Source organism: Narcine bancroftii, chromosome 5, assembly GCF_036971445.1.
Source record: "Narcine bancroftii isolate sNarBan1 chromosome 5, sNarBan1.hap1, whole genome shotgun sequence".
NCBI classification, from domain to species: domain Eukaryota; kingdom Metazoa; phylum Chordata; class Chondrichthyes; order Torpediniformes; family Narcinidae; genus Narcine; species Narcine bancroftii.
Genome location: NC_091473.1, coordinates 236,482,729 through 236,546,898, shown reverse-complemented (window position 1 = coordinate 236,546,898; position 64,170 = coordinate 236,482,729). Strand labels below are relative to the sequence as shown.

The 64,170-nt window shown below is 42.1% G+C and overlaps 2 protein-coding genes across 4 annotated transcripts; one reads left to right on the top strand and one right to left on the bottom strand.

Moving 5' to 3' along the window:
* Positions 1 to 6,968: 6,968 nt before the first annotated feature.
* rnpep (arginyl aminopeptidase (aminopeptidase B)) lies at positions 6,969 to 28,496 on the top strand. Its single transcript, XM_069941734.1, has 11 exons — positions 6,969 to 7,414; positions 10,717 to 10,857; positions 11,553 to 11,704; positions 14,696 to 14,812; positions 19,723 to 19,958; positions 21,029 to 21,142; positions 23,105 to 23,217; positions 25,050 to 25,158; positions 26,693 to 26,917; positions 27,302 to 27,444; positions 27,955 to 28,496. Exons 1-11 carry the CDS (start codon positions 7,046 to 7,048, stop codon positions 28,105 to 28,107), a joined length of 1,872 nt encoding a protein of 623 aa, XP_069797835.1. The 5' UTR covers positions 6,969 to 7,045; the 3' UTR covers positions 28,108 to 28,496.
* Positions 28,497 to 30,115: 1,619 nt separating this feature from the next.
* On the bottom strand, positions 30,116 to 63,314 carry timm17a (translocase of inner mitochondrial membrane 17 homolog A (yeast)). Of its 3 annotated transcripts, none has more exons than XM_069941737.1 (6): positions 63,129 to 63,314; positions 36,329 to 36,428; positions 33,966 to 34,029; positions 32,703 to 32,831; positions 31,818 to 31,928; positions 30,116 to 30,948 (listed from the first exon to the last, which is right to left on the bottom strand). In XM_069941737.1, the coding sequence occupies exons 1-6, from the start codon at positions 63,134 to 63,136 to the stop codon at positions 30,878 to 30,880; spliced, it is 483 nt and encodes a 160-aa protein (XP_069797838.1). In that variant the 5' UTR covers positions 63,137 to 63,314; the 3' UTR covers positions 30,116 to 30,877. The 3 variants fall into 3 exon arrangements, with proteins under 3 accessions (XP_069797838.1, XP_069797837.1, XP_069797836.1); XM_069941736.1 differs by lacking the exon at positions 63,129 to 63,314 and adding an exon at positions 42,011 to 42,120; XM_069941735.1 differs by lacking the exon at positions 63,129 to 63,314 and adding an exon at positions 41,819 to 41,977.
* Between the last annotated feature and the right edge of the window lie 856 nt (positions 63,315 to 64,170).

Below are 64,170 nucleotides of genomic sequence, written 5' to 3'. Positions count from 1 at the left end.
CTCCCTGTGTGACTGGCTTAGGAGAGGCTGGCTCAGGTTTATATTCGGATCGGCTGATTGACAGCCGGCCAGGTGGAGTCAGCTCTTAAGTGGTCTTCTTGCAGGTACAGAGATCGCCCCTTTCAGTAAGCTGGTGGTTTTATCACCGCAGGGGTCAGAGGCGCAGCTGGGCCCTAGAAGCGATGAAGCAGATTTGCACCGTACAGCACTGATTGGTCTGGAAGCACTGGTGCCAGTGAGGCAGCTGCAGGTACAGCCTGGGGAAGGGGATTGGCAGGGACATGGTGGGGCTGGGTGTGGGGAGAAGGGGTCAGTGGCTGGGCTGGGGTGGAGAGGGAATTGGTGCATTGAGAGATTCCTGCAGCATTAAGAACTTGACTTGTATTTTTGAGCTGATATTATGGTAAAGATACCTTCTTCTTCTTTCTTCTTTGGCTTGGCTTCGCGGACGAAGATTTATGGAGGGTTATGTCCACATCTGCTGCAGGTTCGTTGGTGACTGACAAGTCTGATGCGGGACAGGCAGGCACGGTTGCAGCGGTTGCAGGGGAAAATTGGTTGGTTGGGGTTGGGTGTTGGGTTTTTCCTCCTTTGTCTTTTGTCAGTGAGGTGGGCTCTGCGGTCTTCTTCAAAGGAGGCTACTGCCCGCCGAACTGTGAGGTGCCAAGATGCACGGTTGGAGGCGAGATCAGCCCACTGGCGGTGGTCAATGGGGCAGGCACCAAGAGATTTTTTTAAGCAGTCCCTGTACCTCTTCTTTGGTGCACCTCTGTCTCGGTGGCCAGTGGCGAGCTCGCCATATAACATGATCTTGGGAAGGCGATGGTCCTCCATTCTGGAGACGTGACCCATCCAGCGCAGTTGGGTCTTCAGCAGCGTGGATTCGATGCTTGCGGACTCTGCCAGCTCGAGTACTTCGATGTTGGTGATGAAGTCATTTCAATGAATGTTGAGGATGGAGCGGAGACAGCGCTGATGAAAGTGTTCTAGGAGCCGTAGGTGATGCCGGTAGTAGAGGACCCTTGATTCGGAGCCGAACAGGAGCGTGGGTACGACCACGGCTCTGTACACGCTGATCTTTGTGTTTCTTCAGGTGATTGTTTTTCCAGACTCTTTTGTGTAGTCTTCCAAAGGCACTATTTGCCTTGGTGAGACTGTTGTCTATCTCTTTGTCGATCCTTGCATCAGATGAAATTGTGCAGCCGAGGTAGGTTAACTGGTTGACCGTTTTGAGTTCTGTGTGCCCGATGGAGATGTGGGGGGGCTGGTAGTCATGGTGGGGAGCTGGCTGATGGAGGACCTCAGTTTTCTTTAGGCTGACTTCCAGGCCAAACATTTTGGCAGTTTCCGCAAAACAGGACGTCATGTGCTGGAGAGGTAAAGATACCTAAAACTTGGGAATCAGACGTTTGGATAAGAGCGCAATTATAGTGCCTGCCATAGGCACTCATTTCTGTAGATATGCCACTAAAGTGAACAGAAGAGAACCAATCATATTTATTGTTTGGACTTTGGACAGAGTTACTTTGGACAGCTATACTTTTTGTCACAGTCTGCGGCCAAGGAGCAAATTTCCAGAGGTGAGGTGAGAGTGTCTGCTTTGACATCAAGGCACAATTTGTGACCTGTTCGTGACAATAAATCTGATTCTGATATACTTGTGGCATAAAGTGTCCTGGTAAAACTGAAGTGAATGGGCATCAAAAGAAAAAAAAAACACTCTTGTGGCTGGGGTATAGCTCGTACAAAGGATAATTCTGATACATGTCACAATCATCCCAAAACAGCGCTGCAGCTGTTCCTTAGATGGTATCCTAGATCCATCCATCTTCAGCTAGTTCATCAAGTTCATTACTCAATATATCCTTATGTTTCTTAATAGTCAAAATACACTGGACAACAAATGAAGATTTCGCTTACTGAAAATAAAGGGAGATTATGATGGAGAACAAAGACAATTTCAGAGGAAGTTAGAGAAACATTAAATTAACTTTTATTGAACTGTATATGTTAAATTGCATAATCATGAGTATACATTACGTTAGTTCAACGGGCCTAAAAATGTTTATCTGCTGATTCTCATTTGTACTCAGCATCTGATGCCTCTCGTGTCAGTGTCCAACCACAGTTGCCCAACATTGACAGATTCCATTTACCCTGATACCGTTTTTCCATGGTTGCAATGTCCTGGTGAAACCTTTCACCATGTTCGTCACTGACCTCATCAGAGCAAATGCAGAAAATGAATTTTCAGTGACGTGTTGCACCTCATAGTTTTGTACGATTGAAGCATGTTGTCAATCAGCTGGATGAAGTTTGGTAAATAGATAATGTTTTTTTAAAAATAACTGTACATGATAGGAATATTTTAAAGTGATGTTTTGCGATCAGCAGCCCTAACATCCATAAAATACACCCAAAAATGTTCGGGAAGCCAAATTTTCATTGTCCAGTTCGTGAATATTGCTCCTTATTTGCATCTTCAAGGAAACAACACCAATGTCTAATTCACTTTCTGTCCCTGCCTAAACATAAAAGCAAGATTTTTCATCAGGAATTATGGCAGTATTCAGGTTGAATGAACGAATGACGCATAATATTATAAATGTAAGGACAAAATATGGTTGCAATCAAAGTCCACATTTGGAGCATCTAGGAACAACCTTGTTACAAGACCTACAGGATAGGTTAGCCTCATTTGCACCCCCCAACCCTCACACCATGGATGCCAGCCTGCGTCCATCCCCAAAGATCCGCAGATTTTGTATTCATCCAAATTCTGCCCCCCTCCGACGACCTTATGAAGCCCCGTGCAAGGTCCTGCGTAACTCAGGAAAAACTTTCACATTGGACATTGGAGGTAGGGAGGAACTGTTCACAGTGGACAGGCTGAAACCAGCCCATCTGGACCTCAGTCAGCAGATCGTACCAGCACAGCCCAAGCGCCGGGTGACCTCCTAAAGGCACAACCCCACAGCGCCCAACGGCAACGGGAGACTTAGAGCCAGTTCTTGGGGGGGGGGTGGTGGTTGCATAGCGGCGCATATCGCGACACAGGCGAACTGGCTCCACGTTTGTCACGGCCGCGGCGGTGGATCAGCCGCATAAAGGTGGCGCCGCCTGGTTTTGCTTCCCTTGTGGTCAGAGGGGTAGCGCACGCACACTAGGCTACGTCACCGTTGACAGGTTTTTCCAAATTAAACCGTTGGAATTGAAACGGACTCACAGTCTTGTTCTTTCTCTCCCTCTCCGTAGCTACCACTACACCATCCTTTTTGCCATCTATGGCCAGTGGCGCCATCTAGTGCAAGTACATAAACTTCTAGAAATAGTTCCTGATCCAAAGGTACATTTTGAGCACATATGCGAAGAATCATGGCATCGCAGCTTTTGTGCTGTGCAATTGAAAATTAACCCTTTCTTTCCAGAAACAAATAAAATAAGGATAATTTATTGGGAATGTTCAGCCATGTTCTTACCAGCACAGGGCCAGATAAATAAATTAAAATCAGAAAAAAAACTGCAGATGCTGGAAATCTAAAACAAAAACAAAATGCTAGAAATACTCATCCCATCAGGCCACATCCATGGGAAGGGAAACAGAATAATATTTCAGGTCAATGATCTTTCGTCAAAGCTCTGACAAAAGAAAAAAAATCACTTCCCTTGGGCACTGTCTTGGGTAAATATACCTCTCATTTTGTTTGTTTTAGATTGGTCACAGTGTTCGAGCTACCGAAAGAAAATAGACACACACACACACCGAGAGCAGTTCAGTTTATACAAGTATTTATTACTAAATCGAAAGCTGAATTCACACTACAACATGCAAGCCCTTCCCAATTATACTTATCAATGCCTGGACTGGTCCCAACTGCCAAAGCGAGGCAACAAATGCACACTTGTAGTACGTCGTCGGGGTGCCGGTAACAGCTTCTCCACCTCCCTCGACCGGGACGTTAGCTGGACTCTTGAAGTTCTTCTTCTTGCTGAGAGATGTTGCCACCTCTTGGAGAGTCTCAAACTTCAGCAGTGGGACCATGGCTTATATTACCCAAAAGTTGTTTACTTCAGATCTTATCTCTTTGAACAAATGATTTAATTATCTTCAAGGTCTCCTGACATTCTGCTGCATTTCTGGGCCTCAGGTGGATGTCTACTGATTCATATGCATCCCTGGGCCCCATAGTGTAAATTAGATAATGTCTTCTGATTCAACCATCCTGGGCCCCATGGTGGAATTTAGGTGTGTCTACTAATTCTAAAACAAGCAGGTTCTCAGCCTTGCAGAAGCAAAGGTTGCAAAAGTAGGAAACACGGTTTAAATCTTCCATTACAGCCATCAGCCCCATTGTCCTCTCCCGCTATTCAAACCTCCAGTGTCCTTGCCTTTCTAATGTTGTAGATCAATCCCCTAACTCTGAAATGGACACATGTAGCCTAACAGGGAATGCCAGTTTGATTTGCATTCCTTGCTATAGCCACACCAAGCCAGTCTGTTTCCCCACTGAAAGGATAGGGCCTTCAGTAGTATTGGCTGTACAAATGTCATGGCAGAAAGTGAATTGCCAGCCCTCCTGCACTCTCTTGATCTACCTACTGCCTGTTCTTCAAGTCACAGGGTTTTCAGTAGGACCTCTATCTTCAGGTGCCCGATGAACTGTTTCTATTATGGCAAACCTCAGAGTGGGGGGGGGGGGGGGGGGGGGGAGAGGCCCATTCACTTTGGAGATGTTGCAGCTTGTGTGGGCTGGGACCTGACAGGTTTTCTATAAACTGTTGCCTGCAGAGAGTCACCTTTGTGGAAGGGAGCAAACACAGCCATTGCACATGACTGGTAGGGACTATTGAATACCCTCAAATGGGGTACTTTAGACCTAATTTCAGTCAAGACCAGAGTCAGATAAGGCTGCATCATTACCCCAATATATTATTCAGTTTTCCTCACCAAAATGTTGCAACTCACTTCAGGGGGGAAGAGGAGATATCTTAATCCTTTGTGCCATCATACATTTTTACCTCTAGTGACCACACTCCAGAAACAAGATCACTCAAACCTCTGTAGCATGCTATAGAAAATTGCATTTGCCTACACTCAGAGACCATGGTATCATATCATGGGGAGAATGGGCGAAACTGCAGAGAAAAAGCATGTGGTCGCGGGGAATATGATGGGTAGCACTTTGGGGAGAATAGGTGGGAGTGAGAGATAAGGAACAGGTATGTTGAGGTGCAGGTCTATCGAGAGAATTAGCAGGGCATGTTTCAAATGATGGTGTGGGGCCATGGGAGAGGCCAAGGGTGTGGGGAGAGGGGCGGGGCTGAAAGAGCAGAGGGGCTGCAGGAGAGGGGTGTGGATGTGAGAGAGGGGCAGGTTTGTAGGGGGAGGTACAGGCCTGCAGGGAAGGGATGTGATTGCAGGGGAGGGGTGCAATGCAGAGAGCGGCAGGGCTGCAGGGAGAGGCGGGGCTGTAAGGGGCAGTGTGGGGCTGCAGGGAGAGATAAAGAGCTGCAGGAGAGGAGCTATGGGGAGAGGAGCAGGGCTGTAGGGGGAGGTACAGGGAAGGGACGAGACTGCAGGGGAGGGGTGCACTGCAGAGAGTGGCAGGGGTGGCGGGAGAGGGGAGGGGCTGTGGGAGAGGCGAAGCTGTAAGGGGAGGGGCGGGGCAGCAGGGAGAGGGGCGGGGCAGCAGGGAGAGGGGCGGGGCAGCAGGGAGAGGGGCGGGGCAGCAGGGAGAGGGGCGGGGCAGCAGGGAGAGGGGCGGGGCAGCAGGGAGAGGGGCGGGGCAGCAGGGAGAGGGGCGGGGCAGCAGGGAGAGGGGCGGGGCTGCAGCGAGGGGACGGGGCTGTGGGGAGAGGGGCGGGCTGTACGGAGAGGGAGCTGTGAGGAGAGGGGCGGGGCTTCGGGAGAGGGGCAGAGCTGCGGGGAGAGAGGAGGGACCAGGAGCGGGGCAGAGCTGCGGGGAGAGAGGAGGGACCAGGAGCGGGGCAGAGCTGCGGGGAGAGAGGAGGGACCAGGAGCGGGGCAGAGCTGCGGGGAGAGAGGAGGGACCAGGAGCGGGGCAGAGCTGCGGGGAGAGAGGAAGGACCAGGAGCGGGGCAGAGCTGCGGGGAGAGAGGAGGGACCAGGAGCGGGGCAGAGCTGCGGGGAGAGAGGAGGGACCAGGAGCGGGGCAGAGCTGCGGGGAGAGAGGAGGGACCAGGAGCGGGGCAGAGCTGCGGGGAGAGAGGAGGGACCAGGAGCGGGGCAGAGCTGCGGGGAGAGAGGAGGGACCAGGAGCGGGGCAGAGCTGCGGGGAGAGAGGAGGGACCAGGAGCGGGGCAGAGCTGCGGGGAGAGAGGAAGGACCAGGAGCGGGGCAGAGCTGCGGGGAGAGAGGAGGGACCAGGAGCGGGGCAGAGCTGCGGGGAGAGAGGAGGGACCAGGAGCGGGGCAGAGCTGCGGGGAGAGAGGAGGGACCAGGAGCGGGGCAGAGCTGCGGGGAGAGAGGAGGGACCAGGAGCGGGGCAGAGCTGCGGGGAGAGAGGAGGGACCAGGAGCGGGGCAGAGCTGCGGGGAGAGAGGAGGGACCAGGAGCGGGGCAGAGCTGCGGGGAGAGAGGAGGGACCAGGAGCGGGGCAGAGCTGCGGGGAGAGAGGAGGGACCAGGAGCGGGGCAGAGCTGCGGGGAGAGAGGAGGGACCAGGAGCGGGGCAGAGCTGCGGGGAGAGAGGAAGGACCAGGAGCGGGGCAGAGCTGCGGGGAGAGAGGAGGGACCAGGAGCGGGGCAGAGCTGCGGGGAGAGAGGAGGGACCAGGAGCGGGACAGAGCTGCGGGGAGAGAGGAGGGACCAGGAGCGGGGCAGAGCTGCGGGGAGAGAGGAGGGACCAGGAGCGGGGCAGAGCTGCGGGGAGAGAGGAGGGACCAGGAGCGGGGCAGAGCTGCGGGGAGAGAGGAGGGACCAGGAGCGGGGCAGAGCTGCGGGGAGAGAGGAGGGACCAGGAGCGGGGCAGAGCTGCGGGGAGAGGGGCAGCAAAAGGACAGGCGGCAAGGGTAGCAGAAAAGCGATGGCTGAAGCTCCCGGCGACGCTGCCACTGCGTCCAGTTTCAGGCATTACCGAGTGCGGCATCTGCACCTGGAGCTGCGGGTGGACTTCGCGCAGAGGCGACTGGAGGGTCGCGCCGTGCTGGAGCTGAGCTGCGTGCGGCCGCCCCCCCACAGCCAGCGCCTGCGGCTGGACACTCACCCCAGTCTCAGCGTTCACGCCGCCCGGGCCAAGTGCGGCGGCCCCGGCTCCCCCGCGGTGCCCCTGCACCATGAGACGCAGCCCTTCACCGGCTACGGCACCGTCCTGGTGCTCACGCTGCCCGGCTTGTGTGTTCCCGGGGACCGGCTGGAAGTGACCATCGACTACACGGCCACCGATGGGCCCGGGGTGAGTCGCCGCTGTGCACTTGGAAAGTCAGTGTGGGTTTGCTGAAGACCCTCTGTTATTCTGTACCGATTGGGGGCTGTCGTGTTCCGACGCACTTTTAAGGGGCGATGCACAGGATCATGGAAAATCATAACTGCTGGAGAAGTGCATGGTTTGACACGATCTGGGGCGTGAGTCCTGCACTTTATGGCATTAAAGCTCTTAAGAGGGAAGCGGGTGAAAATTTGCTAATGGTTTGTCGATGCCTCTGGAAACTTCTGAGTGGCCCTCACATGGGGCGAGAAAACTATCAGCTTGTTGATGAAACCAACCCGATTAACAAACGTCAGCTGAATGCACACCCCTGGGAATGTTAGTGCAAGGAGCACGACATGATTAGGACAGGAAAAGGCCCACTATAGATGCAAGCAAGTATTTTGCAGATGCTATAAAAAAATTATTTGTGGTTTGGGATGCACGTCAGCCTTGGTTTCATTATCAGGTACTTTGCACATGAAGTGGATGGACTAAAAATGCTGCAGGCTTGGACCCATCAGAAGGCAGTGTTTTGTTTTCTTTAATAAATTGCCATTATGCCAAAATCATTGAACTGGTAGAAGCATTTTTTTTTAAACTGCCAAGAAATAACACAATAACAGGCTATTTTGGTCCGCGAGTCCTCCCACCAAATTTACACTCAATTAACCTAGACTCCCGGTACCTTTCAAATGGTGGGAGGAAACCAGAGCCTCTGGCAAAACCCCACGCAGACACGAGAGAGAGGGTACAATCTCCTTACAGACAGTGTGGGATTTGAACCCCTGCTCGCTGGTGCTGTATGGGTGTTGCATTTAATGATGCAATCTCCCAGTCTGTCTGATGTAGAGGAGGCCACTCCGGGAATGCCAGATGCAGGAGATGACCCCTGTGGATTCGCATGAAGTGTTACTTCACTGGGGCCCCATATAGTAGTACTGACAAAAGGCAAAGGAGGAAAAACCCAACCCCAACCAACCAATTTTCCGCTGCCACCGTGTCTGCCTGTCCCGCTTCGGACTTGTCAGCCACAAACGAGCCTGCAGCTGACGTGGACATTTACCCCCTCCATAAATCTTCGTCGGCGAAGCCAAGCCAAAGAATAGTGGTGAGGGAGTAGTTGTGTGTGCAAGTGTAGCATTTCGGGCAGTCGCAGGGGCAGATGCGAGAGGACGATTAGTGGGAAGGAATCAGTGGACAAAGGAGTCACGGAGGAGTGGTCCCTGCAGAGAGTGGAGGAGGTTGGGAAGGGAGATGGGTTTGGTGGTGGAATAATGTTTTTGGGATAATTGAGGTGGATAATATGTTGGATGCAGAGGCTGGTGGGGTGGGAGATGAGAACCAGGTTGCATCTAGCGGCAGAAGGGGCTAGGGCAGATGTGCAGGAAATAGAGGAGATGTAGGTAAGGGCTAAGTTGAAGGTAGTAGAGAGAAAGCCTTTTTTGAAGGAGGACATCTTGGATGTTCTGGAATGGAAGGCCTCATGCTGGGAACAGATGTAACAGAGGAATTGAAAGGCATAGAATCCTGCTAGGGGAGAGAGTGTGAAGAGGTCTTGTCTACGTAACTGTATGATTTGATGGATTTATAGAAAAGGTCTTTGGAGAGTTTGTCTAAAGATGGAGAAAGATCAAGAAAAGGGAGAGGGTTGTCAGAGATGAAGTGAATTTGAGGTCAGGGTAAAAGTTAGCCACAAAGTAGATAAAGTTGATGAGCTTGACATTTGTGCATGAGGGAGCACCAATTTAGTCATTGATGCAGTGGAAGAGTTGAGAAACCTTTCCTGTGTAGGTTTGTACACTGTTCCACGTAGCCAACAAAATGGTAGGTATGGCTAGGATCTATGCAGGCACCCATGGCTACCACTTTGACCTGGCGAAAGTGGGATGAGTCAAATGAGAAGGTGAGGACAAGTCCTACCAGACAGAGGAGGAGGGTGATGGTGGTGGAAGGGGATTGGCTGGGTCTATTGTTGAGAAATAAATGAAGGGCTTTGAGACAGGTGTTGACAAAAGAAAATACAATTTGGTGGTGCAGGAGCATGCAGAAGCAGTGGGTCTACTGGGAAAATTGGGTTTGTGGATCTTGGGTAAGAGAACCGGGAAGTGCAGGGTTGGGAAACAATGAAGTGAGAGGCCGTGGGAGGAAGGTGACCAGAAGTGATGAAGTCAGAGATGGTGCGTCACACAATGGCTTGATGAGCCTCCAATGCAAAAGAGCAATCCCCATCAGGGTGTTTGTTTATCTTAGTTCTCAAATAAGTTTGAACTGTGGATGTTTCTTGTTAATGCAGTTCATTAAGTATGATGTTCAGAGTGGTTGGATATTGATTCTGGAAAATACAACTTGTATTGGAGGATTTAGACCAGCTTATGCAAGAAGGGATGGAGTTGCATCAGAAGACATAATCTAAATTCCACCATGGGGCCCAGGGATGCAGTTGAATTAGTAAACACATCATCTAAATTCCACCATGGGGTCCAGGGATGCATATGAATTAGTAGAAACATCTAAATTCCACCTTGAGGCGCAGAGATGCAGTTGTCTTTTGTTGTTTTCAGACTGTCAGGAGACCTTGAAGATAATTAAATAATTTATTCAAAGAGATAAGCTATGAGTAAACAATTTTTCTGGGTAATATGAGCCATGGTCCCACTGCTGAAGTGGAGACTCTCTGAGGGGTTGAAATGTCTCTCTCTAGAAGAACTTCTAGAGTCCAGCCAACGTTCCAGTCGGGGGAGGTGGAGAAACTGCTACCGGCGCCCTGACAACCTACTACAAGTGGGCGGTCATTGCCTCGCCTCAGCAGTTGGGACTAGTCCAGGCGTTGATAAGTATAATTTGGAAGGGCTTGCATATTGTAGTTTGAAATCAGCTTTTGAATTTGTAATAAACATTTGTATAAACTGAACTGCTCTCGGTGTGGATGTCTATTTTCTTTCGGTAGCTCAAACACTGACCAATCTAAAATGAACAAAGTGAGAGGTACAAGGTTACCCAGGACACAACTCAATCTTTGTTTCACAATGAACCTCTTCCCCCACTAAACCTCCACCATTTTACACTTAAACTATTTTGTTAAGATTTTTTTTTTCTTTTGTAGAATTTATTATTTGGACGTGCTATTCCAGATTTCTTAATTCACAGACTGTTTTTCCACTGTGTCACTGGTATCCTGACTCAATAGGTCTTTCTTTGCCCCCCTAAACATCAAGCTCCAAGACCAAATGCTCTGATTTAATCCAGCAATGCTACATTGATATGTTTCATTGTGTTCTCTTTATCAGATCGTTTGGCTGAACCCTGAACAGACGTCAGGGAAAGTAATGCCCTATCTCTTCACCCAAGGTCAAGCTGTCTTAAACAGATCTTTCTTCCCTTGTTTTGATACTCCAGCTGTTAAAAGTACATATTCAGCCTCAGTTAAGGTAAGATTTGATTTTTTTCGAAATCATTGTTAATTTTTTTAAATTTTGGCACAGAGCAAGGTAACAGGCCCAACTGCCCCATGAGGCAGTGCCACCTAAATACCCCCAATTAACTTACAACGCCATATCTGCAGTGACTCTGATCGGTACTGTTGAGTTCTCCTTTTCAAAGCCATCTTTCAGAATGTATGTCAAATTGAACCTAATTTATTTTCTCCCATTAAAAGTAATATGATGTGACCATGTTTTCATTTAACTCTTTTACATTAATTGAGAGATACAGCTTGGAAATGGGCTCTTTAGTTCTCAAGCTCGTTACATGCATGTGACAAATTAACCTACGAATTCCGTACATCTTTGGAACGTTGGAGGGAAATGCAGCACCCAGAGGAAACCCACCCAGACACAGGGAGTACGTACAAACTCCTTACAGACAGCACTGGATTCAAATCTGGGGTGCTGTAATAGTGTTGCACTAACTGCATAGTTTAAATTACAGAATTTTTCTCCACTAATGCTACAGAACTATATATTGTCCAATATTCTCAGTTTAATTTTGTGAATAGCACCAAGTATTTGCCTTTTGAGATCTTTAAAGAAACAAAACTAGTTGGACTTCACTGTTTGTTCAGTACGTTGGGAGTTTTTAATGTGTTCTTTCTAGACTTCAAGTGAATTGTGGAATTATGTTTCAGGTTCCTGAGGGTTTTACAGCTGTTATGAGTTCAACAAACTGGGAACATGATGAAAAAGAAAATGTATTCCACTTCAAAATGCAGCATCCGGTTCCTGCATATCTTGTTGCGTTGGCAGTTGGTGACATTGCTTCGGCAAAGGTTGGACCAAGGTTTGTCACTTCCCTGAAGCTACTTCAGGGGTTAGAATTTAAACACCCACTTTCTATTCTGCTTTTGCCAGTACACAGATTAGTTCCATGTCATTACAGAATTGAAGTCCCTATAGTTTCAACCAGTCTCTTGAATAGTTTTCCATTTGGAATCCTTTATTGTATTATATTGACCTCTGCCATGAGAGAAAAAAAAATCTTGCTACTTATCTCATCTCTACCCCTTGTAATTTTGTACATCTTAGATCTTTCCTTTGCCTTTTGTCTTCATGGAAAATGGAAGTAGTCTATCCAATCTTTCCCGATTAATGAGACGTTCCATTCTAGGCAACATCCTGTTTAATCTCCATTGCGCTCTCTCTAGCACATTGGTTCTCAACCTTTTTCTTTCCACTCACACACCACTTTAAGACAGCTTAAGGTGGTGTGTGGGTTGAAAGAAAAAGTTTGAAAATCACAGTTTTAACCGTACCTCAATGACTCGTTATGTGCAGGGTTTCACAACTCCAAAGGAAATGGCCCAGTGACAATTTTTCTCAAGCAAAATATTTTAGTAACAATTGGGTCTAGTGCAGTGATTCTCCACCTTCCCCTCCCACTCACAAGTTCAAATTTAATGTCAGAGTACATGCAAGATATCACATACAACCCTGAGATTCATTTTTGTGGGGCAGGCAAAATTTTATAATTACTGGTCACTGTAAACTCTACTCAAAGAAAGAAAGAATTGTAAACTGCGCAAATACAGAAGTATACAGTATTAAATAATGTGTCCTTAAATGGAACTCTAAATGAGTCAATTATTTAGGAGCCTGCGAGATGAGAGGTAGTAATTATTCCGGAACCTGGAAGTACTAGTCTTGAGACACCCTGTTCCTCCTTCCTGATGGTGTTAATCCTTGATCATTTTGTTGCTGCTCTCCAATGGTAATGTTGCATGTAAATGTTCTTGATGGTGGGGAGAGTGTTGCCTGTGATGTACTGGGCTGAGTCCAGTACCTTTGCAGGATTCTTCTATGGTGTGGCAACCAGAACTGTACACAGTACTTTAGTTATACCCTAACCTCCTCAACCTTGTATGTTATCTTGGCAAGTCAGGTATCACATATACCTTCTTCACTACTGTATCTACCTGATTCCTCACCTTCAGGGATCCATGGACTTTCACAGCAAGGTTTCTATATTTCTCAATGCTCCTTAGGACACCATAAATCATTGTGAATGTACTAAGCATATTACCGTAATCCTTCCAATATCATGCATTTATCAGGATTAAATTCCAGCTGCCATTGATCTGACCCTCCTCACTAATCAACATCCTTCTGTACCCAAAGACAGCTCTCCTGATCAATGTTCTTGAAACACCCTTGTTAATGTACATAATAAACAACGAGGGCCCTAATGCTGACCCTGTGGTATAAAGGTGATCACAGACGTTCAATTGCAAAAACAACTCTCTGCCTTCTATAACCAATCAATTTTGAGTCTAGTTTGCCCACTTCATAGATCCTAACCTTTTGGATCAGTTTTCCTGGTGGAATCTTGTCAAAGGGTCTGTGGTTGACACCTCCCTCATGAAAACATTTATTATCTCATCAAAAAATAGTCAAATCATTCAAACGGGGCAACAAACCGTATGGTTAGCATAGCGGTTAGCGAAATGTTATTGTAGCGTCATCTGGTGCTGTTTACACGTCCCCATATCTGCGTGGGTTTTCTTGCAATACATACAGGATTTGTAGGTTAATTGGTGTATTGTGGCATGGGCTTCTGGGCTGGAAGGTCCTCTTACTGTGCTATACCTCTAAAGTGTAGATTAATCCTGTCCTTTGAACATTTCCACCACTGAGACCTGTAATTACTAGGCATATAATTGCTGTCCTTCCTGAAAAAGGTGCTACATTTGTTTCTTCCAGTCAACAACTCCCCCATTTTTCCCTTTTCTCTAGCGCATTTGTGTTCTCTCTCTTCCCCTCCTTCTTTTTCCTTTCACATAGCCAAAACAACCCCCTTCCCCCAATAAATTCTCACATTTCCTTTCACCTTTTGTCAATTGGTCTGTACTTGTCTCCCTTCCATTTTTCCCTTCTCTCCAGCCTTCTAATATAGGTGCCTGCCTGGCTTTCACTTGAAGGGCTCAGGCCAGAAACGTTGGTAATATATCTTTACCTCCTATGGATGTTGTGAGACCAGTTGAGCTACTCCAGCATTTCCGTGTTTTTTTATTCCAGTTGTATGGCCAGCAAAGATTGAAAAAATTGACTATTTTAACTTCACTCAAGAGAAGCGAGATAAATGTACTCTACATTCATAAACCACCTAAAAATTAGGCAACATTAATCATACAGCATCAATGCTTTTGTATTCTTCTCACTAAGGTACAAAGGACATGAGGCTATCTTAACTTAACAATCTCAAAGTGCTTTATGTCATTATTTGTCCTCTATCCAGTTAATCATTCCCACTGTGGAATCAGATTCTGATAAATACATCTGATGTTTAAATTGCAACCTAAGCGTGTGTACCATTACAAAGTACAATTGAAGTCACCCATTGTTGTAAGGTCGAGGGTGAGATTCCTGACAATCTAAGTCCTCAACGGTGGAACAGGTGGGCGAAGTTGCGCTGAACCCAACAGCTGTGAAGATGGATGAAGACTGCAACAAATCCATCATCTCCAATCGTCATGGTTTCCATGCCATTGGAATTAGTTGGTTGATTTGTGAAGAATCGTGCGCTTCTTGGAGTGCAACATCAAATACAAGCACGGGCATCTTTGCTCGGTGGATCAATGGAACAAAGGCCATCATCCTCTACCTCAAGGGATAGTCATAACTACATTTGAAAGCAATAAAAGTGAGGTAACAGTGGTATCTTGTTGCCTCATATTGTGGCTAAACAGGTTTTTAAGGCTATCACGGAGTTGGAAAATTGTTTTTTTTCCCATTCTTTTCCTGCTTGTGCATGATTAGTATTCAATTTGTGATACAGGAGCCATGTATGGACTGAACCTTGTCTGTTAGAAGCTGCCAAGGAAGAATTTAATGGTGTGATTGAAGAGTTTTTGACAGTTGGTGAGAAGTTGTTTGGACCCTACATATGGGGAAGGTAAATCTACCTTTTTTGATATATGAATATATATGAATCTTTGGTTCACCCACAGTCATCTGTCAATTAACTGTCAAGATTTTTGGTTAGTTATTTAATGTTTGCAGGTTACATTGAAATTTCCTAAACTGACAATGTGTTTTGACAATTTTATAAATTTAATTTAAAAAAAAATATTTTTGACGTACAGCGTGGTAACAGGCCCACAAGCCCATGCCTCCCAAATTCCTCAATTAACCTACATCCCGCATACTGGGAACATGATGAAAAAGAAAATGTATTCCACTTCAAAATGCAGCATCCAGTTCCTGCATACCTTGTTGCGTTGGCAGTTGGTGACATTGCTTCGGCAAAGGTTGGACCAAGGTTTGTCACTTCCCTGAAGCTACTTCAGGGGTTAGAATTTAAACACCCACTTTCTATTCTGCTTTTGCCAGTACACAGATTAGTTCCATGTCATTACAGAATTGAAGTCCCTATAGTTTCAACCAGTCTCTTGAATAGTTTTCCATTTGGAATCCTTTATTGTATTATATTGACCTCTGCCATGAGAGAAAAAAAAATCTTGCTACCTATCTCATCTCTACCCCTTGTAATTTTGTACATCTTAGATCTTTCCTTTGCCTTTTGTCTTCATGGAAAATGGAAGTAGTCTATCCAATCTTTCCCGATTAATGAGACGTTCCATTCTAGGCAACATCCTGTTTAATCTCCATTGCGCTCTCTCTAGCACATTGGTTCTCAACCTTTTTCTTTCCACTCACACACCACTTTAAGACAGCTTAAGGTGGTGTGTGGGTTGAAAGAAAAAGTTTGAAAATCACAGTTTTAACCGTACCTCAATGACTCGTTATGTGCAGGGTTTCACAACTCCAAAGGAAATGGCCCAGTGACAATTTTTCTCAAGCAAAATATTTCAGTAACAATTGGGTCTAGAGCAGTGATTCTCCACCTTCCCCTCCCACTCACAAGTTCAAATTTAATGTCAGAGTACATGCAAGATATCACATACAACCCTGAGATTCATTTTTGTGGGGCAGGCAAAATTTTATAATTATTGGTCACTGTAAACTCTACTCAAAGAAAGAAAGAATTGTAAACTGCGCAAATACAGAAGTATACAGTATTAAATAATGTGTCCTTAAATGGAACTCTAAATGAGTCAATTATTTAGGAGCCTGTGAGATGAGAGGTAGTAATTATTCCGGAACCTGGAGGTACTAGTCTTGAGACACCCTGTTCCTCCTTCCTGATGGTGTTAATCCTTGATCATTTTGTTGCTGCTCTCCAATGGTAATGTTGCATGTAAATGTTCTTGATGGTGGGGAGAGTGTTGCCTGTGATGTACTGGGCTGAGTCCAGTACCTTTGCAGGATTCTTCTATGGTGTGGCAACCAGAACTGTACACAGTACTTTAGTTATACCCTAACCTCCTCAACCTTGTATGTTATCTCGGCAAGTCAGGTTTCACATATACCTTCTTCACTTCTGTATCTACCTGATTCCTCACCTTCAGGGATCCATGGACTTTCACAGCAAGGTTTCTATATTTCTCAATGCTCCTTAGGGCACTGTTCTCTTAACATTTCTAATACCCAAAATAAGGCGCACCTGCCTTTCTTGCCATGTCATAACCACCCCTCTTCAACATTCATGCCTATTTTCCAATTCCAATCTGCACATGTAATGACTCCCATCAACAATAGAAAATAACTTTGGAAATGTAAGTTTTTTCTGAATTTATTTATTTTTCTTACTGTGCTTCCTCTCCTTTGTACTTGACTATCATAAAGTACGCCATGGTTCTACCTTTTCACATATTCTCACAATTTGTTGCATTTTCCACATTGTCAAGTTGTTCTGCAGTATTCACATTAGACACAATTGTATGGCCCTGAGCTAAAGTATCTTCATTCGAAAATTGTTATGGCTAAATGTGTCTGCATCATTTCAACTTGTACACGTCATTTACTTCACTTCAAGCTTGTTGGAACTCAGGGCAGTCCGGCTGAGTTGTTTTTAACTGGACAAAGTTTCCCATCTTTACCACAGCATCCACTATTATCAAAGTTCCAACTCCAAGTTAGCTATGTCACTCTGGAGTTCTAGTATCAAGGTTCAGTTCATGGGGAAGGCCAATGGCCATTCCAAAGTTTGAAGACTAGATTTTAATTTTAAACTTACTCTAGCACCTTTTTCTCAAAAGACTCGTTATTAATTTAATATCTTGTTATTCTGAATTTTGACTTTGCTATAATGGCAACAGTATATTTGGCTGTAAATGTATTTACTTCTGTGAAGTTTTCCACTAATTACAACTAGTAGACATCTAATTCAGTCATTGATAAATATGATACAGAATCGCTTATCTTGATTATGTAGTTAATTTTAATTACTGATGGTCAGCCAACTAAACTGAGTGACAGAGTTGCAAACAAAAGTGGAAAGAATGGGAACCATCTGAAGTAATGGGCTTAAGCTCAAATATATTCCATATTTTTAAAAGCATCTGAAAAATAGTGTTCCAGATACAGTGTTCCACTCAAATCTGAAAAATTGTGGTTTGAGTCCCTTTATGAATTTAAACCTATAGTCTGGGCCATTACTTTGTAAAGCTGCAATGATGTTGAGAAAAAGCTCGAGTAAATGGTTTTAAAATGAACAACAGAACACCAATAAATTTCATATTATACTTGTTTTGTCATGTATTTGTATGTGTAAGTTCTTAGACAACACATGGATGAGGGAAAAGGTTTTTTACTTTAAAGTTGATGTAAACAGCACCATGAGGCATGCCACGAGGCTGCAGCCTCCATTACAGATCTTGCATACTGTGCAGCCCCTGCCAAGCATAATCAAATGGTAAGGCATTGCTAGTTGCATTGCAACCATGATCATTATCATCTACAACTTCATGTAGACTGGGAAATTGTTTTGATGAGCACCTTTGCTCTGTCCACAGCAATGGCGGGAATCTCAATTTTGCACCCCATTCCTACACCAACATATCTCCCATTGGCCTTGTGCGCTGTCAACCCAAGACCCCCCATAAATTGGAGCAGCAACACCTAATATTCTGTCTGGATGTTTTCCAACCAGGTGGCATTAACATCTACATTTCTGGTTTCTGTTAGGCCACTCCCCTGTCTCCCTCTCCTCCCTATCTCTCTGTCTCCTTTCCTCTAGCTTCCCATCCTCTTACTTAACCATTAAGAGACCTATCTCTTCCCCATATCACCTCAGCTTTTTTTCTCTTGTTTCCTCCCACCTATGAGGAGCACCTGTGCTCCTCCCCTACCCTCCCCCCCCACCATTCTATTCAGACCCCTGTCTGCTTTATGATCATACATTGAGGAAGGGCTCAGGAACGAAACTTTGGTTGTGTGTCTTTATCTTTGCAACAGAAAGAGCACTGCACATGACTTGCTGAGCTTTTCAGAATTCCTGTGCCAACTTTTATCACAGGTTATGCAGGTTTTCTGTTCAACAAAAATGAATCTATTAATTTTTTTCCCAAGTGTGGATGAAGTGATAAGGTGCATGTACTGTACAAGCTTTTAATGAATGAAAATATTGGTTTTATTTCTTTTTATTGAAGCTAATTATTAATTTTCCCCAAGTTTGTACTTTGGCTGTGCAAAAGAAGTACCACCACACCCATTAGTCATTCAGGTTGTCTTTTCAAAGTTCTTGGCTTTGATACATCGAGAATAAAAGTTTAGAATGTTAAAACCTTACAAACAAAATACCACGGAAAAGGTTGCACATTCTTTTGTAATAACTGTACTCATCTCCCTTTTGTCTTTCCAAGCCTGTTTTTATTTTGGGTGGTTTTCATTTTCTGTGTAGAGTTGTTTTTACTGTGTTGGGTATATTTGCAGGATTTGTTCTTGCCTGGTAGGGTTGACTGGTAAGCATTTTCTCTGAGCTTGGTTATTTTAAAAATCAAAACGGCATAGGGATGGGGAAACAGTATTCCAGAAGATAAAACGTGATTATAGCATATACCATATTATAGAAAATAAAATACCACAGATCCTGAGAGTCTGAAATTAAAAACCAGAACATTCTGGTAGTTTCTTCAGGGAAAGAAGCAATTTCTATGAAAGGTCATTGATCCAATTTGTAAATGCGGCAGTTCAACAAGCTCCATGTTTTCAGCAGTTTCTATTTTGATATAAACACCAAAAGTAAATGGGGAGTGTCTCAATTTGGCATGATAATCATCCCATCTCATTTCCATACTTGCATTAGATCTGAATGTGGTGTTTTCTCTTTGCACACTCTGTTAGAGCCAATAGTTAATTGGAAAAGTCATGAGTCTGTCTCCACTCGGGCTTTTTGGTTATGGTTCAGTTTGTATCGCTCTACCCCTGATATTGTTCAACTTTTCTGATCAGTGAAATATTAATTCTGTTCCTGACTAATTCTTCCAAAATTTGCTCAATTTTTTTTGCAGTTGGAGGTTTATTGCAGCCATTCTCAACCTTTTTTAGCTATGCCCCCTTAGAACTCTGCTTAAAGCTTCAGGGCCCCTTCCTTTTGCTTCCCTTTCTCTGACTGAAAGGGGCGCTGGGCAATTTGAGCTGATGGCGAATCTATGTCTGCGTCATGGTAGACTAAAGGAAATTTAATTACTATTACATTTTCTGTTTTATTACAGAATCTGGCTGTGAAGCTGCCAAATGTAATTGGTTCCTTCCATACTTCTCTCCTCCTGACTACATTTTTAAAAAATGATTTAAATGTGATGTAGGCCCCCATTAAGAATGGATGGTTTAGTGGTTTGCTGTGAGAGTGAAAAGAATCAAATGTTTCACAAATTGTACCTAGGACCAATTGGGAATTAATGTTTTCTATTATTTCCATTTTAAAACAACTTGACCCCGTGTGTCTTGTAATATCCAAAGGTATGATCTCCTCTTCATGCCGCCGTCTTTTCCTTTTGGTGGGATGGAGAATCCTTGCATTACATTTGTGACTCCATGTCTGTTGGCTGGAGATCGATCCTTGGCTGATGTCATTATCCATGAGATTTCCCACAGCTGGTTTGGTAATCTGGTCACAAATGCCAACTGGGGAGACTTCTGGTTAAATGAAGGATTTACAATGTATGCTCAGCGGAGAATTACAATGGAAATTTACGGTATGGCTATTGTTAATATATTTTGTAGTGATTTTTTTTAAATCCCAAATGTCATCTTAATGTTCAAATGTTTTTGTGTGTATCCTATTCATGCATATACCTCAAAGCATTTGTAAAGGTTTCAAAACCAACTCTTTGGCTCTTTATTTTCATAATTGTTCAATATTATTTGAATTTACAATTACCTTTAAAGTTGTCTTTAAGCTTTAATGTGCATGATTTGTAATCAAAGATAAATTGACATTTTAAGACTACAATCTTTATGTTTCACAACATCTATTGTGAAAATCTCTGCATGTTAAGTTTGAGATTGTGGAACTGATGGGAAGAAATTGACTAACAATTAGTTCTTTAAATAAGAAAGCAAATTGGAATATGAAACCAAAAGAGAACTGCCGAATGAACCTGGCCTCGTTGCAGAACCTGGGGAAAGAGAAATCAGTGAAACTTCTGGGTTGAAGATCCTTCCTTAGAATGATCAGCTGTTCTAGAATTGTTTCTCAGAACAGATGATGGCATGAAAGAATATGAACAATTTGTTTTTATTTTGGTACTTGATTAAAAAAATAAAGTTTATATATTTTTTTTAAAAAGCTGTGCATTGTTGCATTGCCTTCAGAAGATAAAGTATGAATCATGTGTACTCACAGTACAACATTCCAGAAAAACTTGATAAGTAGCTGATTGAGTGTTGTTGTCCAGGCCCACATTTCTTCTATAAATTGTCTAATTTTTAAAAAAAATCACAATTTAATTTTACAATGCCAGTACTGTCAATTCCCTGGTATCCAGCACCTACTGGGATTGGTAGATGCCAGATGTGAATTTTCTGGTTGTGTGAATGGAGAACTAATGGATTAGTGCACCAGTTTTAAACTTCCGTACTTTTTACCCATTTATTTTCTGCAATTTTTTTTGCCAGTTGCTTGAGGCTGGTTGCCTGAATTCCAGTTATTAGGGATATTACTATAAATATTGTGTACTGATAATTTTGTGGTTAGTTGGCACTGATACTTTTCTATCTCCAGGCTACCTCTTCTGTACATTTATTTGTAAATTTTGTACCTCAGGTGCAGAGTATACTTGTCTTGAAGCTGCCACGGGAAGAGCCCTCCTTCGTCAACACATGGATAATATCGGGGAGGACCACCCACTCAATAAACTGAAGGTCAAAATTGATCAAGGTGAGAATTCACAATCTAGATTTGCGTAAGTTGGTGTGGAATCCAGATTAAAATACTGCTTCCAAAACTCATCTGCAAGATTGAAATTGTTGAATTTGATATAGAGTTCCAAAGACTGTAAATGGCTAGATGGAAAATGAAGCCCTAACAGACAAAGGGAAGTGAGATAGTGAATTAAAATGCAGGTGTCTTTGGAAGTCCATGATGACTCTTGTGGCCTTATTGGTGTTGCTCCACCAAGTGTTCACTCAATCTCCTTTTGCTGTTAAGTTCTTCTGCAACATTATATATCTGTAGTATTAACTCAGCAAGTGCTATTGATCCATTGTCTGTGGCTGATAGATGGTTTCCCTATTCTTTACCAAGTAAAGGATGCCATTTTGGCCTATCAGGTCCATGCTGGTTCACAGAGCAATTGCAGTACCCTAACAACTTTCCTTGTCACCCATTCTCTACAGATTCCCCTCTAATTCTACCTTCAGTATGACTTGTTCTGAGTTGCATTTTTTTTTCCCTAAATGAAGGAGGTACCTTAAAATCAAGTATTAGATACATGATTAAAAAAAATATAAAAGAACATTTTGTAAGAAAGGGGGCATACTTTTTATGACCTTGCAGCAAACATTTCATTGCCTTTTTGTGTGTGGCATAATCATTTGTTGTAATGTAATACAGTAAAACCCCTGTATTGGGAAGGACTGTGGCTGTTATGTGACAGCACTGCCCCCTGCCTAGTCGGAGGACACACCAGCTGCCAATCAATGTTTGGTTCCGCCCCACCCATTAATGCCCACCTTGCTGTTGGATCCATGTAAATTACCTGGACTGCACTCTCCAGCCTGCCTGTACTTGCCTTGGGCTGTTGGCTATTGTAATTGGATTAACCCTCATGGCACCAAGCCATTGGATCCCTGTCAATGATATGAGCTGGACCCTCCAGCACTATAAAGGTGCCATGTGCTCTTTGTTCTCTTTGCCAGCTTGGGACCACCCTGCTTCATTCCAGGCCTAGAAATGTGGGAGGCTGCTGGAGAAACTGTGGGTAAGATATGCACTGTTAAAAGGGTTGGGAGCCTTTAATTAGTGTTCCTTGTAGCATAGAGCCAGGCCTGCACTGAGTCGAGGGGTGGTGGGGCATCTTAGTGATTTTTTTTTTCCTTGATCATTGCATGTGTGTGTGTATATTTTGTTCCCACATTCATTACTAATTATCCACTATTTCCCACGGCTGCTGTAAGGTGCGCGTGTATGTGTTTGTTTCATCAATTACCATTTCCCACACTTGCCTTGTATAAATAAAATCCTTCCCCATCAGAATGGTGTTCAGAGTCCTTACCTTAGCGTCCTACCAAACCCATTTCCCCTCTCACAACAGCCCCTATAGGGATTGGTAGATGACATAAGTGAATTTTCCAGTTGCTTGAGATTGTGTGTTGCATGATTAGTAAACTAACAGCGAGGTGCGCCAATTTTAAACCCGTATTTTTTGCCTTTTAATTTTTAGTGTTTTTTTTTGCTGGTTGCTTGAGGCTGTCATTTGCTTGAATTCCAGGCAACAGGTTTTACTGTAAAGGTACACAATCCTTTGTCCTGAACCCTTGTGGGACAATTTTGGATTTTTCCGGATTTCAGAAAGCCCACCCGAATTGTGCTGCCTATCAACCCCCACCCCCTTCCAGTCACCCAGCAGTCTCCCCCAACGTCGTTTCCCCTAGCTGCCGGTCCCTCGGCTGCCTCCCCCGAATGCCGGTACCTCGGCCGCCCAGCAGTCTCCCCCCACCGACCGCCGGTCCCCACATGCCGTATTTTGGAGCTTTCCAGATTTTAGGTGTCCGGATAAAGGATCGTGTACCTGTACTTAGCATTTGCTCTTTCATACCCCATATTTGCACCATTCTCTAAGTGACTTCATTCTTGAGACATCTTGCCTGTCAACCAAAAATTTTAACTGTTTCTTTTTAGGCATTGATCCGGATGAGACCTATAATGAAACTCCTTACGAAAAGGGCTACTGCTTTGTATCCTATTTAGCTCACCTTGTGGGTGATCAGAGCAAATTTGATGCATTCCTTCGGGTAAGAACTTTCCAAATTCAGTGTAAGCATTTTATTTATATGAACCACTGGTAAATGCTTTCTTCCATATTCATCCCACTTTTGTAAATTTTAAATAAATTGAACAATGGTCTAGAATGTAAATAGAATGAGACTGAGTAGTACAGTGCCTGCACTAAATTGTGACTGATCAGATCGCAACATAGAAACATAGAAAATCGGTATAGGAGTAGGCCGTTTGGGCCTTCAAGCCTATACCGCCATTCATTATGATCATGGCTTATCAGTATCCGGTTCCTGCTTTCTCCCCATAGCCCCTAATCCCCTTGGTCACAAGGGCCAAATCTAACCTACACATAAATATTGACAGGGAACCGGCCTCAACAACTTTCTGTGGCAAAGAATTCCACACATTTACCACTCTGAGAGAAGAAACTTTTTCTCATCTCAGCCCTAAAAAAACTTCCCCCTTATCCTTAAACTATGGCCCCTGGTTCTGGTTTTTCCCAGCATTGGAAACAACCTTCCTGCATCTACTCTGTCTAAACCCTTAAGAATTTTATAAGATCCCTCCTGAATCTTCTAAATTCCAGCCTAGTCTATCCAACCTTTCTTCATATGCGAGTCTCTCCATCTCCGGTATCAGCCTAGTGAACCATTTCTGCACCCCCTCCAAGGCAAGGATATCCTTCCTCAGATAAGGCGACCAAAACTGCACGCAGTACTCCAGGTGTGGTCTCACCAAGGCCCTGTACAGCTGCAACAGGATCTCCCTACTCCTGTACTCAAATCCTCTCGCTATGAACGCCAACATACCATTCGCCCTCCTCACCGCCTGCTGCACCTGCAGACCCACTTTCAACAACTGATGCACAGCCACACCCAAGTTTCGCTGCATCTCCCCTTTTCCTAAACAGATACTATTTAAATAATAATCCTCTTTCCTGTTCTTACCTCTAAAGTGGATAACCTCTTCTATTGTCCGTATCTGAGGATGGTGTGCATGCTGTCTTCAGGAGAGTGGATCTGAGGAAAGCATCCAGGCACGGATGGAGTGCGTGAAATAAATTCCAGGAAAAACTCCTTCCTCTTAAATTGACAACCCCAATATTTTGAAAGCATTGCTATTTTTAGATTCTCCCTCGAGGAGAAATATCCTTTTGTCACTTACTATATTGAACTTGTATGTGTTTTCATGCTTCTCATCTTGATTGGGCACTACTGCTTGAAAACTTTGGGTGAATAATTCTGTGCACTTTTGAAGGTGGAACACACTGCAGCTTCCATTTGCCAATCACTGGGTAGAATGAACATTTCGAAGAGGTTGATGTTTGCCTAATGAGTTACTTTCTTTTCAGAAGTGTTGAACTGCTGTTAGCAGGTATGCTCCAGGCAAGTGGAGAGTATTCCATGATGCAGATGATTTGTAGAAAGGTCCAAGGGGGACAAGAGGGAAACTCTGATCTCTTGTAATTTGGTTCAGATTCTAATCAAGTGTCTCCCAAGGTATTGAAAGTGGGGGACTTGACAATGGTAAAACCATTGAATGCAAAGTATAGGTGCTTGTCGCCTTTTCGTTGAAAATGGTTCCATCCAGCTGTTATGAGGTGCAAATATTAGTTGCCAGTTACCACCTATGCCAAATGTTCACTTGGACTTGCTGTATGCAGTCATGGGCTGCTTCATTTGCTGAGGAGTTGTGAATGGAATTGAATGTAGCACATTTTCTGAGCCTATGATGGGAGGATAATCATTGAAGCAGTTTGATATTGACACAACTCCTGGCTGGAAACAAGCCATTAGTACAGTGCTTGTAGTTTTTAAACTTGATTCTATAAATTGTTTACTTGCAGGCCTATGTGGACAAATTCAAATTCCAAAGTATTGTCGCAGAAGAAGCTTTAAATTTTTATTTAGACTATTTCCCAGAACTCAAGAAACAAGATATTGCAAGAAGACCAGGTAATGTTTTTTGAAGATGTTTATTTTTTTCTCTCTATAATCCCATCTCTTCCCACTTGGGGAAAAATGACAACCCAGTTAAATCAAACTATGTGTATGTGTGTGTTTATTTATATATGTGTATATATATATATATATATATATATATATATATATATATGTGGTTCAATTTTTTTGATTCTAACTGGAATCTATCCCCAATCCAGTGTTTGTACAACTTTTACATTTTCCTCACCTTATTTTGCCCAATTCTCAATTTAGGCATGTCATCCAAAATTCCTCAATGTGGTTCATGTTGGTAAAGATAACATCATTGTGCTTTTGATCTCTTGATGACGACACTGTTGAGATTTCTCCCTTGCATGCTTTGTGATCTAATAGCTGATGGGCTTAGGAAGTTTTCTTCCACCTCACCAGCCCATTGTTAAACCTGCAACAGTTACATGCCCCAATTATAAATAATGTTTTAATGTAAACATTGGTGCATGCTTGTTTACATCAATTGTATAACGGTGATCAATTTGTGGATTTGCATTTACAATGAAGCCACAATGCTGCTCTGGATGCAATCTGATTTTAGTTTGCTCTATGGGATAATTAAAACAATCTTCCAACTCTTAAATCTTGTGCTTTAATGTGATAACCTGGCTTGCTTGTGGTAGGTGGGTACTGAAGAAGTTAAACCCTCATTTCTTGAAATACATTGCCAGTGGGTGGTGGGTGCTGGAGAAGCTAAACCCTCTTTTCTGGGTATAAGTGCCTGTGTGCTGTGTACGTTAGTCTGTCAATGTGTGCCCTTTTTTGTGAATTCCCCTGTGTGTAAATAAAGACCACTGTTTGTTCAGCCTTTATTTTCTTTGAACCCATCTAACCTGAACTCAAAAGTATATTCTAACCACGCCAGCTGATGATACATAGATAGACAGGTTAGCACATTCTGAGAAGGAGACACAATCTTGCAAATGGATATTGATGGTTTCGGTAAGTGTTGAATAATAATAAGGTGAGAAAAAGTAAATGTATCAACTTTATCAGAATGAAAACAAAGAGAAAACCTGAAAGAGGCAAAAATGGGAGACAATGGTTAGGAAAACGCTTGGGTCTGGTAGTCAGTTCCATACTTTTTTTTTATCCAGTAAGAAATTACAAAGCTGAAGTCATGAAAAGCCAGTTTAAAATTTAGGTCCATTCTCAAAGGTGTCCAGATGAACCTAATTGGTAGAAATTCCAACTTGCCTTTTAATGAGTCATCAATTTTATAAATGGGGCGCGCAGAGTCTTTTTTTTAAAGTGTATTGGGGTGGGGAGAGGTGGATTTCATTCAATTCTTTTACATCATGAAGTTTTTGCCTAAACATGTAATAAAGGGGAAAACTACATTAAATGGATGTGTAAGAACATTATGAGGCAGAGGGGTTCCTCTCTGATCCAGAATTTTACATATCTGGTCTTTTAAAGAATCAGATGAGGACTATTTTGTAAAGATCTGATCATTTACAGTAACAATTGAATAATTACCTACATTTTCTCCAAGGATTTGAATTTGATTGTTGGCTGAATACTCCTGGATGGCCACTTTATCTCCCAGACCTTTCGCCGGGTGATGCTCTCATGAAACCAGCAGAAAGCTTGGCTTCTTTATGGTTAGCTGCAGAGCCGAATATGGATGCGATCAAAGCTGTTGATATGTGCTCATGGAAAACCTACCAGATTGTGTACTTCCTTGATAAACTACAACAACAATCACCTTTGCCACCAGGTATTCTACCTTAGGTGATGTTTACTAACAAATTTTAAATTCCTATTACCTTCTGCACACTACCTTAGAATTGTGAATGTTTATTAATTTAAAATCACATTAATAATTTTACTTGTGAAATTGCAGTTATTTTACACTTATGTTTTTAAATTCAGGTAACATTTGTATTTGAGATTCCAGAGGCCATTCAATTGGTTTATGAAATTCTATCTGTTTGCTTTAGCTACTTAGAATTTTTAATTGAACAAACATCTGTTTTGCAAGTTTTCACACTGACCAGCAATGCTATGATGTACAATTAGTAAACAGCCAGGAGAAACTATCTGTAGTAAATGTTACAACTCAGTGGCAATGATAAAATAAGATTTGGAATCTTTCCTTTAGGAAACATTGCAAAGCTGGCTGAAATGTACCCAAATATCTCCAGGTCCAAGAATGCTGAACTGCGTTTTCGCTGGGTACAGATTATTGTGAAAAACAACTACAAAGATGGATTTGATGAACTGAGAAATTTTCTCCAGAGTCAGGTATCCAAGTGTTTACATTTAAGCTGATGGTCCCATTGTTCTGAAAAATTAATGTAACAAAAGGTTCACTTGAGATTCATTTACCTTTTGATGGGTCATAATTGTCTTTTTGAAAATCATTGTAAACTCTATAAAGTAATTGGAGAAGAGAAATCTGGTGAAAATTAGACTAGATGGTAAACAGGAATATGAACATTGAGAGAAAAAAAAGAAACTGACATACAAATGGGGATTACTAAGAAATATTTGGGAATGAAGTCCGATTCAAGATGCTAAAGGATTGAGGATTACGGTGTACAATGGAATAAAAGTGAATTGACAAATCAAACTCAGAAAATAAATTCAAAATGACAAAGAAACATTTCTACTTATAAATTTTTTTTATTATTACCATTGTTCCTCCTGATAACCTTTGCAAAAAGTTCAAGTAGAGGATCCTTGTAAACTCAATAAATGTCAAACTCTAGTTATTTAAATATTATAAATAACTAATCATTTTTCTTGTCATAGGGTAAACAGAAGTACACAGTTCCTGTTTATCGAGCCATGTGGTCCGAAACTGAAGAGACACGTAAACTGGCACAGGAGATATTTGTTGCTACAAAAAACCAACTCCATAAAAATGTGCAAAATTATGTGATGAAAATTTTTGCTTCAAACTGATTCAGAATTTTGAGGAAATTTTAATTCTTGGTTCCAGGAGATTTTTGAATGTAAAGATTTGTTTTCATACTGTATCTGTATCTGCATTTGAAACTTCTTGTATTAATGTTCTTTCCTAGGCATTTTTCCAAAACAGATTTGTCATATCTTCCAACCCCAATTTTATGTGCACCTTGCAGTTGGGGGGGGGGAAGTCTTGCAGAGGTACAAAACTGATCTTGGGTTGGTGTATTCCTATTACTGAATTTATTTTCTAAATGTTAAATCTATGGAAATGTTTACATTTTACAGCAATTTTTTTTTAGGTGATGCAAGCACCCAAAAGGTCACTTTATAGTTGACAAAACTGGACTGAGTACAAGGAATAAAGATGCTTTCACAAGGCAAAATTTGGTCCATTTATTTACCTAGCTTTGATTATATTTCCAGTATCCTTGTAAGATAAACATTATATTGCTAAGCTGTACAATCTGACTAATTGATCAATAATGACTGTAAAAGTACTTGAAATGCAAATATCCATCTTTTCGCCCATACCCTTTCTGAGACGTGCATCTCAATCCCCTATAATATTCTATTTACCTTAGGATGCACACTACCATCTTGCCTGTTGCTCTTACAAATCTCCAGTACGAAGTACAGTACAACTCCAATTATCTGAAATGGTCAGGACCAAGCTATTTCAGATAAACTTTTCTTCGGCGAACTAGACATTTTTTTCAAAACAGCCCAGTAGCAACAGCGAATCACTTCTAACAATGTTTAAACAGCAAGGGAAGGCTTTTTAAAGCATTAAAATATTTAATTTAAAAAAAAATGCTGGTCACCAACACTTTCCCACTTTTGCCAGGAGTGTCAGGATAATTGAGGATTTTGGATAATCGGAATTGCACTGTAATTATACCAGTTTAACCAGTGATTCATCAATTATGCATGGTACCTTTAGTCTAATCAACTTTAAAGTCAGTTTCTCCCCCCCCACCCCTCGCCTATGTATGTATCACCATATATACATTCCTCGGATTTTAAGATGGTCAAGTAGCTGAAGTTTCTCACCCAGAATTACTGTGGGAGCACCCCTTATTAGCCAAAAATGTAAACCTCTAACCTTCAAAGCAGGAATAGCAATTAGTTCTATTGGACACCATCACATTTAAGACTTGAGCAAGAATGCCATAATATTACAGCACAGACCCTTCACCCCACAATGTGCCAACCTATACAAACATACTCCACAACAATTAACCCTCCCCTACCCTTGTGCTTATCTCGTCGTAGCTATCCGTCAAAGTTGAGGATGATGGTCTTCATATCATTGATCTCTTACCAATGTTGGAAAGAGCCCGTGCATGTATTTGTTTGATGTGTACTTAAGATTGCACTACAAGAAGCATACAATACTTCACAAATTCCAATGGCATGAAAACCACGACCATTGCAGCCTTCACAGCCTTGAGTTCAAAGTAACTTTGCCTACCTATTCCACCGTTGAGGTCTTGGTTGGATTGTTTTGTCCAGACAGCATTGCTCTAGGGATCTCAAGACTACAAAAGCTTCTCCACCATAACAAGGTGACAATTCACAGAGGAGTGTGCCTATTTAATAGTTAAAGGTTCATGTTGTACCAGCCTCCACCACCATCCCTGGCATTCCAGACACCTACCATTCTGTGTTTTTAAAAACTGACCTTGATGTCTCCTGAAAAACTTTCGTCTACTTACCTTAAACAAATGATTTTACTAATTGAGGTTCCCCCGCCCACCCCCACCCTTCGTTTGCTTAAGGGTACGATCAGGTGTAAACCCTGCTTTGCAAAAAATTGTAGGTTAGTCAAACATTTTGGCTGTTATTTCATGTCAGATTTAAGGCGTGCAGAGCTTTAACAGATAACTGACTCACAGTGGAAAAAAATCAGTAAATTGTTTAACAAGTTGACAAAAGCTAGGGAACATTTCAGTTAAATAGTTTCATAACTTCTCCTAGCAATAAGTGAAAATGGAAACAAATATCAATGTAATGGCACATAACTAATTTATTGATATAGTCTCCTGTTTGCCAGAACAATATTCAGCAAAACAAAATTAAGATCTCATTCTGTTAGTAATCTTCATTATACCTTAACCCTAAATGAAATCTTTTGCAAGGGGTGCAATTACAATATTGACAGAAAAATTCTAATGTTCTTTCTTGAACACTGTGCCTAACCTCCCTTTCACTCGATACAGTAAAAGTATTCTTACAATCTGAATTCATACAATTAAAAGTAATTTAATTACCATGTTTCATATTCATCACCAGTTTCTAATGGGCTATATCAAAACACACTTGCCAGAGCAAGTGTGCACATGGCATGCTAAAAAGTTGAAAGTGAAATCTTAAATTTTTAATCAAGATTAGCCTTGAATACTTCATTTTCAAATGAAATAACAATTTGCCTGGAAGGTCAGATATCTCATATTTTGCTAGGTTTGAAGTGACAATATTTCCTATAATGCCAGTAAGATTTGTTTACAAATATATTCACCAGAGAACATACAAAAGTCAGGCACAAAAATAATCTCAAATCACATAACATTTCTAATATCTGGCATATACCATATATACATATATTACAAGGCCAAAGAAAATCCATCTTTTATTTAGATTTTCTACCAAGGCCATTTTAACGACACCAACCTTGCAATATAAACTACCTTAAATTTGGTTACATGCGACCACATATATAAGTGTACTTCAGAGGATGCTCTCAGCACCCAGAAAACAAACCAATTCACTGATATTGTCGGTATTCACCAAATGATGGCGTTTGTAGCTGAGTTGGGTCATCCGCAAACTGTGGACCTACAAGGGGACAAAAGAAGGATCAGTTTGATTATCTTTACAAAATACACTTTACCCAAAGTAATTGCAAGAAACAATCTAATCATAATTTGTGTTGCACCTTCTAATTATATAAGCATTGCAATATTAACCCAGCACAATATTATTCAAAATAGGCTAGTTTCTTGTAGCTTTATAGTTTACAGAATTAATATTTACTTTGCAATGTTTTTCATAAGGTTATTTTCTTTTTTTTTAAATTATAGTTGATCTTGTATTTTTATATCCATGTTGTAATTGTGAACAATCCATAACTGGGTATGCTAATTTCCTTTTATAACAAAATGCTTGAAATTAAGATATGGTTCAAATGTAGCATGGTAAAGTCTTCAGGCCTCATTTTTATTTCTGTTTAACTTAAGTTTAAGCCAGGGAAGTTTAAAATCATGAAGACTGCATTTTTAACCAAAGACTAACGTCCGTTAGTAACGTGGGGTGATGCAGTGGGCAATTGTAACAAAAGATTAATACAAGGAGATAAGCCATCTTCGTTGTACTCAACGTGTATCATTTGTGACTTTAAAAAAGAGACTAACACTCCGAAAGGGGAAGAAATTAGGTTGGAGGAATATAAACATGCAATTCTGGGAAAGGGCACTAATTAGAGAGCAGTGTTTCTTTTAAAAAAACTGAGCAGCCTAATTCAACGAGCTATCAATGCACAACTCAAATGACAGCCGGAACACAAAGAAGAAAAGCAGAAGCTTCAGTTAAAGAACAAGCATATTATTTAATGGTTCCTGTTAATTGTCCCACCAGGCAAATTACTTGCAGAATAACCCATCCATGCAATCCTGCCAATTCCAAATTAGTTGGTGGTTACAACTTACCTGTTGGAAATTGTGTTGAAGCGAATCGTGTGAGCATTATACCAGCCCCTTCAATCAAAGCGAGTAGAATTCCTCCCATAGCTGCAGATCCCACCATCGCCACTGGACCATCTAAGTGAAAACGTCCACAGTTTATGAACTACAATAAATGCTTAACACAGTAAGAATAAAGGGTAGGATGAGAATATTATGGATTTCTTTCTGAAAGGAATAAAATTAACATTATTTTTGACAGTAGAGGAATAGGTTGCACATAGACAAGGCATGATTTGGGAAACTTGAAAAATACCATGGAGAGTGCTGAATAGGAATATAATTTCTGAGAGCAGAGAGTACAAGTTAGCAATTTTACAAAAGGCTCTTCAGGGACTGATTTTATGATCCAAGTACATTCTTCGGTGACCAGATTTGATGTGCTAAAATTAAATCCATAAATTCAACAGGGAGAAGAGATGTATTGATAAAATGATGGGAGTGGGCAAGGCAGCAGGGTATGAAATTCAATTACAGCAAATATGTACAAAATATATGCTTAATGGGATCCTCGAGATTCAAATTCTTAATGCGTCGAGAATACCATCTCAAACAAATAAACACTTCTTACAAAATTTCACATCATGCCAAGAGATATTGAATAGAAAAACATGACAAGAGTATAAATAAACTAAAGTATTACCTGGATTAGAATCCTAATTGTAGATTGAGACTACAAAATGGTGAAAACATGCAATAGAAGTACGACAGGATACTTTCACAGATTTACTGGGTAATCACTGGCTTAGAAAAATTGAAGTTTTAACTTTCACAACCAAAATGTCATGTACAATTTCTAAGTGACTGCATCCTAGCTGCAAGCTTCACCACATCTTTGAAAATTTCACTTACTTCTTGCAGCTAATATTGCTCCTGTTAAAGCTCCACTGGTGATGGAATTCCACGGATCTTCTTTTCCTCGGACCTTCACTAAACCGCAGTCAATCATTGAAAACAGACCACCCCATATGGCAAAGCTCCCTAAAGTGAAAAAAAGAATTAAAATGTTTGTTTGCAATTAAAATCATAATGTGCATGCACTCAGCGATGATATAACCCACTGATTATATTATTGCCAGGTCTCAAGGTTCTGATAAATTAGAGAAAAACAGTTATAAATTGACTAATCGGTAAATGTATTAAACATCTAACATTTTTATGTATACAGTTTTTAAAATGAGCCTTTTATTCCAACTTTTCATTCTGATGTAATCTCCTGTTCTTTTTCTAGTATATACAAATATCGAACATATTCCAAAGTGCGCAATTAAGGCTATTCTATTCAAATTACACTAAGGAAGCAACACTTCATCAGATGATACGGGAGCAACAAAAAAAAAATTGCTGGAGGAATTTAGTGTGTCAGGCAGCATCTTTAGAGACAAAGGGATAATTGTCATTCAGGCCAAGACCTTCCTGAAGGATGCAGAGGGGAGATAGTTAATTTAAAGATGTGGAGGCTGGCAGGGAATAGGTAGAACCAGGTGAGGAAATGATGGACAGATAGGGCCAGGTGGGAAGAAGAATTAAACTCGATGACATTGGAGGGAAAGGTTGGGGAGAAAGAGAGAAGTGAATAGTCAGTGAGAAAAGGAGTACATGAAGTGTGGGGTGAAGGGTACCTAAAGTTGTAAAATTTATTGCTCAGACTACCAGGTCATAGACTACCTAGGTTGATTGAGGTGTGGTTCTACAATTTTTCATTGGGTCTTATCTTGGCTGAGGAGAAGGCCAAACAATGTGGCAACGGGGAAAGGGATGAGCGAACCAGAAAGCCACAGAAACAGAGTGGCCCCTGCAATAAACAGAAATGGGTGAAGGAAAGATGTGACGAGTGGTAGGATCTTGTTGAAGTGGTGGAAATGCCAAAGGATGATGTGCTAGATACAAAGGCTGTTTGGCTGAAAGGTGAGACCCAAGAGACATCTCTGTCCTATTTGCTCAAGGGGGTGGAAGAGGGGCAGTATGAACAAGGAATGGAGTAAATGCAAGTGAGGACTCCATCAATGAGTTAGCTACATTTTCTGAAAAAAATACTTTAAAAAAGACTATTAGATGGGCCGTTAGTTCTTAAAATTAAACAAACTTATCACAATGAAAAGACAACTAATGTACCTCCTAACTGAGGAGCTCTGGTCTTAACTGCAGTCAAACTTCCACGAAATCGATGACTCATTCCCTTGTTGAAGACAAGACAAAAAAAAAATTGGAAGCAAATTCTAATGACAACAAATGCACTCTGTAATAACAGTACAACTTACCAAATGTCTATGTCATAACAAGTTACGCACAGTTAATCAATTTTTTAAACCAATGGCTGGCTCACCTCCTCCTTTATACATTTATGAAACTTGAGGAAGTTCACACCAAATTTAGTAACAAACGTGTATTTCACAAATATAATTCAAGGAATCAAGAGCAGTGGACGTTCAGCTCAAACCTAATTCAAAGGATTCTGCTACCGAAAGATTGCGTAAAACCAAAGCAACACGGTAGGAACTTTCCTCTTTTCTGATACTTGTTGCTTTCAGACATCAGCTATGGAGTTCTACAAGATCCAGGAAAATTGATGTTATGAAGCTGCCTGGATAGCTATTCACATTAAATGATTCTCATTATCAACAAAGAAATAAAGCACAACTTTTAAAATCTCATTTTACAAAGCACAAGGTTAAAATTGGAACAAATGGGATAGAAACTTTGGGGGTGGGGCAAATTAAATTGTTCTATTTTTGAATATTTACTTGAGATTATTACATGACGAATGTATAAAATTTGTTTTAAACTAGAAGTTGCTAAACAGCAATGAACATTTGTTGTACATTAAAAGCTCATTTACACCTCATAATGAATCCATAACATCAATGTGCTTTACAGTCAAATGCTTTCCAAATGTCTAACCAAATAATGGCAGTTGGCATGGTGTGGCAAAGGGTCTGATTCTATATGACCAACTCCATAAGCTTTACATTAATTCACTACTTTTTAATATTATGTTGAGAAATTATCCAATGAAGGAATATGGAATCAACAACTGAAACTCCTAGACAATGAATTTCACCATAAATCAACAAATTTCAAAAATTGTTGTCAGTTTCATAGTGTAATTGGCCTCATTGCAACTATAAAAGCAAAATTTTAGCCCATCAATCTGACATATAAAAGCAGGACCAAGACACTATATGAAAGAAATGAAACATTTTTACCTTATCCCACAGTCCATGAGAGAAAAAAAAAATCAAACATGACTTTGCAAAATGTTAAAACTGAGAGCGACCTAAATAACCTTGAACAAGGGGCACTCAAAAGTTAAAACAAGTGCAGTAAGCAAATGGGATGTGTTCCTTTCTATGCTGTAATGAGAACAGGAGTAATCATATCCTGTCTTAATTTTTGGTATCTTAATGAGACAGCACACACAATATTGTGTAGCTTCCTTATCTGATCAAAGACAGTGCATGCCATCAAGGGGGGTTTAGCAAAGATTCAACAAACTTTTTCATGAGATGGCAGATTTGCTGTGTGAGGAGACTGATTAGACAAGCTTTGTATTTTCTAAAGTGTGGAGCACACATGACAAACTCAGGCCCGCGGGCCAAATTTGGCCCGTGATATAATTATATTTGGCTCGCAAGATCATATCAAATATGTATTAGAGCTGGCCCGCTGGCCGCCGCGCCAGTATAGCGCATGCACAGCTAATACTACAAATCCCAGAATGCTTTGCAAATGCGTTGGCGCCGGCCCGTCAGCCCGCTAATCGCCCCCACCTCCTCTGTTTACTTTCATTAGCTTCTGTGACCTGTCGCCTAACTCACATGTAATAAACCCCTTACGAAAAATGGCCAAACGAAAGACAGAAAACAGGACCTTTCAAGACAGGTGGGAGGCAGACTATATGTTCATCATTTTAAAAGACAAACCTGTTTGTCATTGAAGCAAGTTGTTATTGTTTTGACTTGTTGGCTTGTGAAAAAAAAATACATTTAAAAGGAGCTTAAAGGCTATAGAGAAATATTATTTATTGAATATTTTATTTCTCATTTGTTAATGCTTCTTCTGGAAAGAGTTTAACCAAAACTATTATTAAACACATATTTTAATAAGAAAAAGTTTAACATTACATATGTTGAAAGAAGAGAAAACATGCAGATGTTGTTGAAAATTTTCAATAAATATTTAGTTTGGCCCACGACTTAGTCCAAGTTTTTAATTTTGGCCCTCTGTGAATTTGAGTTTGACACCCCTGGTGTAGAGGAATGAGAGATTAATCTTATTGAAACATCCATGTTCTTAGTGTGGGTGCAGGGCTTCTGCTTGGTAAGTCACAGTTTTAGAATAGGAACCAGATTAAAATGAGGAGAAAATTTTAACTCAGTAAATTTAGGAAATTTTACATCCCAGAGGGCTATGGCTCATCAATCATTGATTTCATTCAAAGCAAAAAAAAAAATCAATAAAAATATAAAGTGACTTACCACTGGAGCATTCCTGAAGCCTTTAATAGACTGAAATATTCCACCACCTATGGCACCCATTGTAAAGGCACCTCCACAGTCATCAACGATTCTCCAAGGGCTAATGAGAAAGATAAAACATTACTTGTATGTTGAGCATTAGTAGCAAAATATAAACTTTTGTCAGTACGTAGTGGGCCGAGAAACCCTGTACCATGCTAAATTTAAGCATACTGCTCAACCAGGTTCCAATATCTGCAGTTTTTGTGTCTCCTTCTGCACATCAGTGGTATCTGATCCATCAAGAAATAAAACAAAAAATATTAAAATGTCAACTAAAGAATGGGCACACGAACCAGGTGGTAAAATTCTACAACTTTACAAAGCATTACACTCTAGATTACTAGATTCTTCTTTGGCTTGGCTTCGCGGACGAAGATTTATGGAGGGGGTAAAAAGTCCACGTCAGCTGCAGGCTCGTTTGTGGCTGACCAGTCCGATGCGGGACAGGCAGACACGATTGCAGCGGTTGCAAGGGAAAATTGGTTGGTTGGGGTTGGGTGTTGGGTTTTTCCTCCTTTGCCTTTTGTCAGTGAGGTGGGCTCTGCGGTCTTCTTCAAAGGAGGCTGCTGCCCGCCAAACTGTGAGGCGCCAAGATGCACGGTTTGAGGCGTTATCAGCCCACTGGCGGTGGTCAATGTGGCAGGCACCAAGAGATTTCTTTAGGCAGTCCTTGTACCTTTTCTTTGGTGCACCTCTGTCACGGTGGCCAGTGGAGAGCTCGCCATATAATACGATCTTGGGAAGGCGATGGTCCTCCATTCTGGAGACGTGACCCATCCAGCGCAGCTGGATCTTCAGCAGCGTGGACTCGATGCTGTCGACCTCTGCCATCTCGAGTACCTCGACGTTAGGGGTGTGAGCGCTCCAATGGATGTTGAGGATGGAGCGGAGACAACGCTGGTGGAAGCGTTCTAGGAGCCGTAGGTGGTGCCGGTAGAGGACCCATGATTCGGAGCCGAACAGGAGTGTGGGTATGACAACGGCTCTGTATACGCTTATCTTTGTGAGGTTTTTCAGTTGGTTGTTTTTCCAGACTCTTTTGTGTAGTCTTCCAAAGGCGCTATTTGCCTTGGCGAGTCTGTTGTCTATCTCATTGTCGATCCTTGCATCTGATGAAATGGTGCAGCCGAGATAGGTAAACTGGTTGACCGTTTTGAGTTTTGTGTGCCCGATGGAGATGTGGGGGGGCTGGTAGTCATGGTGGGGAGCTGGCTGATGGAGGACCTCAGTTTTCTTCAGGCTGACTTCCAGGCCAAACATTTTGGCAGTTTCCGCAAAGCAGGACGTCAAGCGCTGAAGAGCTGGCTCTGAATGGGCAACTAAAGCGGCATCATCTGCAAAGAGTAGTTCACGGACAAGTTTCTCTTGTGTCTTGGTGTGAGCTTGCAGGCGCCTCAGATTGAAGAGACTGCCATCCGTGCGGTACCGGATGTAAACAGCGTCTTCATTGTTGGGGTCTTTCATGGCTTGGTTCAGCATCATGCTGAAGAAGATTGAAAAGAGGGTTGGTGCGAGAACACAGCCTTGCTTCACGCCATTGTTAATGGAGAAGGGTTCAGAGAGCTCATTGCTGTATCTGACCTGACCTTGTTGGTTTTCGTGCAGTTGGATAATCATGTTGAGGAACTTTGGGGGACATCCGATGCGCTCTAGTATTTGCCAAAGCCCTTTCCTGCTCACGGTGTCGAAGGCTTTGGTGAGGTCAACAAAGGTGATGTAGAGTCCTTTGTTTTGTTCTCTACACTTTTCTTGGAGCTGTCTGAGGGCAAAGACCATGTCAGTGGTTCCTCTGTTTGCGCGAAAGCCGCACTGTGATTCTGGGAGAATATTCTCAGCGACACTAGGTATTATTCTATTTAGTAGAATCCTAGCGAAGATTTTGCCTGCAATGGAGAGCAACGTGATTCCCCTGTAGTTTGAGCAGTCTGATTTCTCGCCTTTGTTTTTGTACAGGGTGATAACTAAACTACATTTTTAAGTGGCCTGTCAGAACACAGTCTTTAACAAGTGCACTGAATGAACATTGCACTCCTTTGAGACAACACATGTTACTGCCATTTAGAACAACTACTAGACCAACCTCAGTTGATTAAACATGGTGGAACAAAAAAGACAGAAAATAGCAAGGGAGTGCCAAAAATTTCAGACACTGTGGGAAAATGAATACTTTTTCACAGAATTGAAGGGGGTGTATTTGATTTGCAAGGAATCTGTTAACTTTAATAGCCTACTTGCTGATTTAAACATTGTATCATAATCATTAAGGTGGGCCATGAATTATATTTACTGAGAGTTGTGGAGGAATGTTGGAGATCTTTTCTTCTCTTCTTATTTTGCACCCAGATTTTTTTTTTAATCTGCTTTATTGTATTCATTTAAAGAGCAGTGGATACAGAAATGTCTATTGTAATATTGAGCACGTCAATATTACTACTGTAGTATCAACAGTTAAACTGTTTAGTAGTGCCATATAGTTATTTCGATAGAAAATGGAGGGGGGAGGGAGGGTTTCTGTCTAAAATCACTGTTTTTCTTGCAGTTTAACTGGTTGAAAACTGCCAGACATTAATATTGTTTGGTCCATGCCTCCTTATATTTTCCTGTATGTGGCCCACAATCAAAAATGTTTGGCCACCCCTGTTCTAGGCCAGATTGCTGCATGTTAAAAAAAGTATTCTCTGATCCACAAGAACACAAGTGGTAGTGGGTCACCCAGATCTATTAGCCTACTCAACTATACCACAAAATCATATCTGATCTCTAACTGCATTATTCCCATACCACTTAATTCCATTAACATCCAGAAATCAATTGATTTCTGATTTGAACAAAATAAGTGATTGATCCAGCTTAGCCCTCCAGGATGCAAAATTTTCTAAATTTACTGAGTTAAAACTTCCTCTTCATTCTGAAACTGCTGCTTGCCAAGCAGAAGACATCCTCCCTGCACCCACACTGTAAGAATATGGATGTTTCAGTGAGATCATCTCATTCCTCTACACTCGTTTTGAGAATACAAAATTTTGAGTTTCTCCTCATGCAGCAAATCTGCCATCCTATAAAAAAGTTTGTTGAATCTTTGCTGAACTCCCTTCATGGCATGCATATTTTACATCAGAATAGGAAACTGTACAATACTGTCAGCACTGTCTCTTTAAGATACCATACAATTGTGACAGGACACAATTACTTCCGTTCTCAAATCCTTCATAAAAGAAAACATACCATTTGCTTACTGCATCTGCATGTGATCTTTTGAGTGACCCTTATTCAAGGACATTTAGGTCACTCTCAATTTTAACATTTTCCAATGTGCCACTATTTAACAAAAAATTCCCTGCTTTCCACATAGTGGATGACCTCACATTTTGACCTAGTATTGTCTAATCATCAGTATAGATTCTGCACCACGGTATTCTAAGCATTGATCTCTACAGTACTTCCTTAACTTTATATCCCCATATCTTGCCTTCTCTTTTCTTCTTTGGCTTGGCTTCGCGGACGAAGATTTATGGAGGGGTAATGTCCACGTCAGCTGCAGGCCTTGCCTTTTACCGGCATACAAATAGTCGATTCATGTCAGTATTTAACCCTTGATTTCACGTCTTTTGTCTGTGTTAACTAAATTTACATAGGATCTTTGGGAAAGCATACTGAAAATGTAAACACATACGCTTATTGGCTATCAGTTATATGAGTAATATCCTTAAAGAATTGATTGGTCAGCTATGACTTCCCTTATTTCCAAATCCATAGAACATTACAGCATAGAAAACAGACCCTTCAGCACCGAAGGTTTATGCATTTCTGTGAAGAAAAGCCCAAAATAATTTATCTACCAGTTCCTTATTTAATAGCATTAATTCTCTTGTATTTAAAAATATTTTCCTTTTTTTACACAAGCTCTTGGGGTTGGTTTTAACGTTCCTTGCAGCTTACTGACATATTTTATCATCTCTTTCTTATCAATTTTCTCTTTTCCCCAAAATATTACCAATCCAAAGACCTATAGACTATTTCTAGGAGCTGGATACGCCGCTCACATTTTAGTGTTCATTTAATATCTCCTGTCAGCCACCGATAAATAACTATGACTATCATCGTGCATTTATTTATTTATTTATTTGTACTTTTTAAATGTCATCCACCATCATTCTTTGAAAAGCAACTTCCAAATAAACAAAGACAATGCAACCTCAGTCACACACAAAAGAAAGTGCAAGAGGACACAAGGTCAGCAGCATCCATGCAAAGCAATAGACAGTCCACGTTTTGGGCCAAAACCCCCATGTTAACTCCACCTCCCTCAACCCTTCAGACTTAGATTGAAATGACATTTAAACTGAACTGGGTTACTTGGGAATATAAATTTCCATCGTGATCTGGTAAATATTCCCAAAATGCCTATTTCCACCTCGATTATTCCACTTCTCACTTTTGCAAATGACGTTGGAGAGCAGCAGCAATCACCCAGGATCCACATCACCCAGCACACGCTCTGTTCTTGCTGCTGCCATCAGAAAAGAGATACCACAAGACTTGCACCACCACATTCAGGAACAGCTGCCATCCCTCCTCCATCAGTCTCCTCAGCAACAAACTCAATCAGGGCCTCATCTGAGGACTCTTACTTTTGCACTTTATTGATTTTTGTTCCTCTCTGCATTGGCACAGGTGACATTTATTTGTTTACATGTGTACATTGAGTACAGTTTATTTTTGCAATGCCAATAAGTGGTAATTTTGCCTTGGCCACAGGAAAAAGAATCTCAGGGTCGTATGTGATGTCATGTAAGTACTCTTGACAATAAATCTGAACAACAGTAGATCAAAGGTAACGTTTTTCCCGTTGATTTAAATATTTAGTGTGCACTCAACGAATTCACCCCCCCCAATTTGAATTGCAGAGTCTTTATTCAGTCCCTCTCAATTACTGTGTTTATCCCTGTTCCATCCACCTCAAATTTCCAATGAATGGACTGTGGAAAACAGGATAAACACGCCACAAAATACCAAGACTATTCGATTCACACCTCCCAGCACTTGGACAGTCCTCAAGGGTTTCTACTGCCCTTGCATCTCCTCCTCCTCAGGCTTTGGTGGGGGTGGTGGGGGGGCAGCCCTCCGTGTACCCCTCCCAGCACTCTGACAGTCAAGGACTTCTACTGCCCTTACATCTCCTCCTCCTCAGGCTTTGGTGGGGGTGGGGCAGCCCTCCATGTACCCCTCCCAGCACTCTGACAGTCCTCAAGGGTTTCTACTGCCCTTGCATCTCCTCCTCCTCAGGCTTTGGTGGGGGTGGGGGTGGGGGTGGGGGTGGGGGGGGCAGCCCTCCGTGTACCCCTCCCAGCACTCTGACAGTCAAGGACTTCTACTGCCCTTGCATCTCCTCCTCCTCAGGCTTTGGTGGGGATGGGGGTGGAAGGGGGCAGCCCTCCGTGTACCTACCTCCCCAGGCCATGCCCACTCTCCTTGACCTCCATTCCCTTGACCTTAGACCAGTGAACCCACACTGGCCACGATCGGCTGCCCTCTCCCCTCCCCTCCATCGCTTGGAAACACGCGCACCGGCGCCTTGCGGAGCTAAAGGCCAGGGCCGCAGCCGCTCTCGATCGTCCGCCACCCCGGCGACCGGCTTACCAGGGCTCGCGTGCATATTCCTCCATCTTCTTCTGTGACGAGTCTGCCGCTCTCGATGACGCAACCACCTCTGCGTACGCATGCGTCGCGGCGGCGGCGAGGGGCGCATGCGTCGCGGCGGCGGCGAGGGGCGCATGCGTCGCGGCGGCGGCGAGGGGCGCATGCGTCGCGGCGGCGGCGAGGGGCGCATGCGTCGCGGCGGCGGCGAGGGGCGCATGCGTCGCGGCGGTGCCGAAGGGGGCATGTGCAGAGGCTCGGCGTCTTGTCAGTCAGAATGAAAGGAAGAGGTGAAAAGGGCAACGTTGGACAAACTCAGCAGGTCAAACAGTGTCCTTTATGGTGCAAAGAGAACCAACGGTTCGGGCTCATGTATCTTTATATTTGCTAGATAAAGGATACTTTACATTCTTTTTTAATGGAGGCATCCAGCACGGTGACAGGCCATTTCCCCTCATGAGTCCGTGCCCCTCCCCTAATTTACACCCCATTAACCTACACCCCCAGTATGTTTTGAACGGTGGGAGGAAACCGGAGCCCCCAAGAGAAAACTCATGCAGACACGGGGAGAACGTGCAAACTCCTTATAGAGAGCCCGGGATTCGAACTGCAGTTCGGTCCTGATGTCTGGCGCTCTAAAGGCATTGCACTAACCCATACCGCCCTGAACCGGCTTAGTTTGTCCAGGAGGATGTTTTTTTTTTAAATTTCAACCACGGCATCTGCAGACTTTCACGTTTTACTTAGGAAGAGGTGATGTTTACAGTCTGTTCTCACAATCTCAGACACAGGGGTGTCACTAGGGTTGGTGTCGCCCAATGCAGTAACTCAGGTGCACCCCGCCTCCCCCACCACCACCCATGGACCTTCTCCCGCACCAGACCATACAATGCTTTTTGTACTAATGTTACCCGTACATTGTAATTGCTGTATATCACTGAATGTAATAGCAATAGTAGGGAGATAAACAACTACCAAAATTAAAATTTGACCTTTAAATTACAATATCATATGCACGCCTAAATGTATTTACATTTACCTAGATTCATGTGGATAAAATTAAAATTCGGTAAGAAACATACTAATTACCACAATATTGTAGCTAAAGCTGCTTTTAGGTGTCCTGAGGAAAATTATGCGCCTGTAGGCACGGCTAGCGGAGTTCAGCTGGCACGTTTAGGTCACAAAATGGACGGCTTTCTGGCACTTGAATGTGCCATCTGAATGATGGCCGTCCAGCAGCGAAAGCCAGCTACTTGGGACAGTGGTCTAGTCCCGCCCACGCTGCCTTGACATCATTGCAGCGCGTTGGGCTGATGTGGATCACAACAGAATCGGGAGCACGGAGGACAGAAGGGAAAGTGGGGCAAGGTTGGGTTGGACTGGCGGTGCTGCAGTGGAGACGAGGGCAACGCATTGGTGACAAACCCGGGATGGGACTGGCAACTATAGAGGGGGGAAGTATCCCCACCGGCACTGACGAGAATCTCCCCAGCCGGACATTCAACCGGGCACATCGGACGGAAGGTGTGCACATACATCAAGAAAGCAATGGGCTGAATACACCAGCCATTCTCCACACCCTCCTCCCCAAGTAACTCTGAAAGTAATTCTGACAAATATAACAACACCAGCAGCAATGAAAACAACCATGCGTGCTTGAAGCGCGTGCAGACGTAACTCTGTGACTTGGAGTGTTATTGAAATTGGGTAATATGACAGATCTGATCGGAGCACATTAGAAGGTTCAAAAGTAAATTAACATAGAGTTTTAGCCTTGTAGGTTAAAAATGTATTTGTTGTTATAACTAACTACAGGGATATTTTTATTAAAAAAATAATAAATTTCTGCTGACTGCTCAAAAATGTTGTAGACAGGCAGTCTCTGGTGACGTACCAAATCTCCTCAGACAAAGTATAGCCACTTCTTTGTGATTGCATCAACACGGAGGCTCCAGGACAGATCCTTGGAGATGTTGACACCCAGGAATTTGAAGTTCTTGACCCTCACCACTACTGAGCCCTCGATGATTACTTGATATTATATCAAGTAATATTTAAAAGTTATCTTTCCATTTTTATCTGATCATTCATGAAAATTAAATTGTTAAAAATCTAATTCTGTTTTCAAATAAATTCTTTGAAAATGCAATGAGAAATAATTTTTCAAACACTGCATAGATTCTTGTCAAGAATGCAATTTAACCATGTCATTTCAAATGTCTTTAAAAAATATTTCCTCTTTTAATTTTTGGGACTCTTTTGCACTTGTGTATGACACAAGTCAATTAACTGAAATTATCGTTTTCAATTTTATTACTTAAGATGAATTCCACTCACTGGGAATTGTTCCAGTTTTGCATTCAGATGATAAACATAGATAGGATGAAGTATGTTATAGCAACTCGTTAAAACCACTGCAAGGTCTTAGTTCCAAGAAATGTCTGATGGAGCCAAATTAAATTAAGTTCTATCAGTGCTAGGGACCTTGCAGATTTATTGTTTGCTCACACTCCCTGATTCATGGCTCTTCAACATCTGCAAGAAGAGCTCCAACCAGACAGTCATTCAGACTGTCTGTCTCCTTGCTAACGGCTGCCATGAGCTTATTACAGCTTTCAAATGAGAACAAATATATATAAAACTTTTTGATATCCCCATTATCAAATGACTGACAATCACTATTCATAAGAACATAGAAAATAGGTGCAGGAGTAAGTCATCTGGCCCGTCAAACCTGCTCTGTTATTCAATGAGATCACGGCTGATCTGATGATAGGCTCATCTCCACCTACCTACCATTTCCCCATATCCCTTAATTCTCTTACTATGTATAAATCTATCCATTATTTACTGAAGTAGCCTCCACTGCTTCAATGAGCAGCAAATTCCATAGATTCACCACATTTTGGGAAAAGTAGTTCCTCCTCATCTCCATCGTAAATCTACCACTCCGAATCCTCTAGTTCTAGTTTCCCCCACGAATGGAAACAGCATATTTACTTCTATCTTATCTATGCCTTTCATAATTTTTTGCGTTTATATAAAATCCCCTCTCATTCTTCTAAATTCCAGCAAGTACAGTGCCAAATGCACTGTCTTTCCTCATATTCTAGCTTCTGGAATCAACCTGGTGCAACCCACTGGACTATCTCCAAAGCCAGTACATCCTTCCTCAAATAAACAGGCCAGAACTGCACGCAGGACTCCAGATGTGGCCTCACCCAGTATCTTGTACAGTTTCATCCTAACCTCCCTGCTCCTAAATTCAATCCCTCTAGCAATGAAGGGAAACATTCAATTTACCTTCTTGATATTTGATCATTTATATTGAATTCTGAAGTTGACTTAAAAATTTGTGATGTGAAGACTACTGAGGAGTTTCCATTCCTCAAAAGGAAGAACACATATTTTACATTTAACCACCTTCTTGAACAATTGGATGATATTGCCAAAAATGCGACAATTATATGATGTGTTTACAAAGTGGAATGTGGAATATTAAACAGATAGATGTTACTATAATTCACCTTACTATTACTTCTTGTTACATTTGGAAAGTATATCATTCTTACAATATTAATCTGAAATGACATCAGATCTCTTTATTGAAGATGCTATCCAGATGAAAATTCTTTTGCAGTGATGCTCTTAATTCTTTAAGTAGGATTTTCCTACCAAATTACATCAAAGAATAAAGAGCAAGATCCATAAACACTTGTATGGTACTAATACGATATACCTAAACCAAATTCATATGAACCACTTGTGTATGTGGAATGAAAGTGAGATAAATAGTTCTACAGTCCACCCGTATCCTTTTCCAGTTTCAGTTGTTACATCAGGAAAGAATGCAATTCTTCTTGTATGAATCTGAAATAACATAACTGCATATTAGGACACGAACCACATGGCCACTTTTGGCCAGTATTTTTAATCCTAATGACGGTACTTTTTGGAAATTTAACTATTTAAGAACTTCCATAGAAAGTTGGATCTTTAAATTTAAATTTTTAAATATATATTTAAAGCTTAACAAATAATACATCCAAGATTATAGATTTCAAATTCTTACTATATGGGTGTACAATTGATGGATAAATTATTTACTCACAAAAATATTTCATTATTATCTCTAAACAATTCTTTTGAAAATCACTCATGTTTCCAGCCCTTTAAGTGTTAAAGGGAGATAAATACTATTTGTAGAGTAGGTAAATCTATGGATTAATCTCACAAATTTGGTAAGCTCTGGAGAGGCCCCCTAGAGGAATAGGGGTTAAAGTCCCCTAGTAGAGACATAGATATAAAAGTTAAATGTCTTGGCCATTTAGTTAACATATTGTATAAGAGTTATTTGTTTTAGTATTGTATAAGAGTTATTTGTTTCAGTATTGCATAAGAGTTATTTGTTTTCGTATTGCATAAGAGTTATTTGTTTTAGTATTGCATATGAGTTATTTGGTTGATCTATATATTGTGTTAAGTTTTTCTTTTGTGGTTACGAGAAAGCATTAAGGTTCACAGAAGGTTGAAGGGCGGCGAAATTCTACCAGGTGAGAGACTCATTGAATTACGAGGTCTGAAGGAAAAAAGATAGGAACGAAAGATGGAAGGAGAATTAGGGGAACGTCAGGAGTATGGGGGATGTGTATGGATTCCTCCATCTGTGGGAAAAAAACAAGGAGCCAATTAATGGGAGGACTACCGAAGGGAGAGGAAGTAAAGGCTATGAAACGGTACGATCAGATATGGAGAGAGCTGCAGAGTCAGGGGAAGGTGCCGCTAGGATTAGAAAAAATTAGGCATGTATGGTATCTAGGATAAGCCGAGAGGGAGGCGACAAAGGAGGTACAGGAACACGAGAAAAAGGGACAAGGGTCTATCTTGAATAAAAGAAAATTTAAACAACGGAAGGAAGCGAAGGAACAAAGAAAGGCAAATTTACATAATATGACATTGGCTTGCATGGCTGTGGAAACAAACCTTCAGCATTCTACTAAAAAAGGCATCCCCTATCACAAAGGAGGAAAAGGGGAAGGAGGTGACAGGGGAGGTTAAGCCATCAGCCCCGCTCTATCCAAAGTTACCAGAGACGTTGCCACCACCTTATCCGATTCCCCAGATGCCAGTGATGCAGATAAATGAGGGAGTAGTGAATGTCACTGAATTAACAGGACAAGAACTCCAGGACGTGAAAGAGAGACTTAAAGTAGTTGTGCAGGAAAGTGTGGAGACAATAAACGAATTGACGAAGGGAACACAGAACGATGTATGTAAAGTAAGGGAAACTAGTATGCGAATGGAAAAGACAAATGAGAGAGAGCAAGAACAGACACTTGAGAATGCCTTCTCATTAGGAATGTCAGAGGATCACTCCACCCCCACTCCTCACAACTGAGAACAGGGAGAAGAGGAGGCAATGAGGGGAGGTGACCCAGTGAGTGTACAATGGCAGCGGGAGAGAGTTCGGGACGAGAAAAGTGAGATAGTGAGTGTAAGTGTGGAGAGCGAGGATGAGGAACAGCTGGTCACTATTAGGGGAAGAATGATCACACATAAAAGACAGGGTCAGGGAAGCGCTCGCTCCCCTTCGGGATTTGAGTTGCGAAGCCGGGAGGAATTACGTCTCCCAGAAAGATATAGACAGATGCCACTAATTTATAAGGGACCGCAAGTTGGGGAAAGGTATCAACCCTTCTCGTTCACCGATATGAATTGTGTTTTGGATAAAATGCCACCTCCTACTGAGGGAGGCGGAGCGTGGATGGGAAAGTTCTGCCAACATACGATGGAACATAAGATAGCAATAGGAGACTGGAGGGCATTATTAGGCAAACAGCTTGGGCTGTGGGAAATACAGCAGGTAGAAATGGTCACAGGAACCACTGTGTGCCCTGATGCCGAACCATTTGCAAAACATGCTACAGCACTAGGAGGTGCAATGCGGGATAAGTTTCCCGTTCGCCCCGGTGTCATGCAGTCCCTGACATTTTCCATTAAGGAGGATGAGGAGATCTCGACTTTTTTAAGCCAGTGTAAAGAGAGTTGGACGGATAAAGCCGGAGTACACCCAGCCACAGGACCCTTGCAAACTACACTATTTAGGTCTGCCGTAACGAATGGGTTGCCAGCTGTAGTCAGGGAGGCGTTAGAGAATAACCCTGATATTCCTGGTTGCTTGACTGAGCAATGGGAAAAACATTTGACCCATCACATGAAGCGTTATAGGGCTAAGCAAGAGGAGGACAAACAAATTACGGAGTCTGCACAAGTGCAACTCCTTAAGCTCCAATTGGAAGAGGCTAGGAAAAAGGCCAATGAGGCAAAAAAGAATCCCTCAAAGTGTGCAAACCAGATGATTCAGCAGCGACCGCAGCCGCCACAAGGGAATGATACGAATTGGCACCCGGCCCCAAATTGGGTACCGGGTCCCACCTATGGGGGCAGGACTGGAGGTCCAATGGGGTAATTCCAAGTAAAAGGGAGAGGTCGGGGTGTTCCACGAATGCAGCCAGCCATATGTTTTGGACACCCGTCAGCCAGGACACTGGAAGAGAGACTGCCCCCTAGCATGGGGTCCTCAGGGCACTGGGGGAAGGGGATATGGACCACCACAATATGAGCCTTGGGTCCAGCCCCAGAGATCGTCAGTGCCACCCCTGGTACATCAGACACCCCATGCTGCTCTCGCTCCGACGAGACAATTCCCATTGCTGACGGAGGAGGAGCAATGTTACCAGCAGTGACGGGGCCCGAGCACCCAAAAGCAGGTTAGGTTGGCAGACTCCTTCCTTCAGATTAAAGTGATGGACATGGAAGTATCCTTTTTAGTAGATACGGGTGCCAGATTTTCAACACTTACCGGCGCTGAGTTTCAATTTAAAAAAAAATCATCCTCTAGCGTCCAGTTGATAGGGTAGGGTTCTCGGGTACACCAGAAAATCTGGCGTTTTCTACACCACTAGTCAATTCTGTGGCAGGACAGACTTTCACACATCAATATATTCTGTCGGCAATGTGCCCTACTAATCTTTTGGGCAGAGATCTGCTGGTCAGGTGTGGAGCATCGATCCTTTGCGGACCTAGCAGAATAGAGGTCACCTTTCCAAATGGATATTCAATGAACTGTTCATTAACTACGCTTTGTTCCAGTTCTCAGACGTTGTTGTCAGCCGCTGGAGGATCTGCGTCTGAGGGACTATGGGCTGACATTTACTAGGGACTGCTAGAACCGGAGGACCCACAGAAGGGAGGGCTGCGAAAGCTTTATAATCAATGGAAGCCGAGGATCCAGACGTTACACCCGTATACCCCTCCCTCAGACCCCCTCCATGTTACCCTCTTTTACGATAGAGATGGGGATGAAATTTATCAGCATGCCTTTTATGAAGGGGTAGAGGGCATCCAATGGGAGATTAATTCAGACTACATAGTGTTAGGAAAGGAGGGAGTAGCCGCTACGGTTGCACTGACATCTGAGCAGCTGGAGTGGTATGCGATGGCCGGTGAGGCCATTCCTCATGTCACTCTTGCAATTGGCACTAATCACCAGGGAAAAGATTTGGGACCGATGTGTCGGAACTTGATATCCTCGAGAGACTGGTCCGATACTCAAATACCGGCAGTGCAATTCTCTCTATCTGGTCAGGCGTACAGGATTTTGTACCCTTCAAATGTTCGGGTCCTCCTTGAGCATAGACAGATTGAATGCTTTCATGGTAGAGAAAAGATGGATCATCCCAACTCTGCCTCTGTTAGATTCTCTCCCTGAGGACCTTTGGTCAGTGGGACCAGCAGACGTGGGTTTTTGCCAGCAGGTTGATCCCATAACCTTTGAACTTTCAGAGTTACTCCCATTTGGCAGACACAGTATCCCCATAAACCCGAGGCTGAGGTGGGTCTGGCAGATACCATTGATGCCTTAATGTACTGAGGGGTGTTGGAACATTCATGTTCGAGTTGGAATACACCCATCTTACCTGTTCCGAAACAGGGCACAGGGCACAGGCAAATATCGGATGGCCCACAGTACGAACACCCACAGTTCCAGTACCAAACCCATATACCGCCATGATTGCTTTAACTCCAGACCACAAGTGGTTCTCTTGTATAGATTTAGCAAATGCTTTCTTTTGTTTGCCGCTGGCAGAACGGGTTAGAGATGTGTTTTCCTTTACGTATAGAGGTTTAAAGTTACGTTATACTCGACTCCCGCAGGGCTTTATCTTATCCCCAGGGATTTTCAATCAAGTTTTGAAAGAACAGCTGCGGGGGCTAGTACTGCCAGGTGGGGTAGTTCTGATCCAGTACGTAGATGACATCTTATTGGCAGCACCTGATCATGTCTCCTGTTTGGAGGCTACAAGGCTCCTGCTAATGCAGCTGTTCAAGGCAGGTTTTAAAGTCTCTCGTTTAAAGTTGCAATGTTGCAGACAAGTGGTCTCCTTTTTAGGAAGAATGGTCTCAGCGAAAGGCACAGGGATATCCCCTGTGCTTCGAACAGCGATACTACATCATCCAAAACCAAAGACAGTTAAGGAAATGCTTTCATTTTTGGGCTTGACAGGTTATAGTTGGCAGTTTATCCCATCGTATGGTGAGTTGACACATCCACTGCGAACTTTAGTGAATGAACAGGGGATGAGGAATCTGGGAGCTACACTTGATTGGACTGCACAGGCTGAGATGAGTTTTATTCTACTTAAGCAAGCCATTACAATCGCTATAGATTTGGCAATTCCAAATTATAGAAACCCTTTCTTTTTGGATGTTTCTGAAAAAGCACACACAATTGTTGGTGCCCTTTTTCAGAAAAAAAGGGGGTGGAAGATGTGTGCTCATGTATGTGAGTATCACACTGGATCTGACTGAAGACAGACACCCACCATGTACGAGACATGCAGCAGGAATAGCAAAAATTTTACAAAAGGTGGCACACATAGTGATGGGACATGCCCTGACAGTATTAACAACACACAGTATTGTAGCATTTGTGAGCTTGACAGCGTTTACAATGACATCACTGAGGCAGACGAGACTGGAAAAGATTTTGAATGCTCCAAATATTACGTTTACCCATGAAGGCATTAACATGGCAGACAATATGGGAGAGGGAGAACCACACTGTTTTGATAAGAGGGTTCTAAGGGATATTAAAATAAGACCTGATTTACAGGCTACACCCTTGAGAGAACCAGATGAAACCTTATTTACAGATGGGTTGTTGTTACAGACACCCCACGGACGGATTAAAAGCCGCCTATGCGGTAGTACGGAAAACTACAGAAGGATTTGAAGAAATTATTACAGGGACAGTGAGAGGAAAGGAGTCAGCACAACTGGCCGAACTACAGGGAATGATAGCAGCATTAGAATGGACAGAAGGAAAGGAGGTAAATATATATAGAGATTCGGCATATGTGATAAGGACAATACAGGTTGAGCTTAGTCAATGGATTAGAAGTGGGTTTTTAACAGTAGCAAGGACCCCAATTAAACATGAGAAGGATATTAGGAAATTGGCTGAGGCCCTCCTGAAACCAAGGACAATAGCAGTTATTAAATATAAGGGCCATGATAAAACAGATACAATGGTAGCTCGGGGAAATCAGGAAGCGGACACGGCCGCAAAAAGGGCAGCAGGGTACGGCCCTCAGTTTATTATGATGCAGGCAGAGAGAACGGCACATGACTTATTGCCACCTTGTGAGGTAGGAGTAATAATTCAGGAACAAGCGAAGGCATCACCCCAAGAAATGATGGTATGGAAAGAAAGGGGGGCAACCGAAGAGCAAGGACTGTGGAGATCAATGGACGGTAGGCCAGTATTACCATCTGGACTCATGAAACCCCTCCTGGAGGAGGCGCATGGGTTAACCCACTGTGGGAAGAAAGGTATTTGATACATTGGTGGCACCCCTTCCTGCCGGCGATGGTGGAGAATCATATCAGAGAATGTAAGGTATGTATAACATATAATGTCAAGGTGACTGTGAAACCTCACGAAGGACAGTTTCCGTTGCCTAAGTTACCAGGCCAGGAAATTGTAATTGATTACATGGACATGATAGAGAGGGCAAGGGGATATCGATACCTCTTAGTAGCAGTAGATGTGTACACAGGTTGGCCAGAGGCAATCCCTGCCAAAAGAGAAGATGCAAAGACAGTAATTAAGTTCCTAATCAACCAGTATATTCCTATACATGGATTTCCTAGGAAGATCAGGTCACATAATGGGAGTCATTTTAAGAGTAAAGATTTACAGGAGGTAGAAGCGATGTTGGGGTTAAAACATGCCTTTGGAACGGTGTACCATCCACAATCCCAAGGGAAAGTAGAGAGGATGAACCAAACAATAAAAGGTAAGATCGGGAAAGTGCAGGCACGGACCAAACTAAATTGGGTGGATGCGCTGCCCCTGGCATTGATGTCAATAAGGAGTTCGGTAAGTTATGTGACAGGATTTACTCCGTATGAACTGCAAACGGGTCACCAGTTTCTGGGACCTGGAGCCAGGATTCAGACCACGAAGGAAGAGGTAAGTCCAATGAAATGTAAGCTTTATTATGATAAACTAACGGCTCTGGTATCAGCTTTTTCACAACAGGTTACAAGTACCGAACAGAAAGGTGAAACCCCGATACCATCCGTTGCGGAGTGGGTTCTGCTAAAGGTGATCAAGAGAAAGTGGTCGGAGCCCAGGTGGACAGGGCCCTACAGAGCGGTGGAAAGAACGTCCCACGCGGTTCGACTACAGGGAAAAGGAGAGACGTGGTTTCATTGGAGTCAGTGTGCAGCAACGGACCCACCAACACGGACACTGGAACAGATTCGAACGGAGGTGACTGAGACCCTGTGAAGAAACTACGGACTAAGAATTTTTTAACGGGTCCCTTTAAAGAGACTATTGGATTACGGTGACTGTACATCAGTATTTGAAGTGATATATCTATATCGAAGTCAACAGAATTTAGGGGGCTGTGATGAACACTATGTGGGGACTATGGGTGATGTTGTTCCTATCCCTTGAAGGATCTGGAGAAGGAAACAACTGTACAAAGTGTTTGCGGTCAGCCTGGGGGGCCCATAACGAATCTGAACAGTACTTTGCAGATTGGACTGACTATCCTGAACACTGTTGGGGCCCCCACTGGACTGAAGTGTGTTCATAATGGCCAAGTTTATGAGGTTAAGTTTAATAAGGGGTCGGGGATGCCAGTCTTTGCCAAAACTCCTGAGGTCCCATAAGTTAACGGTTGGTTTGGTTGGTCTCATTTTCATGAGACCAAAAGGGGGACTATTGGAACCAAGGGGTTAAGTAATCATAGAAAATATGCCTATGTACTATTCATTATGTATTCATTAATCCAGTACTATGTAACAATTTACTATTTACTTCAATTATACTGTTTAAGGAAAATATTAATGCAATTAAGTAACAGCCACAGGATGTAGCAAAGCTGGCTGATTATAGTACTTGTAGAATTTGCTGCCTCCAAATACAAAAGAGAGAAAATGTATGAACCAATTTAGTAGGAATGCTCAGTCATGAGGAGGTGTTGAGTAGAACAGAAGACTATGGCCAGACGAGAACAAAGAGTACCATGACTGAGAATGTCAGAGACAAAGAAAATGTATAAACCAATTCAGTAGGAAGGTTAAGGCATAAGGAGGTGTTGAGTAGAACAGAAGACTATGGCCAGACGAGAACAAAGAGTACCATGACTGAGAATGTCAGAGACAAAGAAAATGTATAAACCAATTCAGTAGGAAGGTTAAGGCATAAGGAGGTGTTGAGTAGAACAGAAGACTATGGCCAGACGAGAACCATGACTGAGAATGTCAGAGACAAAGAAAATGTATAAACCAATTCAGTAGGAAGGTTAAGGCATAAGGAGGTGTTGAGTAGAACAGAAGATTATGGCCAGACGAGAACAAAGAGTACCATGACTGAGAATGTCAGAGACAAAGAAAATGTATAAACCAATTCAGTAGGAAGGTTAAGGCATAAGGAGGTGTTGAGTAGAACAGAAGACTATGGCCAGACGAGAACCATGACTGAGAATGTCAGAGACAAAGAAAATGTATAAACCAATTCAGTAGGAAGGTTAAGGCATAAGGAGGTGTTGAGTAGAACAGACTATGGCCAGATGAGTGCAAAGAAATAATTAGAAATATATGGGGTATGAATTGATTTCTGATCAAGCAAACAGGATTTTCTGGCCTTGAGGATTAAGATGGGAGGTCTACACCCTAGATAACTCCAGAGCAGGAAATTGCTTGAGATAAATCTTATGCAAGGAATTTAGCAAAGAAAGCCAACTTATTGTTCAGTGTAATAATGTTGATCTATATAAACAGAAGAGACTGGACAGTAGGAGTCAATCTTGGGGAATAGCTCACTGAGCAGGTGACCTATGAACTAACGATTGAACCTGAGCTCTGTTAAGCTTTATTCTTGTGCTGTGTAATAAACTGATTGTGGAACCGAATACCTTCTCCTATCACTTCATTCAATGAGCACGCTGGACTCAGACGACACATAGACTAAATTGAGGGCAGGATAAAGCCAGAGTCCGACAGCATCAATTTTAAACCTTTGTATTTTTTATCTATTTGTTTTCTGAGATTTTTTTTTGCTAATTGCTTAAGGCTGTTGGTTCCTTGAATTTCGGATAATGGGAATTTTACTGTATATTAAAATGTTACATTGTGTCAGCAAAATTCTCCCCATATGTTGGCTATAGAGGTTGTCTTATGTCACAAGCATTTACAATGAAATAATGCTGTTCATATATAAGACACCAGTGGTCTTTGATATGTACTGAGTCATGACCCCTATTTACATGGATTTGACAGCAGCTAAATTGGAGCTGTGGAGATTTGGTGAAGCACTTTCTTGTAAACACATTGATATTTCAGTAGCTAAAACAGTAATACATGTCCCACTGGAAGTGTGTTTAAAGAGCACAGAGGATGTGTTGTATTTATTCCAAGATCTGAGCTTGTGTCGAAATACACATGTTCCAAGTTATGACTGTGCAATTTTCTAAATATTTAATTTTCAACTCATCCTTACCAATGATTACTACCTCCAAATGGAGATAATTTCTATGACAAATCAGAGCACAAATGCAGTATATAACTTTTTCTTTATTATACATATTTGCTTCTGATTCTAGCACACAAAGCATTGTGAACTGTTTTGATTTGTCTTCTCTTTTTCTATATTAAGTGACATATCGTAAATTTTGTGTGCTCAGTAAACCCAATAGCAGATTATATTACATGTGGAGCACAAGGAACTCAAACGCAGTGGGTGTAGTTTAGTCAAGAGCTCTCACAGACAACTCTGGAACTTTCTACAAACATTGTGGGAGCCAAGAAACACGACACGATCCTAATGATTCTTAATTCTCTTAAATTAACTATAACTTTTCACATCCTTGATTTCATGTTCTTCACCACATCCACTTTTTAAAAGAAACAATGTATTTCTACTTCCACAAATGTAATTAAGTCCCAAGACTTTCCACTCTTTGCAATTACTTGAACAACACTGCTGTTATTTAATTGGAATTCACAGATATAGCAGATTTTGTTAGAGTATCATCCACCTCTGGAGTGCATAATGTTGTCTGATCTTGACTTTCATCAATAATGTTATGTGATGGTTGTTCTTTTACAATTGTGATATTCACTTCAGGAAAATCTTCAAACTTATCCTCTTGCATTGAATACCAGGAGCAAGCGGTCTATATGTATGTATGTTGTAGAATTTTTTTTAATCAATCTTTGCAAAATAATTCTGAGGGGTCTCTACTCTTCCATCTTCTCTTCACTGACTTATTCCACAAATTCTCTCATATAGCCTTCACAGTGATGTTTACTCTGTCTGAACCACCTTACCTCCATTCTTGCTTCAAAGTTGTTGAACAAGACTTGACAGCTTCCTTACAATCCATGTAATAGTGTTTATGTTCAGAGACTCTGTCATGGTTTGTGGGATCTCTCAAAGTTGCCATGCAGGATAATAGGATTGCTAAGAAGCCCTATGGGATGCCAGGCATATTAGTCAGGGGATTTAGTTCAAGATTCAAGAGGTCATGTTGCAACTTTACAAATTTCTGTCACCTCATTATTGGAAGGACTTGGAAGCTATGGAGAGGGTGCAGAGGATATTTACCAGGATGTTGCCTGGATTGGAAAATAACCCTTATGATGCAAGGTTAGCAGAGCTAGGACTTTTCTCTGAAGCAAAGAAAGAAGAGAGGTGACTTAATAGAAATCTACAAGATTCTGAGAGACATAGATAAAATAGACAGCCAGCCTTTTTTTCCCAGGGTGGGAATAGCAACAGCCCAGTCAGCTGTACAATGTGAAGAGAGGAAAGTTTAGGGGAGACATCAGGGTTAAGTTCTTTACAGAGAATTGTGGGTGTCTTGAATGCCTTGCCAGAGATCATGGTGGAAATTGAAACATTAGGGGCATTTAAGAGATTCTTAAATAGGCACATGGATGAAACAAAAATAGAAGGTTACAAGACAGGAAGGGTTTTGGGTTTTTGGTAGGAATATATAAGTCAGCACAACATCAAGGACCGAAGGACCTAAACATTGCTGCAATGTTCTATGCCTCAAGTTTATGTTTTGTGGCAATGTTCGATCATTCCACCACAACTTTCTATAGTAATTCTTTTAATGTAACAAATAGCTTTTTCCACTTTGAAAGTCCATTCCAGAGTGGGGAAACATTTACACAGGAGACACCAGGAGACCAAAGACTCTTCATAGGTTGTCCCTGGAACTAGCTATGAACATAGTTGCAGAAATTAGTCATGGGATGACAGCCTTCCTACTAACTGACCCACAGGTACCATGTAGTGTTGAAATATTGTGCCTGTTGTAGATCCACATGTGACACTCATGGTCCAGACTGTTTATATTCCTCAATAGCTTCTGGTTGAAGCTTGTATTTTGGCTGACCCTTGCACTTGTGTTGTCTATTTTGTATTACCATTTCCTTTGCAACTGCTGCAATCGTGCCTGCCTGTCCCGCATCGGACTTGTCAGTCACCAACGAGCCTCCAGCAGACGTGGACTTACCCCTTCATAAATCTTTGTCCGCGAAGCCAAGCCAAAGATTTTCACTCATATAATGCGCAAACATATATAATGTGCACTCACATATAATGTACAGAAAATCATAAATTGTGTAAAAATATTTTTGTATAATGCGCACACGCATATACCTGTGCAGGTGTAGCCCTCTAAATTCTGACTGACAAAAGGAATTTGCATTTAAATGGGACATAAGACAAAACACGGTGGCCAGTGGAGAGCTCGCCATATAACACGATCTTGGGAAGGCGATGGTCCTCCATTCTGGAGACGTGACCCACCCAGCGCAGCTGGATCTTCAGCAGCGTGGACTTGATGCTGTCGACCTCTGCCATCTCGAGTACTTCAACATTAGGGATGAAAGTGCTCCAATGAATGTTGAGGATTGTGCGGAGACAACGCTGGTGGAAGCGTTCTAGGAGCCGTAGGTGATGCCGGTAGAGGACCCATGATTCGGAGCCAAACAGGAGTGTGGGTATGACAATGGCTCTGTATACGCTAATCTTTGTGAGGTTTTTCAGTTGGTTGTTTTTCCAGACTCTTTTGTGTAGTCTTCCAAAGGCGCTATTTGCCTTGGAGAGTCTGTTGTCTATCTTGTTATCGATCCTTGCATCTGATGAAATGGTGCAGCCGAGTTAGGTAAACTGGTTGACCGTTTTGAGTTTTGTGTGCCCGATGGAGATGTGGGGGGGGCTGGTAGTCATGGTGGGGAGCTGGCTGATGGAGGACCGTTTTCTTCAGGCTGACTTCCAGGCCAAACATTTTGGCAGTTTCCACAAAACATATGTGCACCAAAGAAGAGGTACAAGGACTGCCTAAAGAAATCTCTTGGTGCCTGCCACATTGACCACCGCCAGTGGGCTGATCTCGCCTCCAACCGTGCATCTTGGCGCCTCACAGTTCGGCGGGCAGCAACCTCCTTTGAAGAAGACCGCAGAGCCCACCTCACTGACAAAAGACAAAGGAGGAAAAACCCAACACCCAACCCCAACCCACCAATTTTCCCCTGCAGCCATGTCTGCCTGTCCCGCATCGGACTTGTCAGCCACAATCGAGCCTGCAGCTGACGTGGACCTTTACCCCCTCCATAAATCTTCATCCGCGAAGCCAAGCCAAAGAAGAAGACAAAACACATACCGGTCTCTACCCCAATTAATCTCATGCAATTAACATCCAATCAACTTCCCCCAGAGGTGTCAATCACCCATTATATAGATGATATCCTGCTGCAAAACATTAACAAACTTTGGAGAGGAATCAATTAAATAGATCAAAGACAGGCTTCAGAGTTGAGCAGGACTTTAAATCTATGTTGTCTCAGATCAGATGCACTGATATGTTAATCTTCTCCCTTAGGAATGGGTCTGGGCAGTTAACATTGATAAGGTGCAGTGAATAGCCAGAATGTCCTGTTTACAGGAACACAATGACAATCAATGCAAAGAGATATTCCCAAGATCACAATTTCCCATGGCTGCTAAAAATTGTGCACATTCTTTCATTGCTGCTCTTACATTCTGTAAAGAAAGAATCTGATGCGACAAGTCGGTTGAGGGAGAGAATTCAACTTTAAAGAAGCAGAAAGTTAAAGGTTAAGGAAGAGAAAGGAAATGTAACAATAATATAAAAGAACTTTTGTCCTGTATATGATTCCATGTTCTTAAATGGACACATTCAGTGGATAGTCAAGCTGAAATCATAGAAAAATCTGAGGCTAAGAAGACAAAGTTAATCAGGAGTGGAAAATCAGGGCAGTTCACAAACATTTTTCTGCCTTTCTCAGTTCTCTGTGCAGGTATGCTAATACATCTTTACAATTATTATTTGAAATTTTAAAAAATCCAAGGATCTAGGTTTCAACTTCAATTGCAATAATTTTGTTTAAAGTGCCGTGTAAAATAGATGACTCATTAACAGACTAATCTTTGCAGCAAAACCAAACGGAGGTAAGTGACAAAGATGGTCTATTTTTTTTCCTATCAGCAGTTGGTGTTTACTTAAGTATTCTGATATCTGAGCTGACAAGATTGAAGCATATTCCCACAGGAAGCATTCTTAAATGTAGAATACAGGATTATTTTTAATACAGAAGCAGCAGTGGTATCTTAAAATAGAGGGTCTACAAACTCCTTGTATTTCAAATTTCAGGAATGATATTTAATTCTACTCAAGTTTTAGCTCATGACCATTTCATACTCTAAGGCAGAGACTTTTTTTTTGTTGGACATCTGAATAACCAATAAAATACTAAAAATTGCATATATGAGCACCTGTGAAGAAATGAATAGTTAATGGGGCAGATTGTACTTTGTTCGACCAGTTGTTTCGGGCCTGAGCCCTTCTTCAAAGGAACAGGTCCAAGACATCAGTAACGTATCTTTACCTCCTAATAATGCTGCAAGACCAGCTGAGTTCCTCCAGAATTTCTGTGTTTTCATTACAATTACAGTGTCTGCAGATTTTTGTGTTTCATTTTGTATTATCAAAGAGCTCCTTCATTGTTTCTGTGCCGTCGTGTTCTACGGTTTGATGTTTGAAACTCCCTCTGATATTCTCTTTTTTTTTAAATTCAGCCATTGTTCATTAATTAAAGGCATAAATACAGAAATAAAATACTTAGCAAGACATCATTTGTCATTTATAGAACTGTCAGCTCACTGCAAGCTCTATTTGGCTTTTTGTTTCACTCTGATAAGAATGTAAATTTGCACTTTCTGACACACTGTTTCTGCTCCATCAGTAAGATTGTGGTGAATCTTTTACCCCAGCACTCACTTAAAAATAATGATATAATATTATTTTAACATAATTAATCTTACTTTTATATATTAAGGAACAGAAATCATTGAAGAATAAACTTTTAATGTTTAAACTTTACCATCCACATTTTGCCATCACTTTTCATGCTTGTTTTGTTCATCCATTCTCTTTACAGGGACAAGATCATTTCTACCATTTCGTTGTAACTTGCTACACCCTTTCAATCTCACTTTCTTCTACATTTTCTCTTGAAATAATTCTCTTTGTCATCTTTAGTTGGATCTTCAGCTACCTCTGTGGCATTGCCACGTTTACCCGATCCTTGTTTTGCAAGTCAATCATTACCCCCTAATACTTCAAGCACATAATCCTCAGTATCAATTTAGCTTGGCCCTGCTTCAAATTCTTGTTATCTATTAGTGAAAAAGGGAAAACATCACCACCAGTAACAATTATCCATCATGTATGTGTAGAGCGCATCAAAAGAACCAAAGTCTTGTTGATCCAAACCAAGGCTTTTATTAACTAAAAGACTGGAGCGTATCACAAGAAGGTAGACCAGTCCAGAATGACCTGGTCTGGCGAGGAGCAATTCTTTAAGACCTGTCAGTAGGTGTGGCTACACTCTCAGCCAATCACAGTCATCCTACACTACAATCTGTACATATACACATTGGTGATAGAATCTGTACTATCACAGTATGAAATGTGACAACGGAGATTGAACCGATTGGTAATACCCATTGTATAACTGAGCCATCTGTCTTTTGGTTTGATACGCCAGACTTTTTGCTTCTTTTGAAAGCTGCATTGTTTATGAAAAGTATTAAGAAAGAAAGATTTAGATCAACTGCTATTAAAAACCTTGTTTTGATTCCTATATTGCCTTTGTGTCAGAAAGTGCAAATTTATGGTAGCATTTTATCCATGATTTCAATGTAATCCAAAGGAAAATAAATGCTCACATTACTTTTTGCCCTGTCCTGAGCTTCTCCTGCTTTATAACGGTCATGTCATTTGCTTTTTTTCTTGTTTCTATTTTACCAGCGGTAGCAAGACCGTGAATTGGCCTCCTTCCCATAATTTGAAATGGGAAAGGAATGAACTTTTGAGTTGCAGAGAAAATGCCCAAATATAGACATTTCAGTGATACTATCTTTTTTCTTGTAATCTCTGAGCAGTGTCCAGTCACTAAATTACAAAAATGAACGCTGTGATTTTAAAAATGTGCAAGGAAGTGCGAAAAGTCAATTTCTGCAATGAACCCATGTGTGTCCTGACAGTGAATCAAGTATTGGCATAAACATATCTTTTTAACAGTCTTCTATTATTTTCCGCTTTTTCATCTCTTTAGAAGAACATAAATTATTCAGTCCTCTTAAATAGGGCTGTGAAATGATTTGAGTATTCAGAATCGGTGTTACTCTATATTAAGTCTGCAGGAGAGAATGTTCATAGTAAGTTGTGATAGTACAGATCTATCACCAATGTACATATTGTATACAGTTACTGTATCTAGACTGTGCTTACAGCGATTGGCTGAGAGCTTGGCCACACCTATTGTCTGTGTCCCTAGCCAGGTCGGATCATTCCGGACTTGTCGGCCACCGGTCTTTTGCTAATAAAAGCCTTGGTTTGGATCAACAAGTCTTTGGTTCTTTCGACGAGCTCTACATAAGTTACTCTTAAATATAAAGAATACTATAACTATGTAGATTCAACTTTTTGATTAACTTCAGTTGAATTAAGAAGTTTGAATAATTCAATATCGCAAACAATAACTGAGTTGACATTGACCACTACAGTCTTGGTCTCCACTAAATCTTGCTTCACTTAACATTGTAGATGCAGTTCAGTTACACCAAACTTCACAAGTGTAGAAACGATGCAAGGATGTGGCCTCTGAAACATCTTCTTTATTCTCGATCTTTAGCTACCCCTCCATCATTGCTAATAAAGCACGACCAATTCTCTTCCGTTTCCTCTTGCTTGCATCCCATCTCTTCTGAGATGAAACAATGATAGGGTTCCCATGGTCCCCACCTTCCAGACTCTCCATTCATCACACCATTCTCTGCAATTCCCATCTTCTTCAAAGAGATTCCACCACCAGATACATTTTCCCTCTTCACCGCTTTCAGCATTTCACTGGGACAATTCCCTTCTGTGACTCCCTGGTTTCCACCACTTGTCCTCCTACTTACAGCACTTTCCTTTGCATATGCAGGCAATGTAACACTCGTCCTTCCACCCATTCCCTTCCCACTATCTAAGGACCAAACTAGTCTTTCTAGATGAAGCAGAAACTCACTTGCAGTTATTTCAAGTTACTGTACTCCGTGCAGCGTTCATACTGTGCACAGCGTTCATGCTGTGTACCCTCCACGAGAGAGAAATCAAAAGCAGATTGTGGGGCTAGCTGTACACTTGCATCCAACCCACAGCTGTAATCCTGAGTTTCCTGTTACCTGCCACTTGGATCAATCAGTCTGTCGGCACCTCGGTAGCCCTTCTGGGACCCAGGTGTGATTTCTGGGGCAGAGGGTGGTGGAAGCACCTTTTAAATTGCAGCAGAATCTACCCATTAAATCACCAACCTTGTGATCCCACCCCCGCAATCACACGTTACATACTCACCGGAAGTACTGCCAGATGTTTGGATGCTGGCCGCCCAGTGACGCACCCACGCAAGCGCTGGCATCACCGGAATAAGTGGGTCGGCCACTTTCATTTTCAAATCGCCTGTGGATGTGGCCTAGGTAAGTTTAACTGGGTTCCCTTGACTACCTCTGAGGTAGGTGAGGGACCCGGTTGGATTCCAATGGGGTTGACCGGGTCAGATTCTTTCTAATTGCATGCTACTGGGGTGCTAACCAGGCAAATTAACCCCATTTTACACGGCAGTTTGAAAGAACCTAATGATGTTCAGAACAACCTTGTGTATCCATTCACCCATTTCAGGACTTAATAATGAATTCTAGGTAACTTGACATCTCAGTCTGTGTACAATTCTCCATCCCATTCCCTTGCCAACATGTCTGTCTTTGGTCTCATGTACTTCCAGACTGTGAGTATTCATTAACTGGAGGAACAGCACCTCGTCTTCCGACTGGGCACCCTCCAACCAGATGGCATCAATATCGACTTCTTTGGGTCTCGTTAAACCCCAACCCCATCTTTCGTTGTCATCTATCCCTTCCTGGTCTCCATTCACACAGACATGATAAATTCTCACATACCTTTTCATATCCAATTAACACCTTTTGTTGGTCTGGATTCCTTCCCCATTGTTGAGTCTTTTCTGATATATCCTGCGTCTACCTTTTCTGATTTTTCCTTGAAGAAGGGATCAGGCCTGAAATGTCAGAAATATATCTTTGTCTCCTTTAGATGCTGAAAAGCCCAGCTGAGCTCCTCCAACATTTCAGTGCGTTGACTACAATCACAGCATCTGGAGCCTCTCGTGTTTCACTCTGCTTTTCTTCCGTGCCCAGACTAACTTGGCAGGCTCATCTTCCTGCTCTGCTCTGCATTTCACAACTCTCAATTCTTTTTTTTCTGATTCTCACTCTCTAACTGCTCCCATTCATTGATCGTATTGCTATCCCCATGGTCACCCCAGTTTTACCTGATCCGCAACTTTCCTCCTCCACCCTCCCTGCTGATTAACGAGCTTATTTTCTCTCTTTCACAGTTCTGACCAAGGATTGTAATCCATTCTTACTCATCGTGTCTCTAAATTTAATTAAAAATTAAAAGCAAGAATAAAATTCAAAGCATTCAAATTCTAACAAGAATGTCACAAGGGAAAAAAAATCATTCATGAATCAGACTTTGGTTCATCTTTAATAATAAAAATAGAAACTCTGGAAATATCAGAGGTCAGGGTACATTTGGGAAGATAAACAAAGTTAATATTAAATAAACATTTGTCGCTATAGAAATGTCTGCCTGTGCAACCCAATTGCCCTGACTATTTTGATCTTCCTCTCCTGATCAGCTTAAACCACCCATGATGTCTTCATTTGATTCTAGGTGTTCTAGGTGTCAGATACAGCAATGAGCTCTCTGAACCCTTCTCCATTAACAATGGCGTGAAGCAAGGCTGCGTTCTCGCACCAACCCTCTTTTCAATCTTCTTCAGCATGATGCTGAACCAAGCCATGAAAGACCTCAACAATGAAGACGCTGTTTACCTCCGGTACCGCACGGATGGCAGTCTCTTCAATCTGAGGCGCCTGCAAGCTCACACCAAGACACAAGAGAAACTTGTCTGTGAAC

Bases quoted from the DNA above. Each gene is read 5' to 3' on its own strand.
- rnpep (XM_069941734.1), top strand. From the start codon at position 7,046: ATGGCTGAAGCTCCCGGCGACGCTGCCACTGCGTCCAGTTTCAGGCAT. The intron at 7,415-10,716 runs GTGAGTCGCCGC...TCTCTTTATCAG, and splicing joins CGGCCACCGATGGGCCCGGG to ATCGTTTGGCTGAACCCTGA. The intron at 21,143-23,104 runs GTGAGAATTCAC...GTTTCTTTTTAG, and splicing joins GAAGGTCAAAATTGATCAAG to GCATTGATCCGGATGAGACC.
- timm17a (XM_069941735.1), bottom strand. From the start codon at position 41,919: ATGGAGGGGAGGGGAGAGGGCAGCCGATCGTGGCCAGTGTGGGTTCAC. The intron at 36,429-41,818 runs GTAGGTACACGG...CTTTCTCATTAG, and splicing joins AGTGGGCATGGCCTGGGGAG to CCCTTGGAGAATCGTTGATG. The intron at 34,030-36,328 runs GTAAGTCACTTT...GTCTTCAACAAG, and splicing joins GCTTCAGGAATGCTCCAGTG to GGAATGAGTCATCGATTTCG.